Below are 72,089 nucleotides of genomic sequence, written 5' to 3'. Positions count from 1 at the left end.
TACATATGGAAATTTTATAGGGGTGATTACCTGTACGTATCTCAACATTACATGCATACAAGTAATCTCATTGGGAGACAACCATTTTGTTTACCGTAGTCACCCCGTGTAGACATGTGAGAAAACTTAACCACCCCTGGTCACGGCAGGTGGTTCCTTCGACCCTCACAATCTTATCCATATCTATCCGGGACCAGTATAAATTGGATAGCACCCACAAGTACGGCGCTACTAATTAATTGTGGACTGTATAGATTATATTAGTTTAACTGAATGATGGGGGGGGGATAGGTTACACTTGGATATATACATCAAGGAAAAACACTTGTACATAATCCCACCACTTACCAGATATTCTCTGGTAGTCACTTGATGTAGCTGGATCACCCATAACCTATCCAATTACAACATACCTAACTGGCCAGTATCACTCTGCTATAACTAGAAGGGTTACTTAACTGTGGGCAATTGATACTCCTATTTCTTCCATTCACCATCTCATTTCGATGTCCTGCTACACCGACACAGTTCTTATTCCAACAGGACGAGGTATTTGTTGGTTTATCCCGGTTTAGAAGTCGTAACTCCATAAAACCTTCACTATCCTCGAGACAGGAACACGAGATAAACAGATACTCACTCTGAGAACGGCGACTCATTTCACTTCACATATTCTTTTAACTTAGTGTTATTATCACTGATTACATTACAATTCACAAGACGATTTAATGTCTCATAATTATTATACACATTAGAGGTCACTCCATTAAGATTTGAGACCGATGAGTGAGGATTAACACACGGGTATTTCCCCTGGACACACACCATGGCCGCACACCAGTCACCCCCGGTCGAGCCATTATTCACTAATTTTACCACCCTTTTACGGTGGTCCCCTAAATCACGTTCCCTCACTCTTCACCAGGAACAGTTACGACACTTCCTATTATGAAGTGAGGCCTATATTAATCCTTAGGCCGCCGTGAACGCCAATTTTCTGGTCCCATGTTTTCACAGCCTCCTCACTCCATTCAAAACACTCCCGCCTCTCGCATGCCCTCAGCCGACCTCCCTCCCCGCACATCCGCGCAGGCGCAGGGGGAACACTGTTGGTTCTATTCAAATTTCAAATACATTTTGACTCAAATCAACACATTAAACACCTATTAGGCACTATAGCTTCGGAAAATTAAATATTTTCCACAGTACATATGTCTTTTTTTTATCTACGTATCCACAGTTCACTTATCTGTTACAAGCAAATTTAGGAAATTTGCTGAGTATATCTGGTATCTTATTTTCATTAATAAGATATCTTGACATGTCACATAGGTTATTATACTGTCTGTCTCTGTATTCCTTAATAAGTGGACAATTAAGCACATAGTGTTCAAGAGAGTGACCATATGCCTGATCACATAATTTGCATTTAGTTTGATGTACGATAATTCTATGTAACTGTATTTGTGTATACCTGAATAAACTTACTTACTTACTTACTTACTTATCATCTGTGTGTCTCCCAAGTAATCCGTATATATTATAATTTAAGTTTTATATTGGGTCCGGCACAATGGCATTAAGACTTCCCAACACATATAGTTGATAAGAGCGTAGATATAATAAAAAGAGTGACAGATATATTTTTCATACGATAACTTTATGGTTCATGGTCCCCGAAATGCTATTTGGAATATCATAACCGTGTTGACAATACTGAAGCCCGTCGTCAATAGTTAAAGAAAATGTGTGAAATGCGTTAAAGGCAGAAAATGCGGATAAATCGGGTAAACTACAACAGTCGTGTCCTGAGTTACGTAGTCTCCAAGGGCTGCATATTATATCTCCAAGATGTATCGTGCAGTCCAAAGATGGAAGAGTGCTCAGACCGGGAGATGTGTGGTGTAACGCTGGACTGTCCAAAATAAAAAAACACAAACGGGGTGCAAAGGTACACAACGAACATCTCAGTGATCTTACACAACACAGTTGTCTCAGATTGTGAACGATTGACTCTACTAAATCAGGATATAATGTGTATAGCCTTTGACTCATACAGTGCATGACTACAATGTTTTATGTTTCTGTCCATGTTTGAGCTGTTGGGTATGGAAAATTTTCTAGGGTGCTTATCTGTATGTACCTCAACATTATATATATATATAAGTAATCTCATTGGGAGACAACCATATTGTTTACCGTAGTCACCCCGTGTAGACATGTGAGAAAACTTAACCACCTCTGGTCACTACAGGTGGCCCCTTCGACCTCACAATCTTATCCATATCTATCCGAGACCAGTATGGATTGGATAGCACCCACAAGTACGGTGCTACTAATTAATTGTGGACTGTATATATTATATTAGTTTAGCTGAATGAAGGGGGGGGGGGGGGTAGGATACACATGGATACATCCATCAAGGAAAAACATTTGTACATAATCCCACCACTTACCAGATGTTCTCTGGTGGTCACTTGATGTAGCTGGATCACTCATAACCTATCCAATTACAACATAACCTAACTGGCCAGCATGAGTCTGTTATAACTAGAAGGGTTACTTAACTGTGGGTGATTGATACTCCTTATTTCCTCCATTCACCATCTCATTTCGATGTCCTGCTACACCGACACGGTCCTCATTCCGGCAGGACGAGGTATCCGTCGGTTTGTCCCGGTTTAGAAGTCGTGATTCCATAAATCTTCATTATCCCCGGTACGAGAGTCACACGTTCACTCGGAGCAGGGCGCTCTATTTCACATCCCGCATTCTCTTAACTCAATGTTATTATCACTGATTACATTACCATTCACAAGACGATTTAACGTCTCATAACTATTATACAAATTAGAGGTCACTCCATTAAGATCTGAGGCCGATGAGCGAGGATTAACACACGGGTATTTCCCCTGGACACACACCATGGCAGTGCACCTGCCACCCGCTCGAACATTATTCACTAATTTTACCACCCCTTTACGGTGGTCCCGTAAATCACGTTCCCTCACTCTTCACTAGGGACAGTCACGACACTTCCTATTATGAATTGAGGCCTATATTGATCCTTAGGCCCCCGTGAACGCCAGTTTCCTCATTCCCGGTTTTCTCAGCCTCCTCACCCATTCAAAAACACTCCCGCCACCTGCCCCCCCAGCTCGACCCCCCACCCCCCTGCACATCTGCGCAGGCGCAGCGGGAACCCAGCTGATTTCATTAAAAATGCAAATACATTTTGACCCAAATCAGCACATTAAACACTTATTAGACACTATAGCTTCGGAAATTAAATAATTTCCACACTGCGGCCGGGCGGAAGTCGTTGTTAGACGACTTAAATTGCGTCTTCCTCCAGGAGATGATTCCAGCCCTCTCTAGATTGCGCTGCTGTTTTCCTAGTGGGTCTTACTACAGTTTCTTCTTGCATTACCCGGTCAGTGTCTTCAATATCACTCGTGTCACTTTCCCTTAGATTTCCATCTGCACTGGATTGAACACCATTTAATTCTAAGGGAATTAATTTATTAATGGTACGCAAACTTTCCTGACCACGACACAACACTTTGACGTTTCTGACAACACCTTGTGCATCTGGGTATAATGTAACTACCTTGCCCAGAGGCCACAATGTTCGATGTTGTTCAGTATCAATTAACACAATGTCACCTGGTTGAATGTTCTGTCGGTTTACTGCCTCTGGCGCACCATAAAAGTGTTCACGTAGTGTAAGAAGATATTCTTTACGCCACACATCGGACCAATGAGTAATTACCTTATTTAACATCTTGAACTTGTCACTCAACACAGTCACGTTATTGTAATCCTCATCACTTCCCTCGGGATTATCTCTATAGATAGGTGCAGCTTCTAACCTTTGTCCACATATTATGTGAGAGGGAGTCAGTATCTCCGCGTCAGGAGTGTCGCTCATGTATGACAGAGGGCGATTGTTCACTCGATTCTCTGCCTCCACCAACACTGCCCGGAATTCCTCCAAATCAATTCTCTTCCTGTGTAGCACCTTACGAAGACATCTTTTCACTGTACCTATCATTCTTTCGTACAGTCCTCCCTGCCAAGGGCCTCTGGGAGTAATAAATTTCCAGACACACCCTCGCTGGGTCAACAAAGACTGTACATCATCACTCTTATTTAATTTCATCAAGTGTTGAGCACCCGCTACAAAATTGGTGGCATTATCTGAGATCATCAACCTTGGACAGGATCGTCTAGCTGCAAATTTCCGGAACAGCTGTATGAACTGTTCTGCAGACAAGTCTTGAGCCACTTCTAGATGAACAGCCCTAGTAGCTGTACAAGTAAATAGACATACATACACCTTCAAGGGGACACCATCTGAAGTACCTGTTAAAATGATTGGCCCACTATAGTCCACTCCGGTCACATCAAATGGTTTTACCAACTGCACGCGTTCCTTGGGCAATGGTGGAGGACCTGGGTACATGTAGGTTCTGGCATCCACCCGGCGACATATTACACACGACTTGATAACCCTTTTTACACTTTGCCGTCCTTGTGGAATCCAGAAGGTTTCCCGAATACAGTTTAAGGTATCCTGTACCCCACCGTGCATCACGTTATTATGGGCATTAAAGACAATCAAGGTTGTCAGGTGATGAGTTTTGGGCAGCAAGATAGGGTGCTTAGCATATTCCCCCAATTCAGCATTTGTAACCTGCCTCTGCACCTAATTACATCATCCTTTAAATACAGCCCCAGCTTTTCTATTATTGAGCCTTTCACAATTTTTCCGTCCATCATGAATTTAATCTCATCCCTGTAGGCTTCTTCTTGTACCCTCTGTAGCCAGTATTTCAGGGGATGGGAAAAATTATGTGAGATATTCATCTTACTTATAAATTTAAACACTAACCTTGTCACACTAATCAGCTTAGGTAAGGAAGAATACCTATTCATATCAATGGCTAAGGAGGGACTACTGACTGGAGCGGTGCTCACCGTAATTTCGACAGGAGCAATATGTGCCTTTTGGACCGGCCAGTTAATTTTGTCCACCAGCCAACTTGGCCCTTTAAACCACGATAAAGCACTCACAAATTTTTCATAAGTCAAGCCTCGAGACAAGAAGTCAGCTGGATTCTCGTCACCAGGAATGTGATTAAAGGTTAACATATGCTGACCCAAACTGTTATATTTCTCCTGCATTTGATTGATTTCAGCGACTCTGTTTTGTACATACACAATCTTACTGTTACCATTACGAATCCATTGTAAGGATACCTCGTTATCAGACCAAATTACGGTGTCGCTGATACTTATCTCTCGCAATTTATTTCTTATATAATTGGCTAATTTGACACCTACATAAATGGCCGTTAATTCCAACTGAGGTAAGGTGCGTGATTTGATTGGAGCCACCTTAGCCTTAGACATAACAAGAGAAATAGCACTATTACATTGAAGGTAAGCGACTGCTCCATATGCTAATTTCGAAGCATCGCAAAAAATGTGGAGTACTGGCCACATTACGTGGGAACTCCAACATTGGTAATTTTACATATTCCCCTATTAGTTCTTCCCACCTTTCAACAAATTCCTCAGGTAGGGTTTCATCCCAAGCACACTTAAGCTTCCATGCTTCTTGTATCAACAATTTTCCTCTTATGGTAAGTGGGGACACTAAGCCTAGTGGATCGAAGCATTTTGAAACTTCTGCAAGTAAGACTCTCTTGGTTAATTTATTGGGCATGCTCTAGTTATTAGACTTTAACGATAACAAGTCTCCCTCTGTGTCCCAAGTCAGTCCCAGCACATTACTATATTTGGACACTTCAACTCCAGGGTTGTCTTTATTTATTTGAACCCTTAAACTGGACGAATTACTGTTCCATTCCCTCAGGGGCATATTTGCACCTTGCATTATTTCATTAGCCCCTGCGTATATGCTCATTAGTTCCTCTTCAGTAGACGTCACCCCCAGGAAATTGTCCACATAAAATTGTTTACCCATTACTCCACTCAGTGGACCACCCGTACGCTTAAGGTGTGCATTTATCGTTGCCTGGAGTAGGAACGGACTGGAGGTAGCACCAAACAATACACTCCTGAAGCGAAAAGTCTTCAGGGGACTAAGTGGGTCACTAGGATTCTCGGGCCATAAGAACCTAGTGCAATCCCGGTCAGCCTCCTGCAGACCCACTCTCAGGAAAGCTTTACTTATGTCCGCGGTAAAGGCATAATTCTTAACCCTGAAGTTTAATAGTATGTCTCCCAGTTTTTCCGTCAACGACGGACCTTTCATCAAACAGTCATTCAAACTAGGTACACTTTTATTACTCCTGGCACTACAATTAAACACAATCCTCAGAGGAGTGGTCTTAGAATCCTTCTTCACTCCGTGGTGTGGCAAATAGTGACCATAAATCTGGGCTTGCTCGGGAGGTACCTCCTCTATGAATTTATTATTTAACTGCTCATTAATTATATCATCGTAAGCAGTCAACAGTTCTGGTGTCTTGCTCAATTCGTGGAGCTGAGCCTTTAATTGTCCATACGCCATCCGGTAATTAGTTGGTAGGTCTGGATGGTTCAGCTTCCACGGAAGTCTCACCCAGTATTGTCCAGATTCAAATTTAACATCCTTCTGGTATTGTTCATCTGGACTTTCTTCATTTACATTGATCCCTATGCTGTCCAATTCCCATAATTTATACACAGGTTCAACTTCATCCTCTATTGAAGTATATTTATACTGGGGTGATACTTCATGAGTAAGACACCGTAACTGTATTTATGGCTTCCTCCAGTCATTCATTATCAGTACGAGGAAGCCTGCCATACATCACGTGACCTCCTGCGGTCCTTAGAAGGGTGACTCCGCATTTCTTTGTCATACCCTTTACAAAGGTGGCATAATGGTCACTACCTATCAAAATATCTATTGGCCCCACAGAATCATTATTTATACCAGAAGGTGCCAAATTTACCTTACTTGAAAGCCTTTCAGTAGCGTTACCAAGCCCTATTGTAGATATTTTCTCTGGGAGCCTATCCACAATTACGGCATTAATACGTTTTCTCTCATTGCCCAGCCTGACAGTTACATAAACAGTGTCGTATGACTGGGCCTTCTTATTCGAGAGAAAGCCAGATAGCTTGAGTATAGCAGGATCTCCCATTTGTACCTTCATCCCATTAAGGCAGTTATGTTTTATGAAGGTACGTTGTGATCCCTGATCCAGTAATGCTGTTACAGTTTTGGATTTATGCCGTTTATCATTAATCACCACATCCAACACAGGCAAAGCTACCTCAGCTAGGCCATCATTACCGACGTTAGCTGCAATCTTTACGTTGGCTACTGTTGTGTCCGGGTTATTATCACTATCAGCACTATTGTTACCATCATTACGATTAGATCTGCCCTTACACATAGCTATGTGGTGTCTTCCCTTGTTACACTGATAACAATAGTGCAAGTTAGCACGGCAATCCCTTACATTATGATTTCCTAGACACCTGATACATCTAGCAAGCTCTTCCAATCTTTCCACTTTAACATCCCATGAATTATAGGCATTACAGTTCTTAGAGAAATGAGTACCGTTGCAGAAGATACAATCTCTCCTTTCTTTGCCTGACCTCTTATCAACTGGGCTACCCTTATTGTGGTACTTCCTCCTCTTGCTTGGATGTGGAGAACCACTATAACTGGCCCCTGTCACTTGATACGTGCCTACGTAACCCCGTGTAGTAGGTGGCTTAGGATTATTGATATTAGGATAAGGTTTCCCTTTGTGGAACTTGACAGGTGCACTGGGGTCTGTAGACGTGGTATTCCTAGAGGTAATGGGTTGGCTGGTCTGCAGTTGGACAATTAGCTCTTGCAGTCCCACTCTTATTTCTTCCAACCTGAAGTAACCCTTGTGATATCTGTTAGATAACCACTCTATGGTCTTGTGGTTCAATTTATTCTGAATCAAGGCACTCAACAACCACTCTGCTCCCTCCAGATCATATTTATTACTCAAGGTCTTAAGAGTGCTTTCTAGTTTGATCCTAAATTGCTGTAAGCTGTTGCGGTTGTGATCTGGAGTCTTCAAACTAGCCAAATTAGCTACTAGGTCCAGCCTACTTTGCTCCAAGTTACCGTAAGTGACCTCCAACAAGTCAACTGCCTCACTATAGGAGTCATCTACATTTGGGAATACTTGTATGAGAACATGCGCATCTCCCCTTACTTGTCCCTTTAAATAGCATAATTTGGTAACACTTGCAAGATCACTCCTATCATGTACGACTGCTTTAAAGATAGACCAAAACTCCTCCCAGTGTTCTCCCGGATTAAACACAGGCATACATAATTCTGGGAGTTTTGGTAGACGCCTCTGACTTTCCTTACTAGGTTGACCAACAACATTGTTTACACCCTTTACCTTCTCCAAAGCCTTAGTTTTGCAGGACACAATGTTGTCCTCCACTTCATAATGTTGATCCAGCAGCCGCTCCCTTTCAGCATCATCTGCACAATTCTCTAGCAGCTCTTTTTCATGGTCTTTAAACCACAATCTATATGACTCATGTCTATTTCCTAAGGCATCTAGGTGTAGCTTTAATTCATCAGGGTTTACCGTTTCTTGTCTCATTAACTCCATACACTTCTTGTATGATTTAGTAACATGACCCTTCCGAGCTTGTAGTGACGCTTTCTTTGCTTTGGCATCCATGGACTTGCCAGCCGCACTAACTTCCTCAGACCCAGCCATGGTTAGGGAATTAATAATCACCCATTATACAACTTAAGTAGACACCTTGTGAGAGTAATTCTTGCACTTTACTCTTGCATAAATCCTAGCCACCCATGTGCTGGTAATTAATTGGGCTAATTATCCTCCACCACACGACCGATTAAATTTGTGCACCCTACACCCACTTCCTTCAATCAGTCACTTAATTATTAAGTAATTAATTCAATTAATTTTTTCACTGATTGCATCCGGTTCACGAAGGACCAGCGGGCAGATATGGAAAATTTTCTAGGGTGCTTATCTGTATGTACCTCAACATTATATACATACAAGTAATCTCATTGGGAGACAACCATATTGTTTACCGTAGTCACCCCGTGTAGACATGTGAGAAAACTTAACCACCTCTGGTCACTACAGGTGGCCCCTTCGACCTCACAATCTTATCCATATCTATCCGAGACCAGTATGGATTGGATAGCACCCACAAGTACGGTGCTACTAATTAATTGTGGACTGTATATATTATATTAGTTTAGCTGAATGAAGGGGGGGGGGGTAGGATACACATGGATACATCCATCAAGGAAAAACATTTGTACATAATCCCACCACTTACCAGATGTTCTCTGGTGGTCACTTGATGTAGCTGGATCACTCATAACCTATCCAATTACAACATAACCTAACTGGCCAGCATGAGTCTGTTATAACTAGAAGGGTTACTTAACTGTGGGTGATTGATACTCCTTATTTCCTCCATTCACCATCTCATTTCGATGTCCTGCTACACCGACACGGTTCTCATTCCGGCAGGACGAGGTATCTGTCGGTTTGTCCCGGTTTAGAAGTCGTGATTCCATAAATCTTCATTATCCCCGGTACGAGAGTCACACGTTCACTCGGAGCAGGGCGCTCTATTTCACATCCCGCATTCTCTTAACTCAATGTTATTATCACTGATTACATTACCATTCACAAGACGATTTAACGTCTCATAACTATTATACAAATTAGAGGTCACTCCATTAAGATCTGAGGCCGATGAGCGAGGATTAACACACGGGTATTTCCCCTGGACACACACCATGGCCGTGCACCTGGCACCCGCTCGAACATTATTCACTAATTTTACCACCCCTTTACGGTGGTCCCGTAAATCACGTTCCCTCACTCTTCACTAGGGACAGTCACGACACTTCCTATTATGAATTGAGGCCTATATTGATCCTTAGGCCCCCGTGAACGCCAGTTTCCTCATTTCCGGTTTTCTCAGCCTCCTCACCCATTCAAAAACACTCCCGCCACCTGCCCCCCCAGCTCGACCCCCCACCCCCCTGCACATCTGCGCAGGCGCAGCGGGAACCCAGCTGATTTCATTAAAAATGCAAATACATTTTGACCCAAATCAGCACATTAAACACTTATTAGACACTATAGCATCGGAAATTAAATAATTTCCACATTGGGAGTAATGACCTGCACTTCTCCCTAGTTCGACAAATGACTGTAAGTTCTAACATGGTTAAAAATTGCTTTCAACTCTTGCATATTGATGTGATAATGTAGCCTCGAGTTAATTTCCTGATTATCCTACATAAGATGGATCGTCGTACATAGTGCAAGAAAACCCATTAACACTGCCTGAACCAGTTCAAGAAGAGTGCCAAAAGGTGTCTGATGAATGTAGCTACAGAAAGGGAGGGGAATGATTTTCTATTTTTTAGCTAACATACGTGTAAATTTTACCTTATTCCTAGTAATGACCCTCGTATTGTAGATAGTCTTAATGACCCTCGTGTAGTAGATAGTCTTTTTAGTATGATAATAAGATGTTATCTTCATTATAGAATAATAAGAAAATATTATAACCTTTATATTATAATAATAAGGTAAAAGGACCCCAATGGAAATAAGTCACTCTGTCTGACTTTTTTGGGTTATCCTAGGTTCTCTACACATATGCTGCTATGTATGATAATTCTATGTAACTGTATTTGTGTATACCTGAATAAACTTACTTACTTACTAACACTAACCATCGCATTTTTAATTATCCCGAAATGACTAGGGATGCTAAAAGCCTTCCTTGTAATTAATATTATATAATATGTAAAACCACACATTGTAAACTTTGCGGGTAAATAAACATATTCATTTTCAACCTATGCTTGATTCTTTCCATATTCTTAAAGAAAGCTTAATAATAAATATTAAATGATAGTAACGCATTCTCAATAAAATCTAAGGGATATCTTAATTTTGTGCCATTATGAAAATATAATATCTTTCAGAAATTCCGGGCCTTAATACAGTACGTTAAAAGCTCTCGAGAACATTGTATCCAACACATACGTATTAACTCGCCTCTTGATTAGTTAATATATAAACATCTGTGGACTTCCCATATACTATAAATTTAAATCGGGACTTCAATATTGTCGACATGGTTATGTAAGTAAGTTTTTATTCAGGTGTTGGTAGACAAAAATATAATTACATAGATTATCTTACATAGCCTATGTGTAGAGTATTATTTATATATGCTATCTACTCAGTATAGTGAGTTTTTTTAGTGCCATTATATCAGACTCAATACACAACTTTTAAGTCCATATACACGAATTATCTCGGTCACATCAGGTCAATGACCACTGTATTATGTGATTAGATATCCTAAATTCAGCTCCAGACTAAAGCGATTGATCAATTATTCGTAAGGTTAAATACCACTCTCAAACCCTGAACCTTTCTGGACTCTAACTGCACATAACCAGCAAGGTCATGATGACACGCAATATGTTAAGATAAGATTTCGTTCGGATTTTTAACCCCGGAGGGTTAGCCACCCAGGATAACCCAAGAAAGTCAGTGCGTCATCGAGGACTGTCTAACTTATTTCCATTGGGGTCCTTAATCCCCCCAGGATGCGAAACCAGTCGACTAACACCCAGGTACCTATTTGCTGCTAGGTGAACAGGACAATAGGTGTAAGGAAACGTGTCGGAATTTCCACCCGCCGGGAATCGAACCCGGGCCCTCCGTGTGTGAAGCGGGAGCTTTAGCCACCAGGCCACCGGGCCTGGTTAAGATGTTATCTGAGACCCACAAAAGCCACATAGATTTTCAAGACTACTGGCTATCGACTTCTTAGGGCCTTAAGTAAGTTAATTTAGGTACGCGTACACATATATACAGTTAAAAAAATCATACATAGTAACATTTGTATATTACCTAGGATAGCCCAAAAGACCCGTGGTCTGGTGGCAAAAGCTTTCACTTCACACTCTGAGTGTCCGGGTACGATTCCCGGCAAGGGTGAAAACATTTGGTGTGTTTCCTTACACCTGTTCTCCATGTTCACTCATCAGTAAAATGGGTACCTGGGTGTCAGCCGACTGGTGTGGGTCGCATCCTGGGACAAAACTGACCTAATTTGCGGGAAATGCGCTGCATTTAGATTATGCTGCACGGTTTTGGTCACCGTATTACAGAATGGATATAAATGCACTGGAAAACGTGCAGAGGATAACAAAGTTGATCCCATGTATCAGAAATGTTCCCTATGACGATAAACTGAGGGTCCTGAATCTGCACTCTCTCGAAAGGTGTAGAATTAGGGTGTATAAGTGGAAAACAGGAATAAATAAAGGGGATGTAAATAGGGTGCTGAAAATTTCCAGCCAAGACAGGACTCGCAACAATGGTTTCAAGTTGGAAAAAATCAGATTCGGGAATGATATAGGAAAGCACTTTTTTGGTAATAGAGTTGGGGATGAGTGGAACAAACTCCCGAGTACCGTCATAGAAGCTAAAACCTTGTGTAGTTTTAAAAATAGGTTAGATAAATACATGAGTGGGTGTGGGTGGGTGTGAGTTGGACCTGACTAGCTTGTGCTTCCAGGTCTGATGTCGTGCTCCTTCCTTAAGTGGAAGTGTTTTCTATATAGTAGTATGCTGTATAGCCCTTGTGGCTTAGCGCTTCTTTTTGATTATAATAATAATAATAATAATATATAGTATTATGTCACTGATGTCAGCTAGGACTGTATACCTTGTACATGAACTTGTGGAAATAATTGTTATTCTAAAAAAAAAAAAGTCAGTGACTTTTCCATTCGGGTCCTTAATACCAGAAACACTGATAACAGTTTAATATGACTTCGGAGCTTTCTTGTTTCATGTTCTTATATCAAGTACTGTTTGTCATCTAACGTTCTACTCCCAACCCTTACTTCCTGTCCGTGCCCCTACCTGGCGGGGGTAATGATGTGTGTTGAGCCATGTTTCTCATCGTGCAGACGGTCGTGCCCACTCCGGCTCTGCCTTTCTGCCTTATCACTCCACCTGCCTATTCCATCAACGTCTAACTAATGACGAGGCACCGGCAATACTACTAGTTCTTATCAGTCCTCAGTGGCTTATCTGGTAATGGTCTGATCGCACAGTTGAGTCTGATTTGTGAAAGTTCTTCTTCTTTTCTCAGGTCTCCCTCGTTCGTGGAAGACGGCTGTACGTATTGCGCTTCAATGGACTTGTATGGGGCTAATTTAACAGACATCTTCCCTAACATTTATATGTGTGGCTGCTATGCAGTAATAAGGAGTATCATTTAAAATGAGCAATAATTGCAATAGTTGCATAGAATCTTCAACTGTACTGAAGACAATAAACATTCAAAGTTATGTTAGCAAGCATCATAACTCTAAGTGTCATTTGAAACTCAAATTTCAATTTCAATTTCAGCCTTTAATTGATTTATGTTATATATATGGCTGGACATATTTTTCTTGAATCTTTACCACAGTCATTTAAATATTTCCTTATTACTTATAGATCCTTAAAGCGGACTTGGTGTATTCTCTGGTACTGGGCATCCCTTGCCTGGTATCAGTGGAAATATAAACACATAAGCAATATAATGTGATCCTTTATTGACAACGTTTCGTCCACACAGTGGGCTTTATCAGGTCACAAACATATCTACCTGGGTGAAAGGTACGTGAGTATTTATAGGATAGAGTCAGGTTGAGAATCCGACAGTCTTACGAGTAAGATGTCAATAAAGGGTCACATTATACTGCTTATGTTTATGTATTTACATTGTGTCGGTATTTTATACCATTTATTTCCATCCTGGTATAAGACTGATTAATCGTATTTTAACACCTTAAATCTGCGGCTATTCTATGATTCTATGCAGCCAACCTGCTGATTCTAATCATCCATAAAAATATCGTAAACGTAAACGTAAGCAGCGCTGACCTGGAATTTACCTGGATGAACTAAACTAAGCTTCTCTCAACATCAACACTGATCCCCTTATTTGATGGCCATAAATCAGTGTTCTTGCAATGTATTGTTAAAAACTTTGGAACTTTGTTGAAACACTTAAGCCAGAAACAGGTTCACAAGAATTTCGGAAATTTGTACCTTATATCAAGTTTTTCCATGAAAATTTGGGAAGTGAAGTTAGAACTTGATCAGAATTATTTTTCTTTAAAAATCTCGCTCGAGCTCCTATACCTCTTATCCAGAGGTATCCCTGTGAGGAAACTCACAGGGATACCTCTGGATTCTTTGCAGATGTACTCATAATTTTAAAAATATTTTGGTTATCCAACCGAGTGCGATATATAAACCCACACAATCAATGGTTAACCTTAACTCACGAAATCGTAATGACACGATTGCAAACAAATCATACCACGGGTGGGGTTAGAACCCGCGATCAGAGAGTCATAAAACTCCAGACCGACGCGTTAGCCACTGGCTAAGGCGTCGGTCTGGAGTTTTATGACTCTCTAATCGCAGGTTCTAACCCCACCCGTGGTATGGAATGACCAACCATAACAACGGTTTATGAAAGACAACAAAAATGAGAAGTACATATACATAATTGATCCCTTAATTTGGCTTATCTACAAGCCTACAAGTATGACAGTTGTGAATACATACATGGGAGGGAACACTAACCTGCATACATGGACAGTCGAACTGCAACATGTGAACAATGGAAGGACTATGGGAGCACTAAGCTGTGATAAATCACCTCCACCTGGTCCTCAAGCGAATATTTCCTTATAATTCTAAAGTTATTAATTTAAAATCAACAGTTTGTTGCTTTAACTCCATTACCAGTGGAAGCAACTGCTCTAGTTAGCTGGTTTGATAGAGCTATTGCTGGGCAACAGTTGATTGCCTGCCAAGAGTTAATTGCTGTGCAAGAGTTAGTTGCTGTGCTAACTTACAATTAACCTTTGTAAAAGCCTGTTTCCCAGCCCTTCGGAAAGCCCACTCCTGATTTTCCATTACATCAAAATGTGTTTGGATCACTTCCCATGTAATATGGATAATGGTAGTCTTCCTTTGAATACTGTCTTTGTCAGTAGATAAATTATTATTATTATTAAAGATTCACCGGTATTCTCCCGGCCCGGACCTTTTGCAAGTGGTGGCCCGGCCTTGGCTCCCTCTCTTGGGAGTATCTGAGACCTAAGTCTGCCATGGGAGGAGGCACAACTACCCACTCATCTTTGGGATCAACTGTCCCCAGGCCTAGCTTCTAGGAGGGAGAAGCTAGGCCTCTCTGGTCTGCCATCCCCGCCCCAAGGGGGCGAATGAGAATGACAGTCTTGTGAGATGAAAGCTCTGGCTCAGGCATCTACCCTACCCTAGAAGGGCTGGGCATGGTGTCGATCCAGTAGATAAAGACTGACGGATAAGGTACCTATGATAGTATCTTTTTCTCTTATTCCTCCGCAGTTTTAATATTTCTAAACTGTCCAAGTTCAATTGAAATTCCGTATAGGTATCCATCTTATCCTCGTAAATTCTGTGTGAATTTGACAAACATGGTTTTAAGCAAACGCCTCGATTTACCTTATTTAGGTTAGTTTAGGTTAATTTGTCAATAAAATTAACCCATATGATACCACAACGTCACCAAGTCGAAATATAAAGCGGAATCAATAAAAATATTTAAGGTACGAAGAAACAACTGAAAATCACCGAGAATGCTAGAAAAGTCAGTTAATAACCATTTTAAACTCAGCAACAGTGAAATATTGACTCATAAAAATGTTGAGTTAAAATCTCAAAATCAGAGACAATAACGTCTCTGCGTCATACAATCTGAGCTGAGACAGAATCAGCCAGTAAATGTTTTTCTCCTTCATCTATTAAAATATTTTGGTATTTAATACAATAGTAAAAAAAAACACTTGTTAACCTCCTTAAATATATATTGACTGAAGAGATGGGACAGATAAACTTACAAGTTTATCCTTAATAAACTGTTTATACATGGAAATAGTTGTGAAAACATGGGTAACTGTGAAATAGACAAGTACGTGAGTGGGTATCGGTGAATGGGTTAGACTTGCCTAACATGGGCCAGTAAGCCTGCTGTAGTGCCCCTTCTTATGTTCTTAAGAAAAACACTGGTCAGTAAAGTAATGGCCAGATCAAGTGTTATCTTATAATCAGTTTCTAAAATAATTTTAATGAATATAATTATTATAATTTACTAACTTAATTACAAAAGACAAATATATTTATGAAACATCATTACGGTCAGCTAGGCCTTAGGCCCAACATGGATGACACGTTTTACATAATACATTTAAATAAAGAACTAGTTAAATTAACTAAGCAAGTAACTTACCTCTTACACATCATCGACACCATGCCCAGCTCTTCTAGGGCAGGGTAGGTGCCTAGGGCAGGGTAGGTGCCTGAGCCAGAGCTTGCAGCTCACAAGACTGTCATTCCCATTAGTCCCCTTGGGGCGGGGATGGCAGACCAGAGAGGCCTAGCTTGTGGCTAGGCCTGGGGACAGTTGGTCCCAAAGATGAGGAGGTACTTGTACCTCCTCCCATTGCAGACTTAGGTCTCAGACACTACCAAGAGAGGGAGCCAAGGCCGGGCCACCACTTGGAAAAGGCCCGGGCCGGGAAAATTCCAGCGAATCTTTAATAATAATAATAATAATAATCTTACACATATATTATAATAATATATAAAAATATACTTTTAACTACAATGTAGCTTAATTAAACAGTAATATGTCTAATATTTACAAAATAGCCAACTGATATTATGTGTAACAAATTATAACTTACGCAAGAGTGTTATGCAGGTTACTGCGTTAATTAATGTGAAGATAGATTGTATACAAGATTTAGATATAAGGAGTATACCATATTGTCAGAGCTAAAGTTGACATTAGGTTAGGTTAGGTAAGGTTCGTCAGGAAACAGGACAAATGTTTCCTGACGCGGGTCTTAGTCAGATGATGACCCGCCTTTGGAGCTTTTGGTCATCTGACCGAGGCCTTCCACTGGCTTACCGGTCCACCCCTTTAAAAATTATGGTCATTTATAACCAGTTGACATTTATTAGACACGTCAGAGACGAAGACCCGGGTGAGGAAGACGAGGCCTCACTGGAGTAGTATTTGTTGTTTTTTTGTAATGGTTAGGCTGTACAGAAGTAATATTTCTTCCAGCCTACAGGGACGTAGGGTTATGGAGACCCACTATTGTGGAATGTGTAAATTTAATTTACAAGTAGCAGTGTACTAGTGTGTTATTTTGTAATTTGTGAAATGTGCTGAAGGCAGGTTTGTGTTGTATATATTGCTATAAATAATATATGTATATTTTTATCAGTCCTTCCTGATAAAACTAAAGTATTGACCACCAGGTTAACATTTTGTGTAGTTCTCGAAGTTGAGTGGACTTTGGGTGATTTAATTTTAAATATTTTTACATAAGCCCGTAACCCTCTCTAACCTCCATGTAATTTCGTAACAGAGGGGACTAAGTCCTCCATGTTAGTATGGTGAGTCTATTTTAATTTTAATTTAGAAACACCTGAGTTTATTTCTCAGGTAGATTGTGATTATAGGAAGGATTTACTTTAAATTATTTCCAGTAAATTTACTTTTTTTCAACTGTAGTAAATAATTATTTTTCTGCCTGATTTTTTTGTGTGTAAATTTGATGATTTTTAGTGAGTTATTTCATGATAATTCTTTATAAATACAAAATTTTGTGATTTGCTTTATTATGGTTTATTAACCATACCCCGGCTGGGATTGAACCCGCGGTCAGAGAGTCTCAAAACTCCAGCCCGTCGCGGGTTCAATCCCAGCCGGGGTATGGTTTGTTTGCAATCGTGTCATTACGATTTCGTGAGTCATAGTTTATTAGTTTTCCGCTTTAATAATAAGCAGCTTTCTTTTCTTACAGTTTATCAGACTGTCTGTACAACAGTAGAGATTCTGTTGGAAACAGGAGTCTTGGAGAAGATCTAACCACACTGCTAATAATGAAAGTAATGAAGCTGAGATTTTAAGGTTGAAATTAGGCCTAATTAAGGAGGAAAAGGACCTGAAAAGGATTAAACTTACAAAGATTCGGGAGAAAAATAAGTTAGAAATCCTTAGGGCTACATAGAAACAGAAAAAAAATTTGCTTCTCAACAGGTCACGGGATAGAAATCAGTGGACCCCCGCATAACGATTACCTCCGAATGCGACCAATTATGTAAGTGTATTTATGTAAGTGCGTTTGTACGTGTATGTTTGGGGGTCTGAAATGGACTAATCTACTTCACAATATTTCTTATGGGAACAAATTCGGTCAGTACTGGCACCTGAACATACTTCTGGAGTGAAAAAATATCGTTAACCGGGGGTCCACTGTATTTAGTTTGGATAAAGTTATGAAGTTTGTTTCAAAATTTTTGAGATAGAGTCAGGCAATTTTTTTCTCATTATTTGAGAAAACTGTTAGGCCTCTAGATGAGCTTATTTTTCAGATTATGAGAATAAGGAGGATGTAGTTTGGTTGCTTATTGCCAGAGACATACAGGCAAAAATTTAGAGGACTAAAGTTTCAGGAACGTCAGTCTTTGGAGATTGAGACACTTATGCAGCATATGGGAATCTTTATTCAGGAAACGTTTCGCCACACAGTGGCTTCATCAGTCCAATACAAAGCCACTGTGTGGCGAAACGTTTCCCGAATAAAGATTCCCATATGCTGCATAAGTGTCTCAATCTCCAACTTGTCGGTTTTTCAAACCATTCATCACAACGTCAGTCTTTGTTGCTATATGAAAGGGAGATGATGTCACTGTTGATGAAATGGTTCCGGTGAACAGTGTACTTCCTGACCTTAAGGCATAACTTGAGGAAACGGATCTCAATGATTTTAAAAACTTATAGGTTTGATAACCAGAAATGTGGAAGTAGTTATCACCCAGGACATACTAACGACAATTTTTCTCAACCAAGCAGGAGTCAGAAATTTCAAAACTTTAAACCATATTTTTCCACTTCATACCCTCAAAAGTTTTAAGCCTACTTACCACCAGCATCCAAGTTCAGAATATAAGGAAACAGGTAGAAAAAAGTCCAGTTCCCCAAACTGGCGTGGGACTTTAAGGGACTGATGCACCATTGTTACTTTGTAACGCAAGGGTGTGTTACAAATGACAGATACCTACACAGGGTTGAAATTTTTCTAAAAGGGATTTACTGGATCCACTGTTAGGGCTCCAGGGCATAGGTTGTGGGTGGAGTCTGCCTACCAGTGTGGTTACCTGCCTGTAGGTATTACAGATGATATACCTTTGGAAGGTGTTGACTTTCTGTTAGGTAATAATGTGATGGACGTTCTCAAAAGTGAGGAACCCTTAATGTGTAGGAATCCAGAATCACAAATTTGGGAAGAAAATGCTAGGGATACTGTGCTTGAGCTGTTTCCAGTGTTTGCTGTAACTAGGCGGATGACAAAAGGAAAAGCTTCTGTGCCTCTCCTTGATCCCTCTGATACTCGAGAAGATTTGGGTTTGTGATACCTGTTCCTGGAGTCTAGCCTGCAGGAGACTCAGAGTAGTGATGAACTAAACCAGGTGGGACCCAGTTTAAGTGGGGGATCTGGGAGCTGGCAGAGGGGTTCCGACTCCAGAACAGCTGACTGAGGCCCAGGGGTGTGATGACACCCTGAAAGCTACTCGGCCATCGGCAGTTACCAGGAGGAAGCCTCCCAGCTAATAAGACGTTTTCTTGCTCTTTTACACAGGTGTATTAACAAGAAAGACTCTATATGATGAAATACTTTCAATGGAGCAAGAAAGGCACTCTACCAAGTTTTCGTGCCAGAGTCATTTAGGTGTCAGGTCTTGAGGTTGGCTCATGATGTTCCCATGGGATAATATTTAAGTATTAAAAAGACTATGGACAGAGTTTTCAAACATTCTTACTGGTCTCAGGTATGGAAGTCGGAGGGTAAGTACGTTGAGTCATGTTCTATTTACCAAAGGGTAGGGAAACCTAACCAGGACGCCGCGAGATTCCAAGCGGACATCAACCAAATCTTCGAATGGGCCACTCAAAACAATATGAAGTTCAACGAGGAGAAATTTCAATTACTCAGATATGGAAAATTGAAGAAATTAAAAATGTGTCAGGGTATATAACAAATTCTAACCATACAGTAGAGAGGGAAAGTAATGTGAAGGACCTGGGAGTGATAATGTCAGAGGATCTCGTCTTCAAGGACCACAACAATGTATCTACCTCATCCGCTAGGAAAATGATAGGATGGACAATGAGAACCTTCAAAACTAGGGACGCCAAGCCCATGATTCTCTTCATGTCGCTTGTGCTCTCTAGGCTGGAATACTGCTGTACACTAACTGCCCCTTTCAAGACTGACGACATTGCAGACCTGGAGAGTGTACAAAGAACTTTCATGGCACACATAAGTATGATAAGGCACCTAAATTACTGGGAACGATTGAAGGTCCTTGATCTGTATTCCCTGGAATGCAGGCGAGAGAGATACTTGATAATATACACTTGGAAGGTCCTGGAGGGATTGGTACCAAACCTGCACACGAAAATCACTCCCTATGGAAGCAAAAGACTCGGCAGGAGATGCAACATTCCCCCAATGAAAAGCAGGGGCGCCATGAGTACACTGAGAGACAACACAATAAGTGTCAGGGTCCCAAGACTGTTCAGTTGCCTCCCAGCATACATAACGGAGATTACCAATAGACTCCTGGCTGTCTTCAAGAAGGCACTTGACGAGTACCTAAAGTCAGTACCTGATCAACTGGGTTGTGGTTCGTACATCAGCCTGCGTGCGGCCAGCAGTAACTGCCTGTTGATCAGACCCTGATCAACCTTGAGGCCTGGTCTTAGACCAAGCCGCCGGGCGTTAACCCCCGAAACCCTCTCCAGGCAAACTCCAGGATATTAAGCCTGCCACATTTAAACCAATCATACCAGCTGGAGAACCTTCAGAAGGCTAACCTTGGATTGTGTTGGTGCACTACCCAAACCTAAGATTGGTAACCAGTACTCACTACTGTTTGTTCTACTAGGTTCCCAAGGCCATCTTGTTACTTAAAATTACTATGCCTATGGTTTTAGGAGTTATGGTGAATTTTACACAAACAGGTTACTGTATTAATGTGAAGAGAGATTGTATAAAAAATTTATATTGTTTGTAGTGTAAGAGGTTTCCCATAAATATTATCAGAGCTTAAGTGGACTTGTACTAAACACGTTTGAGACGAAGTACCGAGTGAGACATGTGGCGTCACTAGCGAGTTAGCTACTGGGAAGATGTGCTGGAGCCAGGCTAAGTTAGGTAGTGTGTTGTATTTTGTATAATGCATAGGCCTAGGTTGTTTTTGGTTGTTTTGCTTGTACTCTTATGCGGGCCTTGGTATTTATGTGAGGCCGGTGTGAGTTGTGGCGAGTACAGAATATTTTTTTTCACCTGCAGGCTTGAAGCCGGCAGAGAGAGGATGGGGGGTGAGGGTTATGGAGACCCACTGTTGTCATATGTGTAAATTTCACATAACCTAACTTTAATAGTAGCAATGTACTAGTGTGTTATTTTTTAGTATGTGAAATGTGTTGAAGGCAGTGGCTTTATGTTCAATACCGAGAAGAATGGTATTGGACTGAGGGAACCACAGACTGGCGAAACGTTTCCACAATACGGACACCCATGTGCTACACAGATCTCTCAATCAATAACTGGTCGAGCTCGGGAGAACAGGGTGTGATAATGTGGCGGCCCCAGAGGACAGTGGGCAAGGCTCTTCGTCACAGTGCACAGAGATACACACCAGAAGCCATCGTGTTTTCATTAGGGTGGGGAATGGTGTAATACCAAGATGATGTTAGCAAAGAAAACAGAACGCTGTTAAAGATCCACACCTTCAAGGGACATGAAGGACCCTGATGCCAACACCTGGTGATATCTCGAGCAGAGAACTTGAAAGTAACACCATCTAATTACCAAGAAAATCAATGACCTCCATCATAATGCCTTGGACATTCTGATGGAGGGGCAGTAGCTATATTTAGGCAAAGGCACTATGTCTCCCTGTAGAAAGGAATACAGTTTGATACACTCGCCTATACGTGGCTGCTAGGGTCGAGTCACAGTTCGTGGCACGGATGCATGCAGCATCCTCACCTCTGCTTACAAGGGTCAACTGCCATCATGTAGCTCTACTTCAAGACTTTCTGCTTGCCCTGTTTACTACATTCCAGTATCGTGGGTTTTATCATACCTATATTTGTAGTGAACATTGCATCTGCCTCCACTACTTCACCCAGATCACTACACTTCCTGATCAAACTGAGGCTCAAGATATGTTTCATGATATCCCTGTGACTCTACTGTGTTTTTAACTTCCAATCTGCCCGTCTGTGTCCCTTTTCCGCCTTTGGAGAAGTGTCTCTCTTCGCCCTATCGAATACTCTGAATATTTTATATTTCATTATCATGTTTCTACTGGTTTATTTACTGCAGTCTGTTCTCAAAGTTCATTTCCCTCAGCTCTATAGCTAATCTCGATGTAAACAGCTGAACTTTACTCAAGCTTCTTGACGTACTTTTTATATCTAGTGCGATCTCCTTGCTAATGCTGCGCCCATCAGGATCGACCTGACAGAGGTCGTATATAAGACCGCCAGTAAGTCTTTGTTGAGAAAACGATTCCTGGAAACTAATCATTAGATCTCTAAACACACATTTGCTGCAAAGGCATTTCCGATGTACGCTTCTGTCAGTATGCTCGTTAGGATATTTAATTTCAGCAGCCTTTGTTTCTCTAGTCTGTACTCGGTTTCAATTTTTTTCTGATTCCCCATTTTCATAACTATTCATTTGATAGATGTGAACTGTAGTAGCCATGTCGGAGGATCTCACCTTCAAGGACCATAACATTGTATCAATCGCATCTGCTAGAAAAATGACAGGGTGGATAATGAGAACCTTCAAAACTAGGGATGCCAAGCCCATGATGACACTCTTCAGGTCGCTTGTTCTATCTAGGCTGGAATATTGCTGCACACTAACAGCACCTTTCAAGGCAGGTGAAACTGCTGACTTTGAAAATGTACAGAGAACCTTCACGGCGTGCATAACGGAGATAAAACATCTCAATTACTGGGAGCGCTTGAAGTTCCTGAACCTGTACTCCCTGGAACGCAGGCGGGAGAGATACATGATTATATACACTTGGAAAATCCTAGAGGGACTAGTACCGAACTTGCACACGAAAATCATTCTCTCCGAAAGCAATAGACTCGGCAGACGATACAGCATCTCCCCAATGAAAAGCAGGGGTGTCACTAGCACGTTAAGAGACAATACAATAAGTGTCAGGGGGCCCAAGACTGTTTAACTGCCTCCCAGCATACATAAGGGGGATTACCAATAGACCCCTGGCAGTCTTCAAGTAGGCACTGGACAAGCACCTAAAGTCGGTACCTGACCAGCCGGGCTGTGGCTCGTACGTTGGATTGCGTGCAGCAGCAGTAACAGCCTGGTTGATCAGGCTCTGATCCACCATGAGGCCTGGTCACAGAACGGGCCGCGGGGGCGTTGACCCCCGGAACTCTCTCCAGGTAAACTCTAGGTATCTGGAAAAAGAAGTTGGTCTATGTTCATTTACCCCTTGTCATCATCCATTATTATTTTCCCTTAAATCCCAGAAACTATGTAAGTCCCAATTGGGTCTGTATATATGTTTATGTTAATATCTGTCATACTGTTGATGAATGGTTCAGAGAACCGACAAGTTGATAAATTAGACACTTGTTCAACACTCGGGTATCTTTAATGAAGAAACGTGTCGCCACACAGTGACTTCATCAGTCCATATAAAGTAGAATGGTGAAGAACAGGAGGAGTTTGAGGTAATCAGTCCCTCAGCCTTGAGTCGATGTGGTCAGTCCATCAGTCTTGAAAAGAATACAGCGTATGTGCTGAGAAGCAGCTTATATACCGTAGGCAGGAGAGGTGCAGCAGTCGTAGGTGGTGTCACATTTGTCCAATGTGGAAGTAGGTCGTGCCCAAGGGTTAGGCAAGCGAAGAATTCCTGTCTACAGTATATAAGCCACATCTTCGCACATATGCTGTATTCTTTTCAAGATTGATGGACTGATCACATCAACTCAAGGTTGAGGGACTGATTACCTCAAACTCCTCTTGTTCTTCACCATTCTCCTTTACATGGACTGATGAAGCCACTGTGTGGCGACATGTTTCCTCATTAAAGATACCCGAGTGTTGCACATGTGTCTAATTTATCTATCTGTCATAATCGTTGTGTTGTCAATGTCTGTGTCATAATGTTTGCGCTGTGTCAGTGTCATAATCTTTGTATTGTCAGTGTCTGTGTCATAATGTTTGCGCTGTGTCAGTGTCATAATCGCTGTGTTGTCAGTGTCTGTGTCATAATGTTTGCGCTGTGTCAGTGTCATAATCTTTGTATTGTCAGTGTCTGTGTCATAATGTTTGCGCTGTGTCAGTGTCATAATCGTTGTGTTGTCAGTGTCTGTGTCATAATGTTTGTGCTGTGTCAGTGTCATAATCGTTGTGTTGTCAGTGTCTGTGTCATAATGCTGGCGCTGTGTCAGTGTCATAATCTTTGTATTGTCAGTGTCTGTGTCATAATGTTTGCGCTGTGTCAGTGTCATAATCGTTGTGTTGTCAGTGTCTGTGTCATAATGTTTGCGCTGTGTCAGTGTCATAATCGTTGTGTTGTCAATGTCTGTGTCATAATGTTTGCGCTGTGTCAGTGTCATAATCTTTGTATTGTCAGTGTCTGTGTCATAATGTTTGCGCTGTGTCAGTGTCATAATCGCTGTGTTGTCAGTGTCTGTGTCATAATGTTTGCGCTGTGTCAGTGTCATAATCTTTGTATTGTCAGTGTCTGTGTCATAATGTTTGCGCTGTGTCAGTGTCATAATCGTTGTGTTGTCAGTGTCTGTGTCATAATGTTTGTGCTGTGTCAGTGTCATAATCGTTGTGTTGTCAGTGTCTGTGTCATAATGCTGGCGCTGTCAGTGTCATAATCTTTGTATTGTCAGTGTCTGTGTCATAATGTTTGCGCTGTGTCAGTGTCATAATCGTTGTGTTGTCAGTGTCTGTGTCATAATGTTTGCGCTGTGTCAGTGTCATAATCGTTGTGTTGTCAATGTCTGTGTCATAATGTTTGCACTGTGTCAGTGTCATAATCTTTGTGTTGTCAATGTGTGTGTCATAATGTTTGCGCTGTGTCAGTGTCATAATCTTTGTGTTGTCAGTGTCTGTGTCATAATGTTTGCGCTGTGTCAGTGTCATAATCTTTGTATTGTCCGTGTCTGTGTCATAATGTTTGCGCTGTGTCAGTGTCATAATCGTTGTGTTGTCAGTGTCTGTGTCATAATGTTTGCGCTGTGTCAGTGTCATAATCTTTGTATTGTCAGTGTCTGTGTCATAATGTTTGCGCTGTGTCAGTGTCATAATCTTTGTATTGTCAGTGTCTGTGTCATAATCTTTGTATTGTCAGTGTCTGTGTCATAATGTTTGCGCTGTGTCAGTGTCATAATCTTTGTGTTGTCAGTGTCTGTGTCATAATCTTTGTGCTCTGTCAGTGTCTGTGTCATAATCTTTGTGCTCTGTCAGTGTCTGTGTCACAATCTTCGTGCTCTGTCAGTGTCTGTGTCATAATCTTTGTGCTCTGTCAGTGTCTGTGTCACAATCTTTGTGCTCTGTCAGTGTCTGTGTCACAATATTCGTGCTCTGTCAGTGTCTGTGTCACAATCTTTGTGCTCTGTCAGTGTCTGTGTCACAATCTTTGTGCTCTGTCAGTGTCTGTGTCACAATCTTCGTGCTCTGTCAGTGTCTGTGTCACAATCTTTGTGCTCTGTCAGTGTCTGTGTCACAATCTTTGTGCTCTGTCAGTGTCTGTGTCATAATCTTTGTGCTCTGTCAGTGTCTGTGTCACAATCTTTGTGCTCTGTCAGTGTCTGTGTCACAATCTTCGTGCTCTGTCAGTGTCTGTGTCACAATCGTCGTGCTCTGTCAGTGTCTGTGTCACAATCTTTGTGCTCTGTCAGTGTCTGTGTCACAATCTTTGTGCTCTGTCAGTGTCTGTGTCACAATCTTCGTGCTCTGTCAGTGTCTGTGTCACAATCTTTGTGCTCTGTCAGTGTCTGTGTCACAATCTTTGGCTCTGTCGGTGTCTGTGTCACAATCTTTGTGCTCTGTCGGTGTCTGTGTCATAATCTTTGTGCTCTGTCAGTGTCTGTGTCACAATCTTTGTGCTCTGTCAGTGTCTGTGTCATAATCTTTGTGCTCTGTCGGTATCTGTGTCACAATCTTCGTGCTCTGTCAGTGTCTGTGTCACAATCTTTGTGCTCTGTCAGTGTCTGTGTCACAATCTTTGTGCTCTGTCAGTGTCTGTGTCACAATCTTTGTGCTCTGTCGGTGTCTGTGTCATAATCTTTGTGCTCTGTCAGTGTCTGTGTCACAATCTTTGTGCTCTGTCAGTGTCTGTGTCATAATCTTTGTGCTCTGTCTGTGTCTGTGTCACAATCTTCGTGCTCTGTCAGTGCCTGTGTCACAATCTTTGTGCTCTGTCAGTGTCTGTGTCACAATCTTTGTGCTCTGTCAGTGTCTGTGTGTAATCTTTGTGCTCTGTCAGTGTATGTGTCATAATCTTTGTGCTCTGTCAGTGTCTGTGTCACAATCTTCGTGCTCTGTCAGTGTCTGTGTCACAATCTTTGTGCTCTGTCAGTGTCTGTGTCATAGTCTTTGTGCTCTGTCAGTGTCTGTGTCACAATCTTTGTGCTCTGTCAGTGTCTGTGTCTTAATCTTTGTGCTCTGTCAGTGTCTGTGTCATAGTCTTTGTGCTCTGTCAGTGTCTGTGTCACAATCTTTGTGCTCTGTCAGTGTCTGTGTCTTAATCTTTGTGCTCTGTCAGTGTCTGTGTCATAATCTTTGTGCTCTGTCAGTGTCTGTGTCATAATCTTTGTGCTCTGTCAGTGTCTGTGTCATAATCTTTGTGCTCTGTCAGTGTCTGTGTCACAATCTTTGTGCTCTGTCGGTGTCTGCGTCACAATCTTTGTGCTCTGTCAGTGTCTGTGTCATAATCTTTGTGCTCTGTCAGTGTCTGTGTCATAATCTTTGTGCTCTGTCAGTGTCTGTGTCACAGTCTTTGTGCTCTGTCGGTGTCTGTGTCATAATCTTTGTGCTCTGTCAGTGTCTGTGTCATAATCTTTGTGCTCTGTCAGTGTCTGTGTCACAATCTTTGTGCTCTGTCAGTGTCTGTGTCACAATCTTTGTGCTCTGTCAGTGTCTGTGTCATAATCTTTGTGCTCTGTCAGTGTCTGTGTCATAATCTTTGTGCTCTGTCATTGTCTGTGTCACAATCTTTGTGCTCTGTCAGTGTCTGTGTCACAATCTTTGTGCTCTGTCGGTGTCTGTGTCACAATCTTTGTGCTCTGTCAGTGTCTGTGTCACAATCTTTGTGCTCTGTCAGTGTCTGTGTCACAATCTTTGTGCTCTGTCAGTGTCTGTGTCACAATCTTTGTGCACTGTCAGTGTCTGTGTCACAATCTTTGTGCTCTGTCGGTGTCTGTGTCATAATCTTTGTGCTCTGTCAGTGTCTGTGTCACAATCTTTGTGCTCTGTCAGTGTCTGTGTCATAATCTTTGTGCTCTGTCAGTATCTGTGTCATAATCTTTGTGCTCTGTCAGTGTCTGTGTCACAATCTTCGTGCTCTGTCAGTGTCTGTGTCACAATCTTTGTGCTCTGTCAGTGTCTGTGTCATAATCTTTGTGCTCTGTCAGTGTCTGTGTCACAATCTTTGTGCTCTGTCAGTGTCTGTGTCATAATCTTTGTGCTCTGTCAGTGTCTGTGTCATAATCTTTGTGCTCTGTCCGTGTCTGTGTCATAATCTTTGTGCTCTGTCACTGTCTGTGTCATAATCTTTGTGCTCTGTCAGTGTCTGTGTCACAATCTTTGTGCTCTGTCGGTGTCTGTGTCACAATCTTTGTGCTCTGTCAGTGTCTGTGTCATAATCTTTGTGCTCTGTCAGTGTCTGTGTCATAATCTTTGTGCTCTGTCAGTGTCTGTGTCACAATCTTTGTGCTCTGTCGGTGTCTGTGTCATAATCTTTGTGCTCTGTCAGTGTCTGTGTCATAATCTTTGTGCTCTGTCAGTGTCTGTGTCACAATCTTTGTGCTCTGTCAGTGTCTATGTCGTAATCTTTGTGCTCTGTCAGTGTCATAATCTTTGTATTGTCAGTGTCTGTGTCATAATCTTTGCGCTCTGTCAGTGTCTATGTCGTAATCTTTGTGCTCTGTCAGTGTCATAATCTTTGTATTGTCAGTGTCTGTGTCATAATCTTTGCGCTCTGTCAGTGTCTGTGTCATAATCTTTGTGCTCTGTCAGTGTCATAATCTTTGTATTGTCAGTGTCTGTGTCATAAAGTTTGCGCTGTGTCAGTGTCATAATCGTTGTGTTGTCAGTGTCTGTGTCATAATGTTTGCGCTGTGTCAGTGTCATAATCTTTGTGTTGTCAATGTCTGTGTCATAATGTTTGCGCTGTGTCAGTGTCATAATCTTTGTATTGTCAGTGTCTGTATCATAATGTTTGCGCTGTGTCAGTGTCATAATCGTTGTGTTGTCAGTGTCTGTGTCATAATGTTTGCGCTGTGTCAGTGTCATAATCTTTGTATTGTCAGTGTCTGTCACAATGGAAATAAATGGCATAAAATACCGACACAATGGAAATATAAACACATATGCAGTGTAATGTGATCCTTTATTGACAACGTTTCGCCCAACACAGTGGGCTTTTTCAAGTCACAAACATATCTGTTTGTGACTTGAAAAAGCCCACTGTGTGGGCGAAACGTTGTCAATAAAGTATCACATTATACTGCATATGTGTTTATATTTCCAGTCTGTCACAATCTTTGTGCTCTGTCAGTGTCTGTGTCATAATCTTTGTGCTCTGTCAGTGTCTGTGTCACAATCTTTGTGCTCTGTCAGTGTCTGTGTCACAATCTTCGTGCTCTGTCAGTGTCTGTGTCACAATCTTTGTGCTCTGTCAGTGTCTGTGTCACAATCTTTGTGCTCTGTCAGTGTCTGTGTCATAATCTTTGTGCTCTGTCAGTGTCTGTGTCACAATCTTTGTGCTCTGTCAGTGTCTGTGTCACAATCTTCGTGCTCTGTCAGTGTCTGTGTCATAATCTTCGTGCTCTGTCAGTGTCTGTGTCACAATCTTTGTGCTCTGTCAGTGTCTGTGTCACAATCTTTGTGCTCTGTCAGTGTCTGTGTCATAATCTTTGTGCTCTGTCAGTGTCTGTGTCACAATCTTCGTGCTCTGTCATTGTCTGTGTCACAATCTTCGTGCTCTGTCAGTGTCTGTGTCACAATCTTCGTGCTCTGTCAGTGTCTGTGTCACAATCTTTGTGCTCTGTCAGTGTCTGTGTCACAATCTTTGTGCTCTGTCAGTGTCTGTGTCACAATCTTCGTGCTCTGTCAGTGTCTGTGTCACAATCTTTGTGCTCTGTCAGTGTCTGTGTCACAATGTTTGTGCTCTGTCGGTGTCTGTGTCACAATCTTTGTGCTCTGTCGGTGTCTGTCATAATCTTTGTGCTCTGTCAGTGTCTGTGTCACAATTTTTGTGCTCTGTCAGTGTCTGTGTCATAATCTTTGTGCTCTGTCGGTGTCTGTGTCACAATCTTCGTGCTCTGTCAGTGTCTGTGTCACAATCTTTGTGCTCTGTCAGTGTTTGTGTCACAATCTTTGTGCTCTGTCAGTGTCTGTGTCACAATCTTTGTGCTCTGTCGGTGTCTGTGTCATAATCTTTGTGCTCTGTCAGTGTCTGTGTCACAATCTTTGTGCTCTGTCAGTGTCTGTGTCATAATCTTTGTGCTCTGTCTGTGTCTGTGTCACAATCTTCGTGCTCTGTCAGTGCCTGTGTCACAATCTTTGTGCTCTGTCAGTGTCTGTGTCACAATCTTTGTGCTCTGTCAGTGTCTGTGTCATAATCTTTGTGCTCTGTCAGTGTCTGTGTCATAATCTTTGCGCTCTGTCAGTGTCTGTGTCACAATCTTCGTGCTCTGTCAGTGTCTGTGTCACAATCTTTGTGCTTTGTCAGTGTCTGTGTCATAGTCTTTGTGCTCTGTCAGTGTCTGTGTCACAATCTTTGTGCTCTGTCAGTGTCTGTGTCTTAATCTTTGTGCTCTGTCAGTGTCTGTGTCATAATCTTTGTGCTCTGTCAGTGTCTGTGTCATAATCTTTGTGCTCTGTCAGTGTCTGTGTCACAATCTTTGTGCTCTGTCGGTGTCTGCGTCACAATCTTTGTGCTCTGTCAGTGTCTGTGTCATAATCTTTGTGCTCTGTCGGTGTCTGTGTCATAATCTTTGTGCTCTGTCAGTGTCTGTGTTATAATCTTTGTGCTCTGTCAGTGTCTGTGTCATAATCTTTGTGCTCTGTCGGTGTCTGTGTCACAATCTTTGTGCTCTGTCGGTGTCTGTGTCATAATCTTTGTGCTCTGTCAGTGTCTGTGTCATAATCTTTGTGCTCTTTCAGTGTCTGTGTCACAATCTTTGTGCTCTGTCAGTGTCTGTGTCACAATCTTTGTGCTCTGTCAGTGTCTGTGTCATAATCTTTGTGCTCTGTCAGTGTCTGTGTCATAATCTTTGTGCTCTGTCAGTGTCTGTGTCACAATCTTTGTGCTCTGTCAGTGTCTGTGTCACAATCTTTGTGCTCTGTCGGTGTCTGTGTCACAATCTTTGTGCTCTGTCAGTGTCTGTGTCACAATCTTTGTGCTCTGTCAGTGTCTGTGTCACAATCTTTGTGCTCTGTCAGTGTCTGTGTCACAATCTTTGTGCACTGACAGTGTCTGTGTCACAATCTTTGTGCTCTGTCGGTGTCTGTGTCATAATCTTTGTGCTCTGTCAGTGTCTGTGTCACAATCTTTGTGCTCTGTCAGTGTCTGTGTCATAATCTTTGTGCTCTGTCAGTGTCTGTGTCATAATCTTTGTGCTCTGTCAGTGTCTGTGTCACAATCTTCGTGCTCTGTCAGTGTCTGTGTCACAATCTTTGTGCTCTGTCAGTGTCTGTGTCATAATCTTTGAGCTCTGTCAGTGTCTGTGTCACAATCTTTGTGCTCTGTCAGTGTCTGTGTCATAATCTTTGTGCTCTGTCAGTGTCTGTGTCATAATCTTTGTGCTCTGTCAGTGTCTGTGTCATAATCTTTGTGCTCTGTCAGTGTCTGTGTCATAATCTTTGTGCTCTGTCAGTGTCTGTGTCACAATCTTTGTGCTCTGTCGGTGTCTGTGTCACAATCTTTGTGCTCTGTCAGTGTCTGTGTCATAATCTTTGTGCTCTGTCAGTGTCTGTGTCATAATCTTTGTGCTCTGTCAGTGTCTGTGTCACAATCTTTGTGCTCTGTCGGTGTCTGTGTCATAATCTTTGTGCTCTGTCAGTGTCTGTGTCATAATCTTCGTGCTCTGTCAGTGTCTGTGTCACAATCTTTGTGCTCTGTCAGTGTCTATGTCGTAATCTTTGTGCTCTGTCAGTGTCATAATCTTTGTATTGTCAGTGTCTGTGTCATAATCTTTGCGCTCTGTCAGTGTCTGTGTCATAATCTTTGTGCTCTGTCAGTGTCACAATCTTTGTATTGTCAGTGTCTGTGTCACAATCTTTGTGCTCTGTCAGTGTCTGTGTCGTAATCTTTGTGCTCTGTCAGTGTCACAATCTTTGTATTGTCAGTGTCTGTGTCATAATCTTTGTGCTCTGTCAGTGTCACAATCTTTGTATTGTCAGTGTCTGTGTCATAATCTTTGTGCTCTGTCAGTGTCACAATCTTTGTATTGTCAGTGTCTGTGTCATAATCTTTGTGCTCTGTCAGTGTCACAATCTTTGTATTGTCAGTGTCTGTGTCATAATCTTTGTGCTCTGTCAGTGTCACAATCTTTGTATTGCCAGTGTCTGTGTCATAATTTTTTGTGTTGTCAATGTCTGTGTCATAATCTTTATGTTGTGTCAGTGTCATAATCTTTGTATTGTCAGTGTCTGTGTCATAATCTTTGTATTGTCAGTGTCTGTATCATAATCTTTGAGCTCTGTCAGTGTCATAATCTTTGTATTGTCAGTGTCTATGTCATAATGTTTGTGCTCTGTCAGTGTCATAATCTTTGTATTGTTAGTGTCTGTGTCATAATGTTTGTAGTGTCAGTGTCATAATCTTCGTATTGTCAGTGTCTGTGTCATAATCTTTGTGTTGTCAGTGTCTGTGTTATATTTTTTGTTTTGTCAGTGTCTGTGTCATAATCTTTGTGTTGTCAGTGTCTGTGTCATAATCTTCGTATTGTCAGTGTCTGTGTCATAATCTTCGTGTTGTCAGTGTCTGTGTCATATTTTTTGTATTGTCAGTGTCTGTGTCATAATCTTTGTGTTGTCAGTGTCTGTGTCATAATCTTCGTGTTGTCAGTGTCTGTGTCATAATCTTTGTGTTGTCAGTGTCTGTGTCATATTTTTTGTATTGTCAGTGTCTGTGTCATAATCTTTGTGTTGTCAGTGTCTGTGTCATATTTTTTGTATTGTCACTGTCTGTGTCATAATCTTTGTGTTGTCAGTGTCTGTGTCATAATCTTGTGTTGTCAGTGTCTGTGTCATAATCTTGTGTTGTCAATATCTGTGTCATAATCTTGTGTTGTCAATGTCTGTGTCATAATCTTGTGTTGTCAGTGTCTGTGTCATAATCTTGTGTTGTCAATATCTGTGTCATAATCTTGTGTTGTCAATGTCTGTGTCATAATCTTGTGTTGTCAATGTCTGTGTCATAATCTTGTGTTGTCAATATCTGTGTCATAATCTTGTGTTGTCAATGTCTGTGTCATAATCTTGTGTTGTCAGTGTCTGTGTCATAATCTTGTGTTGTCAGTGTCTGTGTCATAATCTTGTGTTGTCAATGTCTGTGTCATAATCTTGTGTTGTCAATGTCTGTGTCATAATCTTGTGTTGTCAGTGTCTGTGTCATAATCTTGTGTTGTCAATGTCTGTGTCATAATCTTGTGTTGTCAATGTCTGTGTCATAATCTTCGTGTTGTCAATATCTGTGTCATAATCTTGTGTTGTCAATATCTGTGTCATAATCTTATATTGTGTTTGTATATATTTATCTGTGCCTGCGTGATACTGACAGTCGACAGGATTGTATTTTCCATCTTCTAAATGTAAGAAAATAAGCTAAAAGGCCACAGCAAAGTATTTTGTAACTAATTATAAACAGCAATCCCGCAGCCCTAAACTGAAGCTATTCTAAGCTTCCCAGATACAGGCGTTGGCGTTTTCTGACGTGTTTGTGTTTTGTATATTAGAGAATAAGCTAAAAGTTCATCGAGGTGGATTTTTTCTTAGAGATATACAATTTGTCTAGCCACTAACTGAATCATTTTTTAAGGCTCGAGTCAGCATTTACTAATGTTTGTATAGGACAGGTAGCAAACTCGTCTTGGATGACCCAAGAGCTATTACACAACTTAAATCAACGCAAAGCATGTAATCAGTATATATTAACAGAATGTGGTACCTTTTTTTTCAACAAGTTGGCCGTCTCCCACCGAGGCAGGGTGACCCAAAATGAAAGAAAAGTAATTACCATTCCTGATCGGTAAACCCATCTGGAATGGTAATTACTTGCAAAATTAAAAATGTAACCCTTATTTTTTTTAAATATGTGAGAAGTAAGAAAAAGATTTAAACTGATACAAGAATTTTTATCAGCAGCGACATTGCTAAGATGTGTACCAGTAATTTGTATTGTGTTTAATGGTGTGGTAAACCTGGAATATATCTGAAGAGGGTTTGGGGGTCAACGCCCCCGCGGCCCGGTCTGTGGCCAGGAATCATGGCGAATTAGGGCCTGATCAACCAGGGTGTTGTTGTTGGCCGCACCCAACCCGACGTACAAACCACAGCCCGGATGGTCAGGTACTGACTTTAGGTGCCTGTTCAGTACCTTCTTGAAGACAGTCAGGGGTTTATTGGTAATCCCCCTTACGTACGCTGGGAGGCAGTTGAACAGTCTTGGGCCCCTCAAACTTACTGTGCTCTGTCCTATCGTGCTTTTCAATGGAGGGATGTTGCACCGTCTGCCGAGTCTTTTGCTTTCGTAGGGAGTAATTTTCGTGTGCAAGTTTGGTACTAATTCCTCTAGGATTTTTCAAAAGTATATAATCATGTATCTCTCCCGCCTGCGTTCTAGGGAGTACAGGTTGAGGTACTTCAAGCATTCCCAGTAATTGACGTGATTAATCGCAGTTATGTGTGCCGTGAAGGTTCTCTGTACATTTTCAAGGTCAGCAGTTTCACCAGCCTTGAAAGGTGCTGTTAGTGTGCAGTAATATTCCAGCCTAGATAGAACAAGTGACCTGAAGAGTGTCATCATGGGCTTGGCCTCCCTAGTTTTGAAGGTTCTCATTATCCATCTTATCATTTTTCTAGCAGATGCGATTGATACAATGTTGTGGTCTTTGAAAGTGAGATCCTCTGACATTATCAATCACAGGTCTTCTACATTAGTTTTTTGCTCTATTGAATGGTTAGAATTTGTTTTATACTCAGATATAGTTTTAATTTCCTCACGTTTTCCAGTCATTTAGCGCAAAGAATATTGGAGGTTCGACCTTCAGTCTGCTCTGCATATATAAATATATATATATATATATATATATATATATATATATATATATATATATATATATATATATATATATATATATATATATATAGGTAGTAGGTTGGTAGACAGCAACCACCCAGGGAAGTACTAGCGTCCTGCCAAATGACTGTGAAACAGAAACCTGTAACTGTTATGCATGATGGTAGGATTGCTGGTGTCTTTTTCTGTCTCATAAACACGCTAGATAACAGGGATATCTTGCTACTCCTACTTACACTTTGGTCACACTTCACAGACATGCACATGCATATATATATATATATACATTCATCTAGGTTTTTCTCCTTTTTCTAAATAGTTCTTGTTCTTCTTTATTTCTTCTATTGTCCATGGGGAAGTGGAAAAGAATCTTTCCTCCGTAAGCCATGCGTGTCGTATGAGGCGACTAAAATGCCGGGAGCAATGGGCTAGTAACCCCTTCTCCTGTAGACATTTACTAAAAAAGAGAAGAAGAAAAACTTTATAAAACTGGGATGCTTAAATGTGCGTGGATGTAGTGCGGATGACAAGAAAGAGATGATTGCTGATGTTATGAATGAAAAGAAGTTGGAAGTCCTGGCCCTATGCGAAACAAAGCTGAAGGGGGCAGGGGAGTTTCGGTGGGGGGAATAAATGGGATTAAATCTGGAGTATCTGAGAGAGTTAGAGCAAAGGAAGGGGTAACAGTAATGTTGAATGATCAGTTATGGAAGGAGAAAAGAGAATATGAATGTGTAAATGCAAGAATTATGTGGATTAAAGTAAAGGTTGGATGCGAGAAGTGGGTCATAATAAGCGTGTATGCACCTGGAGAAGAGAGGAATGCAGAGGAGAGAGAGAGATTTTGGGAGATGTTAAGTGAATGTATAGGAGCCTTTGAACCAAGTGAGAGAGTAATTGTGGTAGGGGACCTGAATGCTAAAGTAGGAGAAACTTTTAGAGAGGGTGTGGTAGGTAAGTTTGGGGTGCCAGGTGTAAATGATAATGGGAGCCCTTTGATTGAACTTTGTATAGAAAGGGGTTTAGTTATAGGTAATACATATTTTAAGAAAAAGAAGATAAATAAGTATACAAGATATGATGTAGGGCGAAATGGCAGTAGTTTGTTGGATTATGTATTGGTAGATAAAAGACTGTTGAGTAGACTTCAGGATGTACATGTTTATAGAGGGGCCACAGATATATCAGATCACTTTCTAGTTATAGCTACACTGATAGTAAAAGGTAGATGGGATACAAGGAGAATAGAAGCATCAGGGAAGAGAGAGGTGAAGGTTTATAAACTAAAAGAGGAGGCAGTTAGAGAAAGATATAAACAGCTATTGGAGGATAGATGGGCTAATGAGAGCATAGGCAATAGGGTCGAAGAGGTATGGGGTAGGTTTAAAAATGTAGTGTTAGAGTGTTCAGCAGAAGTTTGTGGTTACAGGAAAGTGGGTGCGGGAGGGAAGAGGAGCGATTGGTGGAATGATGATGTAAAGAGAGTAGTAAGGGAGAAAAAGTTAGCATATGAGAAGTTTTTACAAAGTAGAAGTGATGCAAGGAGGGAAGAGTATATGGAGAAAAAGAGAGAGGTTAAGAGAGTGGTGAAGCAATGTAAAAAGAGAGCAAATGAGAGAGTGGGTGAGATGTTATCAACAAATTTTGTTGAAAATAAGAAAAAGTTTTGGAGTGAGATTAACAAGTTAAGGAAGCCTAGAGAACAAATGGATTTGTCAGTTAAAAATAGGAGAGGAGAGTTATTAAATGGAGAGTTAGAAGTATTGGGAAGATGGAGGGAATATTTTGAGGAATTGTTAAATGTTGATGAAGATAGGGAAGCTGTGATTTCGTGTATAGGGCAAGGAGGAATAACATCTTGTAGGAGTGAGGAAGAGCCAGTTGTGAGTGTGGGGGAAGTTCGTGAGGCAGTAGGTAAAATGAAAGGGGGTAAGGCAGCCGGGATTGATGGGATAAAGATAGAAATGTTAAAAGCAGGTGGGGATATAGTTTTGGAGTGGTTGGTGCAATTATTTAATAAATGTATGGAAGAGGGTAAGGTACCTAGGGATTGGCAGAGAGCATGCATAGTTCCTTTGTATAAAGGCAAAGGGGACAAAAGAGAGTGCAAAAATTATAGGGGGATAAGTCTGTTGACTATACCTGGTAAAGTGTATGGTAGAGTTATTATTGAAAGAATTAAAAGTAAGACTGAGAATAGGATAGCAGATGAACAAGGAGGCTTTAGGAAAGGTAGGGGGTGTGTGGACCAGGTGTTTACAGTGAAACATATAAGTGAACAGTATTTAGATAAGGCTAAAGAGGTCTTTGTGGCATTTATGGATTTGGAAAAGGCGTATGACAGGGTGGACAGGGGGGCAGTGTGGCAGATGTTGCAGGTGTATGGTATAGGAGGTAGGTTACTGAAAGCAGTGAAGAGTTTTTACGAGGATAGTGAGGCTCAAGTTAGAGTACATAGGAAAGAGGGAAATTATTTCCCAGTAAAGTAGGCCTTAGACAAGGATGTGTGATGTCACCGTGGTTGTTTAATATATTTATAGATGGGGTTGTAAGAGAAGTAAATGCGAGGGTCTTGACAAGAGGCGTGGAGTTAAAAGATAAAGAATCACACATAAAGTGGGAGTTGTCACAGTTGCTCTTTCCTGATGACACTGTGCTCTTGGGAGATTCTGAAGAGAAGATGCAGAGATTGGTGGATGAATTTGGTAGGGTGTGCAAAAGAAGAAAATTAAAAGTGAATACAGGAAAGAGTAAGGTTATGAGGATAACAAAAATATTAGGTGATGAAAGATTGGATATCAGATTGGAGGGAGAGAGTGTGGAGGAAGTGAATGTATTCAGATATTTGGGAGTGGACGTGTCAGCGGATGGGTCTATGAAGGATGAGGTGAATCATAGAATTGATGAGGGGAAAAGGGTGATTGGTGCCCTTAGGAGTCTGTGGAGACAAAGAACTTTGTCCTTGGAGGCAAAGAGGGGAATGTATGAGAGTATAGTTTTACCAACACTCTTATATGGGTGTGAAGCATGGGTGATGAATGTTGCAGCGAGGAGAAGGCTGGAGGCAGTGGAGATGTCATGTCTGAGGGCAATGTGTGGTGTGAATATAATGCAGAGAATTCGTAGTTTGGAAGTTAGGAGGAGGTGCGGGATTACCAAAACTGTTGTCCAGAGGGCTGAGGAAGGGTTGTTGAGGTGGTTCGGACATGTAGAGAGAATGGAGCGAAACAGAATGACTTCAAGAGTGTATCAGTCTGTAGTGGAAGGAAGGCGGGGTAGGGGTCGGCCTAGGAAAGGTTGGAGGGAGGGGTTAAAGGAGGTTTTGTGTGCGAGGGGCTTGGACTTCCAGCAGGCGTGCATGAACGTGTTTGATAGGAGTGAATGGAGACGAATGGTTTTTAATACTTGACGTGCTGTTGGAGTGTGAGCAAAGTAACATTTATGAAGGGGTTCAGGGAAACCGGCAGGCCGGACTTGAGTCCTGGAGATGGGAAGTACAGTGCCTGCACTCTGAAGGAGGGGTGTTAATGTTGCAGTTCAAAAACTGTAGTGTAAAGCACCCTTCTGGCAAGACAGTGATGGAGTGAATGATGGTGAAAGTTTTTCTTTTTCGGGCCACCCTGCCTTGGTGGGAATCGGCCAGTGTGATAATAATAAATAAATATATACATATACATATATATATATATATATATATATATATATATATATATATATATATATATATATATATATATATATATATATATATATATGCAATAAGATCACAGTAAACAGGTGTTTACTGTGCCCAGTGTTACGGGTACATAATGTTTGTAAGACTGATGGCCCAGTGGTTACAGCCTCGTGAATTTTGACTTGCTTCTTACGAGGCGGGTTAAAATAACACGGGTTCGATCCCCGGCAGGTTGAAGTTTAATTGCTTAAAAACCACTTGTTCGTTTGTTGTATTTAAATAATACAGGGTGTTTTAAAACAATAAACCCGTGTTGCAAATCAATAAACCGGTGTTTCAAAACAATAAACCGATGTTTCAAAACAATAAACCGGTGTTTCAAAACAATAAACTGGTGTTTCCAAACAATAAACCGGTGTTTCAAAACAATAAACTGGTGTTTCCAAACAATAAACCGGTGTTTCAAAACAATAAACCGGTGTTTCCAAACAATAAACCGGTGTTTCAAAACAATAAACCGGTGTTTCAAAACAATAAACCGGTGTTTCAAAACAATAAACCGGCGTTTCAAAACAATAAACCGGTGTTTCAAAACAATAAACCGGTGTTTCAAAACAATAAACCGGTGTTTCAAAACAATAAACCGGTGTTTCAAAACAATAAACCGGTGTTTCCAAACAATAAACCGGTGTTTCCAAACGACAGACTGGTATTTCGAAACGATAGATCTGTGTTTTAAAACGATAGACCTGTGTTTCAAAACGATAGACCGGTATTTCAAAACAATAGACTTGTGTTTCAAAACGATAGACCGGTATTTCAAAACAATAGACCTGTGTTTCAAAACAATAAACTGGTGTTTCAAAACGATAGACGGGTATTTCAAAACAATAGACTGGTGTTTCAAAACGATAGACATAAGTTGAGGACAGTACTTCTTTGAAAATAGATCAATCTCTTTGAAACACCCTGTATATCCATGGTTTATTGCTTGATAGTTCTAGTGTATGGCACTTGATGGATGTTTACTTAATTACCTGTTGGTTTTAATAGATCTGCCCAAGTTGTAGTAATGATGGCCAAAGTCTGCAAACCTCGCTCAAGGAGAAAGATCTTGGGGTGAGTATAACACCGAGCACGTCTCCGGAAGCACACATCAATCAGATAACTGCTGCAGCATATGGGCGCCTGGCAAACCTGAGAATAGCGTTCCGATACCTCAGTAAGGAATCGTTCAAGACACTGTACACCGTGTACGTCAGGCCCATACTGGAGTAGCAACACCAGTCTGGAACCCACATCTGGTCAAGCACGTCAAAAAATTAGAGAAAGTGCAAAGGTTTGCAATAAGACTAGTCCCAGAGATAAGAGTAATGTCCTGCGAAGAAAGGTTGTGGGAAATCGGCCTGATGACACTGGAGGACAGGAGGGTCAAGGGAGACATGATAATGGCATACAAAATACTGTGTGGAATAGATAAGGCGGACTGAGACAGGATGTTTTAGAGATGGGACACAGCAACAAAGGGCCACAGTTGGAAGCTGAAGACTCAAATAAGTCAAAGGGATGTTAGGAAGTATTTCTTCAGTCATAGAGTTGCTGGGAAGTGGAATAGTCCAGCAAGAAGAGGCAGGAACGATACATAGCTTTAAGTCGAAGTATGATAAAGCTCATGGAGCACGGAGAGAGAGGACCTAGTAATGATCAGTGAAGAGGCGGGGCCAGGAGCTGAGTCTTTACCCCTGCAACCACATATAGGTGAGTACAAATAGATGAGTACACACAGAAAGACGAAGAGGTGGGGTACACCATTATGTGATGGACTCAATACATACAACCAAGGAAGAAGTGAAGAGGCTGCTAAGCGCGTTAGATACCTCAAAGGCGATGGAGCCGGATAACATCTCTCCATGGATCCTGAGAGAGGGAGCAGAGGTGCTATGTGTGCCACTAACAACAATCTTCATCACATCTATCGAAACAGGGCGACTACCTGAGGTATGGAAGACAGCAAATGTAGACCCAATTTTTAATAAAAGGAGACAGACACGAAGCATTAAACAACAGACCAGTGTCACTGACATGTATAGTATGAAAAATCATGGAGATTATCAGGAGAAGAGTGGTGGAGCACCTGGAAAGAAATGAGCTTATCAACGACAGCCAGCACGATTTCAGGGACGGGAAATTCTGTGTTACAAACCTACTGGAGCTCTATGTTAGGGTGACAGCAGTAAGACAAGAGAGAGAGAGGTGGGTAGACTGCATTAACTTGGACTCTAAGAAGGCGTTTGACAAACAAGAGATTAGTGCATAAGCTTGAGGACCAATCAGGGATAACAGGGAAGGCACTGCAATGGATCAGGGAATACCTGTCAGGAAGACAACAGCGGGTCATGGTACGAGGCGAGGTGTCAGAGTGGGAGCCTGTGACGAGTGGGGTTCCACAGGGGTCAGTCCTACGACCGTTGCTGTGTCTGGCCTTTGTGAACGACATGGCGGAAGGAATAGACTCTGAAGTGTTCCTGTTTGCAGATGACGTGAAGTTGAAGAGAAGAATTCAACCGTACGAGGATCAAACAGAACTACAAAGGGATCTGGACAGGCTGCAAGCTTGGTCCAGCAACCGGCTCCTGGAGTTCAACCCTACCAAATGCAAAGTGCTGAAGATTGGGGAAAGGCTAAGAAGACCACAGACGGAGTACATTCTAGGGGGCAAGAGACTACAAACCTCACTCAAGGAAAAGGATCTAGGGGTACATCTCCTGAGGCGCACATCAACCAAATAACTGTTGCACCATACGGGTGCCTAGCAAACCTAAGAACATCATTCTGACATCTTAACAAGGAATCGTTCAGGACCCTGTACACCCTGTACGTTAGGCCTATATTGGAGTATGCAACACCAATTTAGAACCCACACCTAGCCAAGCACGAAAGGAAACTAGTGAAAGTGCAAAGGTTTGGAACAAGACTAGTCCCGGAGCTAAGGGGTATGTCCTGCAAGAAGAGGTTAAGGGAAATCGACCTGACGTCACTGGAGGACAAGAGAGATAGAGGGGATATGATAATGACATATAAAATACTTAGAGGAATCGACAAGGTGGACAAAGACAGGATGTTCCAGAGATGGGACACAGCAACAAGGGATCACAATTGGAAGCTGAAGACTCAGATGAATCACAGGGAAGTTAGGAAGTATTTCTTCAGTCACAGAGTTGTCAGGGAGTGGAATAGTCTGGGAAGTGATGTAGTGGAGTCAGGATCCATACATAGTTTTAAGAAGAGGTATGATAAAGCTCATGGAGCAGGAAGAGTGATCAAGTAGCGACCAATGAAGAGGCGGGGCCAGGAGCTGTGACTCGACCACTGCAGTCACAACTAGGTGAGTACAACTAGATGAGCACACACACATACACACTCACAGTCTTACTCTCTTCCTCTCTCTTCCTCTGTCTCTTTTTCTTTCTTCCTCTTATCTAAAGATAGAGATAAGGACCAGAGAGATTTTTTAAGCGGTATTCATCTTACTCAATCCAGCGCAGTTCACTGGATAATTCACGATGACCTTCATATGCCTCTCCTTCCCCATCCCCCGACCACTTCCAAGAAGATGCTGCAGGGAAGGGAAGGAAAGGGGAGAAGAGACGGGGGGAAGCGAGCGGTTCAATGCCACTCGTTCTTAAGGAGGAGGAGGAGGAGGAGGAAGAGGAGTGGGTGGAATATGGAAGGGGAGAGGAAAGTGCGTGGGAGGGTGGTGAGAGGAGAGATGGTGCAGGACGAGGAATTGAACGTAACCTGTAAAATTCATAAATAACCTGTATAAAGGAGAGAGAAGCTTAGGACTACGTTTCAGTCCGACTTGAACCATTTACAAAGTCACACTAACACAAAAGAGTGAGGGAGCCAGTATATATAGACGAGGGTGACAGGGACGGGACCAAGAGAGGAAGAAAAAGAAGTGTTTGTGGTAAGACTGGTAGTGGAAGTAGAATAATGGGATAACCCTAGAAAGCCAAGCGGTTTGGCTTATTGTCGTTTGAGTCTATTTTACATCCTTTCCATGATGCGACCCACAGTAATCGATTAGATTGTAGTTATCCATTTATTGTGAAAGATTCTGTCTGGGTCCTCTTAGTTATATTAACCTAATGATTTGCCACTGTGCAACGATGCATGGAGGTGAAGAGTTCATTCTAGGAAGCATAATCAAAGAAATCACCTAGTTTATCTTGATTATATTCACAGGTTTTTGAGAAGGTTGACGCAGGCAGTATGCGCGACAGTTATATCAGTAGGAGTATATTCGACAAGGAATATGATGTGAGAGAAACGGATGATATTGAAGCCAAAGCAGACTGGTATAACCGACTTAGAGATAAGTATAACCAAATGAAGGTGGGAGTTGAAAAGATACGGAGTAATTATAACTGAGGCGAGGGGGGAGGGGGTATATAGCCGTAGCTGGTCTCCAGGCGAGAGGGCTCCAAGCACTGATCTCCAGACAGGGGTCTAAGAAATAGGTCTCTAGAAGAGAGTTTCCCAGGCACAACTTTCCAGACATGGGTCTCCAGACACTGGTCTCCAGGCATGTATTCCCAGACACAGATCTCTGTAAGAGGGGATCTCCAGACACAAGGTATTTCCAGGCAAGTGCTCCCAAACAAGAGGGGCCAAAAGGGCAGACGGGGTTATTGTTTCTGGACTTAGTATCGATCCCTAACGCTTAAAATAGAAATGCCAGAATTAGAAATCAATTTCGAGACACAAATGTCAACCCATACTCATACAAAATTTAGGTAAAAGTAATTTTTGATTACCTCGAGATACCCAAAAATACACATATTTGGATGAGGGAGGAGTGGGACGAGGAGCAAAGTATTTTCTACACGTAAAATGTCATTCTGTGATCGAGAGTGTTGAATTATTTTAACTTCCTGGAATTCAAGGTTATAAATGTCGCCGTCTCGCTTTCCAGTATTTTCTGAGGTACTTCCAGACCAGGATCTAGTGACGCCTCAAGTTGACCTGATGATGCTTGTTGATTTCTCAAGATTTCTCAGGACCTGGTGGTTCCTCCAGAGAACCAGGTTCCTACAGGGGACCTGGTGGTTTCTCTAGGTTCTCCAGGGGACCTGGTAGTTCCTCCAGAGAACCTGGTGGTTCCTCCAGAGGACCTGGGGGTTCCTCCAGAGGACCTGGTGGTTCCTCCAGAGGATCTGGTGGTTCCTCCAGAGGACCTGGTGGTTCCTCCAGAGGACCTGGTGGTTCCTCCAGAGGACCTGGTGGTTTCTCCAGGGGGCCCGGTGGGTCCTCCAGGGGACCTGGTGGTTCCTCCAAGGAATCTGGTGGTTCCTCCAGAGGACCTGGTGGTTCCTCCAGAGGACCTGGTAGTGCGTCCCGAGGACCTGGTGTGCGTCCCGAGAACCTGGTGGTGCCTCCCGAGGACCTGGTGGTGCCTCCCGAAGATCTGGTGGTGCCTCCCGAATATCTGGTGGTGCCTCCCGAATATCTGGTGGTGCCTCTCGAAGATCTGGTGGTGCCTCCCGAATATCTGGTGGTGCCTCCCGAAGATCTGGAGGTGCCTCTCGTAGATCTGGTGATGCCTCCCAAAGACCTGGAAGGCCTTTGGTTGCTCTAAGTCTGGTGGTTAATTAAAAAGCCTAGGGGTATTTCCAAAAAAAATATTCTCGTGTCTTCAATAGGTCTAGTGGTGCATTCAGTAAGCCTAGTGGGGCCTCCAGTAGGCCTTATGGTGCCCTGTGACTCAACTCTTGGGTATGACTTACTTCCACTGGTAGGGTAGTACAGGAATATTGTGAACCAATATCAAAAAAATAAAAGAGGAGTCACTGAGAAGATGGTTATTAAATGTTGAAGAATGGGAGATGCACAAATCTTGCCGGAGTGAAGAAGAGCCAGAACATGCTAGAACATGTTTGTGTGTAAATAAGAAGGGTACCTAGAGACTGGCAGAGACCATACATATTTCTAGTGTATAAGGGAAAGGGGAATTTAAAAAAAAATAAAAAATTATGTGGAAATAAACTTGTTGCAAATAACGGGTAAAATACATCGTAGTTTTTTAAATGAATTAAGAGAGAGCGTAGGATTTCAGAGGAACAAGGTTCTGGCAAGCGTAGGGGATATGTCTACCAAGTTTTTACATTGAAGCATCCATGTATTGTACACTTAAATAAGTGTAAGAAACTTACTGCTGCATTTATGGATTTAGAAAAAGCGTCTGTTAATGGACAGGGGATCAATGTGGCAGATTAGGTGGTAGATTACTGAAAGCAGTCAAGAGTATTTATGTTCGTAGTGAGGCTTAGGTAAAGACATGTTAGAGAGGTTATTGTTTTCCAGTAAAAGTGGGCAATAAATATGGATGTATGATGTCGCCAAGGATAACATTTATAAATGAGCTGGGAAAGAAGTGAGTACTAGGTTGTTGCTTGGATTCAAAGATTTTGAACTGGATGCAAAGTGAGAATTTTTACAGTTGCCTCTTGCCGATGATATAGCTGTTATGTGAGATTCCGAAGAGAAGTTGCAAAAGTTAGTGAAAGAATTTTGGAGGATATGTAAAAAAAAAGGAAATTATACGTGAACATAAGAAAGAGGAAGATGATGAGAGTCATAAAAAAAAGTCTGTAAAATGAATGATTGGTTATCAGCTTGAAGAAGAAGGATGAAGCAAATATGTTAAAAAATTTGAGAATGGTCTTGGCGGTTGATAGGTCCATAAAAGATGAGGTGACCCATGGAAGCGACCATGGGAAAAGGTGAATGGTTCATAGAGGCTTTGTGGAGATTTTGTTTTTTTATCTATTGAAGTCAAAGAGGAAATGTACCAGAGTAATGATATCAACACTGTTATGTGAACGTGAGGTATTTGTTTTATTTTCAAGCTTCACCTTGGAGGTCGGAGATAGTGGAAAAGTTTGAGGGCAATGCTTGTGGTGAATATTATGCAGAGAATTTAGAGTTTGGATATTAGAACAAGGCTGTGGAGGGGGTTGTTGAGGTGGTTTGGACAGTCAGAGAGGATGGAGCAAAATAGGACAGCTAGGAGATTGTATAAATTTGGGGACGAGAAGATGGGTAAGGGTCGTCCCAGGAAAGATTGGATCGAGGACGTAAAGGTGGTTTTGAGTGCTATTGGCTTGTTGGAGTGATTTAGAGAGTGAGTGGAGGCAAGTGGTTATGATTTGACGTGCTGGGTCCCGGGACGTTGAAGGTCTGGTGGTCATCTGAACTCTGATGACGGTACACTTCAGGCAAGACACTGATTAAGTAAATGACAATGGAAGTGCCCCCATCTGGGTGAGAGACGGCCGGCGTGCCACAAACATGAGGACTCCAGATGATACGACAAGGAGGTTTGAGACAGAAATAGATATTAATTAATCAGAAAAGAAAACGAAGTGTGTGTATATATGAGGGAAAAGCAGAGAGATCATAGTGGTAATAACTTAACACTAGTGGTAGCCAGCCGCGGAAAGGATGGCTGATGTTTTTTATAAGTAAGTTTGAAAATGAGGTTACTGAAGGTGACATTGAACATGATATTTAAAGTATATTTATTATTTCTGTAAATGAGACAAAACGTCCCATTCTATCAATGGCTTTTAATGGTTTTAAAGTTAATAATGTGACTCATAGACCTAAGATTCTTAATTCAAAACTATGGCCCACCAAAATTATTCATATTATTGTTGTTCTGTAAGAAAAATATGCATATTATTCGTATCATAACTAAGAATATATATGATGTTATTTTCTTGCAAGAGACTTTCTTGTCAGATGAGAAATTAGATGACATTGATTATATAGCTGGAAATTATACCTTTATTGGGGTGACTGTGACGTATTCTGATTTAATACTTGTTACTAATGAAGGTGGATGTCAGGGTGGCTTGGATTGTTTGTGGAGAATGATATATGGTTTCTAATTATTTTATTTTGCTACAATTACTGAAGGCAATTATAATATTCTAGCTATTGTCAGGATCAGGATTGTCACCTGGGAAAACCCATAACTTGAATCTCTGATAGCATTAGAATATACCTTACATATATGATTGATACTGATCATTTTCTGAGATATTTTAATGCTGAGCCTTTTGTTGGTTGGGTCTGGTGTCATTTAAATAATTTCTATCAGGATAAATAACATAAAATGTATAGGATTTAAAGTAATGACCTCTGATACTTTACATTTGTGCTCTATAATAATTCTTGTATTTAATTGCCTGATCGTGTAACCAATATTCGTAATGACAGCAACTGTCATTACGAATAGGCTCGGATCATCTACCTATGATAAGGAATATAACTTAATTTCAATAATTCTGATGAAATTAAGACACATATGCAACATCCAGATGTTGCATATGTATCTTAATTTCATTTTGTCCGTATTATATACCATTCTTTATCAATAATTCTATTAGAAGGTAAACTTACTGATAGGACTGAGAGTCATAATCCTTGGAAACAACTTAGGATTCAGAGGAAAAATTAAATGGAAAGGTGTGTTACCCCGTGATGCAGTTAAATGTAGCGCAATACGATATTACACACACCTAAACATGTCACACAATGCCTTTATGTAGCAAACAAAAGTATAGTACCGTGACTGGAACAGTACACAATAACCCGTACATTGAAGAGAGGAGCTTACGACGACTTTTGGGTCTGTCTTGGATCGTTTACAAAGTCACACTAACGAAAAGGAGAGGAGGGAGTATATATAGGCCAGCAGACAGGGACGGAAGAGAGGTAGTAGGAAAGTGACTTAACCTATTTTTTTCCCCTTCTACCTCTTCTCCTTTCCTCTTTCCTCTTTCTCCTTTGGGTTTTCTTTCTGCTGCCTTGGTTACTTGTCCTGTATTACTTTCCCCATCCCTCTGTGTTCTTGCTCCTACCCTCTGTGTGCCCCTACTTCCCTTGTAGTGCTCCTCGTTCTTAGTACAGTGGACCCCCGGTTTGCGATCAGCTCCCAATGCGACCAATTATGTAAGTGTATTTATGTAAGTGCGTTTGTATGTGTATGTTTGGGGGTCTGAAATGGACTAATCTAATTCACAATATTCCTTATGGGAACAAATTCGATCAGTACTGGCACCTGAACATACTTCAGGAATGAAATAATATCGTAAACCGGGGGTCCATATATTTGACTGCTACTTCCACTACCTCTCTTGTTCCGTCACTGTCTGCTTCCCTATATATACTCCCTCCTTCTCTCCTCTTTGCTAGAGTGACTTTGTAAATGGTCCAAGTCAGACAGAAACGTTGTCATAAGTTCGTCTTCTATGTTCGGGTAATTCGTGTATTGTTCCAGTATTGTGCCTTTTTGTACTTGTTTTTTTTTTTTATTTTATCGAGACTCAGTTATAAATTAACCCAGAAAATTTTCGACCTCTTGTATAATCGTATTTACAGAAAATAATTTGAAAATTTAATTTTTTAGTTATAAGAGATATTAAGTTTTGATTTTAGATTTCTAGATTTTTAGATTTTACACAAATTGGGTTTAAAAGGGGATATAGAAGCTATAAACTCATGCTGAACGTTGAAATAGATTTTAGATGTAGAAGAGAGAAAGAGCAGCTGCTTCCATAGGCCTCTCCGAGGCATTTGTAAAGTAAATTACTTTATTTTGTAAGATAAGTTTATTAATGGAAGAATTTCTCGTGAAATTTTATTTGTATTATTTAAGAAACCAAGAGAAAAAATGTGGAATGGAATTAAAGGTGATTATTTTGATATTCCTCTCAATCGTTAGTAATATATTGATAACGTGATTGTAAAAATAACCTCTATGGAAGTGGGACGTAAGTTCCACTTTCTCCTAGTGGAGATAACTTTCTGTCGCCTGAATAACTTTCTGTTGCCTGAATAACTTTCTGTTGCTTGAATAACTTTCTGTTGCTTGAATAACTTTCTGTCGCCTGAATAACTTTCTGTTGCCTGAATAACTTTCTGTTGCCTGAATAACTTTCTGTTGCCTGAATGACTTTCTGTTGCCTGAATAACTTTCTGTTGCCTGAATAACTTTCTGTTACCTGAATAACTTTCTGTTGCCTGAATAACTTTCTGTTGCCTGAATAACTTTCTGTTGCCTGAATAACTTTCTGTTGCCTGAATAACTTTCTGTTGCCTGAATAACTTTCTGTTGCCTGAATGACTTTCTGTTGCCTGAATGACTTTCTGTTGCCTGAGTAACTTTCTGTTGCCTGAGTAACTTTCTGTTGCCTGAATAACTTTCTGTTGCCTGAATGACTTTCTGTTGCCTGAGTAACTTTCTGATGCCTGAATAACTTTCTGTTGCCTGAATGACTTTCTGTTGCCTGAATGACTTTCTGTTGCCTGAGTAACTTTCTGTTGCCTGAATAACTTTCTGTTTCCTGAATAACTTTCTGTTTTCTGAATAACTTTCTGTTGCCTGAATAACTTTATGTTACCTGAATAACTTTCTGTTGCCTGAATAACTTTCTGTTACATGAATAACTTTCTGTTGCCTGAATGACTTTATGTTGCCTGAATAACTTTTTGTTGCCTGAATAACTTTCTGTTTTCTGAATAACTTTCTGTTGCCTGAATAACTTTATGTTACCTGAATAACTTTCTGTTGCCTGAATAACTTTCTGTTACCTGAATAACTTTCTGTTGCCTGAATGACTTTATGTTGCTTGAATAACTTTTTGTTGCCTGAATAACTTTCTGTTTTCTGAATAACTTTCTGTTGCCTGAATAACTTTTTGTTGCCTGAATAACTTTCTGTTGCCTGAATAACTTCCTGTTGCCTGAATGACTTTATGTTGCCTGAATAACTTTCTGTTGCCTGAATAACTTTCTGTTTCCTGAATAACTTTCTGTTGCCTGAATAACTTTCTGTTGCCTGAATAACTTTCTTTTGGCTGAATAACTTTCTGTTGCCTGAATAACTTTCTGTTGCCCGAATAACTTTCTGTTGCCTGAATAACTTCCTGTTGCCTGAATGACTTTATGTTGCCTGAATAATTTTCTGTTGCCTGAATAACTTTCTGTTGCCTGAATAACTTTCTGTTTCTTGAATAACTTTCTGTTGCCTGAATAACTTTCTGTTGCCTGAATAACTTTCTGTTGCCTGAATAACTTTCTGTTGCCTGAATAACTTTCTGTTGCCTGAATAACTTTCTGTCGCCTGAATAACTTTCTGTCGCCTGAATAACTTTCTGTCGCCTGAATAACTTTCTGTTGCCTGAATAACTTTCTGTTGTCTGAATAACTTTCTGTTGCCTGAATAACTTTCTGTTGCCTGAATAACTTTCTGTTGCCTGAATAACTTTCTGTTGCCTGAATAACTTTCTGTTGCCTGAATAACTTTCTGTTACCTGAATAACTTTCTGTTACCTGAATAACTTTCTGTTACCTGAATAACTTTCTGTTGCCTGAATAACTTTCTGTTGCCTGAATAACTTTCTGTTGCCTGAATAACTTTCTGTTGCCTGAATAACTTTCTGTTGCCTGAATAACTTTCTGTTAGCTGAATAACTTTCTGTTGCCTGAATAACTTTCTGTTGCCTGAATAACTTTCTGTTGCCTGAATAACTTTCTGATGCCTGAATAACTTTCTGTTGCCTGAATAACTTTCTGTTGCCTGAATAACTTTCTGTTACCTGAATAACTTTCTGTTGCCTGAATAACTTTCTGTTGCCTGAATAACTTTCTGTTGCCTGAATAACTTTCTGTTGCCTGAATAACTTTCTGTTACCTGAATAACTTTCTGTTGTCTGAATAACTTTCTGTTGCCTGAATAACTTTCTGTTGCCTGAATAACTTTCTGTTGCCTGAATAACTTTCTGTTGCCTGAATAACTTTCTGTTGCCTGAATAACTTTCTGTTGCCTGAATAACTTTCTGTTGCCTGAATAACTTTCTGTTACCTGAATAACTTTCTGTTGCCTGAATAACTTTTTGTTGCCTGAATAACTTTCTGTTGCCTGAATAACTTCCTGTTGCCTGAATGACTTTATGTTGCCTGAATAACTTTCTGTTGTCTGAATAACTTTCTGTTGCCTGAATAACTTTCTGTTTCCTGAATAACTTTCTGTTGCCTGAATAACTTTCTGTTGCCTGAATAACTTTCTTTTGGCTGAATAACTTTCTGTTGCCTGAATAACTTTCTGTTGCCCGAATAACTTTCTGTTGCCTGAATAACTTCCTGTTGCCTAAATGACTTTATGTTGCCTGAATAATTTTCTGTTGCCTGAATAACTTTCTGTTGCCTGAATAACTTTCTGTTTCCTGAATAACTTTCTGTTGCCTGAATAACTTTCTGTTGCCTGAATAACTTTCTGTTGTCTGAATAACTTTCTGTTGCCTGAATAACTTTCTTTTGGCTGAATAACTTTCTGTTGCCTGAATAACTTTCTGTTGCCTGAATAACTTTCTGTCGCCTGAATAACTTTCTGTCGCCTGAATAACTTTCTGTCGCCTGAATAACTTTCTGTTGCCTGAATAACTTTCTGTTGTCTGAATAACTTTCTGTTGCCTGAATAACTTTCTGTTGCCTGAATAACTTTCTGTTGCCTGAATAACTTTCTGTTGCCTGAATAACTTTCTGTTGCCTGAATAACTTTCTGTTGCCTGAATAACTTTCTGTTGCCTAAATAACTTTCTGTTGCCTGAATAACTTTCTGTTACCTGAATAACTTTCTGTTACCTGAATAACTTTCTGTTGCCTGAATAACTTTCTGTTGCCTGAATAACTTTCTGTTGCCTGAATAACTTTCTGTTGCCTGAATAACTTTCTGTTGCCTGAATAACTTTCTGTTACCTGAATAACTTTCTGTTGCCTGAATAACTTTCTGTTGCCTGAATAACTTTCTGTTGCCTGAATAACTTTCTGTTGCTTGAATAAATTTCTGTTGCCTGAATAACTTTCTGTTACCTGAATAACTTTCTGTTGCCTGAATAACTTTCTGTTGCCTGAATAACTTTCTGTTGCCTGAATAACTTTCTGTTGCCTGAATAACTTTCTGTTGCCTGAATAACTTTCTGTTGCCTGAATAACTTTCTGTTACCTGAATAACTTTCTGTTGCCTGAATAACTTTCTGTTGCCTGAATAACTTTCTGTTGCCTGAATAACTTTCTGTTACCTGAATAACTTTCTGTTGCCTGAATAACTTTCTGTTGCCTGAATAACTTTCTGTTGCCTGAATAACTTTCTGTCGCCTGAATAACTTTCTGTCGCCTGAATAACTTTCTGTTGCCTGAATAACTTTCTGTTGCCTGAATAACTTTCTGTTGCCTGAATAACTTTCTGTCGCCTGAATAACTTTCTGTCGCCTGAATAACTTTCTGTTGCCTGAATAACTTTCTGTTGCCTGAATAACTTTCTGTTGCCTGAATAACTTTCTTTTGGCTGAATAACTTTCTGTTGCCTGAATAACTTTCTTTTGGCTGAATAACTTTCTGTTGCCTGAATAACTTTCTGTTGGCTGAATAACTTTCTGTTACCTGAATAACTTTCTGTTTCCTGAATAACTTTCTGTTGCCTGAATAACTTTCTGTTGCCTGAATAACTTTCTGTCGCCTGAATAACTTTCTGTTGCCTGAATAACTTTCTTTTGGCTGAATAACTTTCTGTTGCCTGAATAACTTTCTTTTGGCTGAATAACTTTCTGTTGCCTGAATAACTTTCTGTTGCCTGAATAACTTTCTGTTACCTGAATAACTTTCTGTTTCCTGAATAACTTTCTGTTGCCTGAATAACTTTCTGTTGCCTGAATAACTTTCTGTTGCCTGAATAACTTTCTGTTGCCTGAATAACTTTCTGTTGCCTGAATAACTTTCTGTTGCCTGAATAACTTTCTGTTGCCTGAATAACTTTCTGTTGCCTGAATAAATTTCTGTTGCCTGAATAACTTTCTGTTGCCTGAATAACTTTCTGTTGCCTGAATAACTTTCTGTTGCCTGAATAACTTTCTGTTGCCTGAAACAAATGAACATTTACAAAAATTAATTCACTGAACTGAGGAAAAATGTAATCTTTAAAGTTGCTAGTTAGTGTAATTAAAATAAACTGTTTAGTATTTTGTGTAAATACCGAGAAAGGTAATAATTTGGGTGATATTATCAGAATTTATCAATTAATCAAGTAACATAAATATTTAGGTCATTATATACAAAATTATTTCCAAAAAATATTTTTTTTTTTTTTTAGGAATTTTAAATAGATTAATTTGGAAACACAATAGTTTCAATTTTAGCCTCAGAGGTTTATTGATGGTGGAAACTCTGATTTAATATCGTAATTATAAAACTTACAGCGTTTTATTTTAATATTCTCTTTTCAAATGCTTTAAAAAACCGAGTTTACCCACTGATTGTCGGTAATCATAATGATTAATATTTATATAATATATATTTTTTGCGGTGGGAAGGAAATTGCCTGAAGGAGGAGTGATGTTGCTGAATGGTGATACCAGTGATCTTGTGGCAAGACGGCAATTAACCGAACACCCGTGAATGAGTTTCCTCTTTTTAAGGTCAACCAACCTAGATGGGAGATGTTTACTGTGTTTAAAAAATATTCAATATTATGTTGCCTTATTATTAGCTAGGCACTTTAAATCATTAGTCAATAATGATCCTTTAAAATAGGAAAATAATTCGTCAGGCATTTTATTATATTCAGTGACATACGAGTATATGGAACAGTTTTTCAAAAATTATGTGGATGTAATAATAGGTAGAATTGTCGACACCAGTAATGATCTTTTCTGTCATGTTAGAGATCACAGTCATCCTATTAACTGGTCCTCCGCTAAAACTCTACTTTTCTTCTGGCTGCCATCAAGAGAGAGTTGGATAGTACTTAAAGTCGGTGCCGGATCAGCCGGGCTGTGTTTCGTTAGACTACGTGCGGCCAGCAGTAACAGCTTAGTTGATTAGGCCCTGATCCGCCGGGAGGCCTGGTGGTGGACCGGGCCGCGGGGGCGTTGATCCTCCAGGTAGACTCCAGGTAGCCTTCGCAGACGCCGTTTTCTTGAAGCATCCCTAATACACAACTTTCCTTGTATGAATCATAGTCAGGTCTTTGTCTCTATAGATGTTTTTCTTTCCCATTACATTGTCAAATGCTCCAAACTTCGTGTACATATTCGCATGGGTCAGTAGGTCTGCTGCAGTGTTCCTTCTTTCTTATGTCCCTATTTGCATGATGGACAAAACAAGAATCCATGCTCTTATTAGGAAATTTACTCGACCACCCAACACAGGGCCCAGAGACAATGATTGGAGGCTTGATGGCCTCAGCCCGATGTTGAAACTAAATGATTTGCTGAGGTACGCTCTGGGACTATAGCAAGATCCTGACCTCGGCCACAGAACAACTGAATTAGATGGACATGTCCTTCGGGATCCTCAGATGGGTCATTTTAGGATTAAGACCCGTGTCAGGACGCATTTACCGACTAATCAAACAAATCTCCCGTGTGTTTGTGACTTGTAAATGGTCCAAGTCGGACCAAAACGTCGTCATAAGGTATGTTTATTAAGCCATGCGCAGCTGAGACATGCATAGTGTGGTAACAGTATCAGCAGCTACTACTGCTGCTGCTGTTACCTCCACTACTACTACTACTACTACTACTACTACTATTACTACTACTACTACTACTACTACTACTACTACTACTATTACTACTATTACTACTACTACTACTACAGTTGCTATTACTCTTACTGTATTATTATTGCTGCTACTTCTACTTTTACTGCTACTGATCCTACTACTGTTATTGCAACAATTACTGCTACTGATCCTACTACTGTTATTGCAACAATTACTGCTACTGATCCTACTACTATTATTGCAACAAATGCTGCTACTGATCCTGCTACTGTTATTGCAACAATTACTGCTACTGATCCTACTACTGTTACTGCAACAAATGCTGCTACTGATCCTACTACTGTTATTGCAACAATTACTGCTACTGATCCTACTACTGTTATTGCAACAATTACTGCTACTGATCCTATTACTATTATTGCAACAAATGCTGCTAGTGATCCTGCTACTGTTATTGCAACAATTACTGCTACTGATCCTACTACTGTTACTGCAACAAATGCTGCTACTGATCCTACTACTGTTCTTGCAACAAAAGCTGCTACTGATCCTACTACTATTACTGCAACTATTGCTGCTACTGATCTTACTACTATTACTGCAACTCTTGCTGCTACTGATCCTACTACTGTTACTGCAACAATTGCTGCTATTGATCCTACTACTGTTCTTGCAACAAAAGCTGCCGCTGATCCTACTACTGTTACTGCAACTATTGCTGCTACTGATCCTACTACTATTTTTGCAACAATTACTACTACTGATTCTACTACTGTTATTGCAACAATTACTGCTACTGATCCTACTACTGTTACTGCAACAATTACTGCTACTGATCCTACTACTGTTACTGCAGCAATTACTGCTACTGATCCTACTACTGTTACTGCAACAATAACTGCTACTGATCCTACTACTGTTACTGCAACAATTACTGCTACTGATCCTACTACTGTTACTGCAACAATAATTGCTACTGATCCCACTACTGTTACTGCAACAAATACTGCTACTGTTCCTACTTCTGTTACTGCAACAATTACTGGTACTGATCCTACTACTGTTACTGCAACAATTACTGGTACTGATCCTACTACTGTTACTGCAACAATTACTGCTACTGATCCTACTACAGTTACTGCAACAATTGCTGCTACTGATCCTACTACTGTTACTGCAACAATAACTGCTACTGATCCTACTACTGTTACTGCAACAATTACTGCTACAGATCCTACTACTGTTACTGCAACAATTACTGCTACTGGTCCTACTACTGTTACTGCAACAATTACTGATACTGATCCTACTACTGTTACTGCAACAATTACTGCTACTGATTCTATTACTGTTACTGCAACAATTACTGCTACTGATCCTACTACTGTTACTGCAACAATAACTGCTACTGATCCTACTACTGGTACTGCAACAATTACTGCTACTGATCCTACTACTGTTACTGCAACAATTACTGCTACTGATCCTACTACTGTTACTGCAACAATTACTGCTACTGATCCTACCACTGTTACTGCAACAATTACTGGTACTGATCCTACTACTTTTACTGCAACAATAACTGCTACTGATCCTACTACTGTTACTGCAACAATTACTGCTACTGTTCCTACTACTGTTACTGCAACAATAACTGCTACTGATCCTACTACTGTTACTGCAACAATTACTGCTACTGATCCTACTACTGTTACTGCAACAATAACTGCTCCTGATCCTACTACTGTTACTGCAACAATAACTGCTACTGATCCTACTACTGTTACTGCAACAATAACTGCTCCTGATCCTACTACTGTTGCTGCAATAATAACTGGTACTGATCCTACTACTGTTACTGCAACAATTACTGCTACTGATCCTACTACTGTTACTGCAACAATTACTACTACTACTCCTACCTGGAGGTTACCTCGAGGTTATTCCGGGGATCAACGCCCCCGCGGCCCGGTCCATGACCAGGCCTCCCGATGGATCAGGGCCTGATCAACTAGGCTGTTACTGCTGGCCGCACGCAGTCCGACGTACGAGCCACAGCCCGGCTGATCCGGCACTGACTTTAGGTATCTGTCCAGCTCTCTCTTGAAGGCAGCCAGGGGTTTATTGGCAATTCCCCTAATGCTTGATGGGAGGCTGTTGAACAGTTTTGGGCCCCGGACACTTATGGTGTTTTCTCTTAGTGTACCAATGGCGCCCCTACTTTTTATTGGCGGCATTTTGCATCGCCTGCCCAGTCTTTTACTTTCGTAGGGAGTGATTTCTGTGTGCAGATTTGGGACCATTCCTTCCAAGATTTTCCAAGTGTAGATTATGATATATCTCTCCCTCCTGCGTTCCAACGAGTACAAGTCAAGTGCTTCCCAGCGTTCCCAGTAGTTAAGGTGCTTGACAGAACTTATACGTGGAGTAAAGGATCTCTGTACACTCTCTAGATCTGCGATTTCACCTGCTTTGTATGGAGATGTTAATGTACAGCAGTATTCCAGCCTAGAGAGTACAAGTGATTTGAAAAGGATCATCATGGGCTTGGCATCTCTCGTTTTGAAAGTTCTCATTATCCATCCTATCATTTTCTTTGCACGTGCGATCGTGGCACTGTTGTGATCCTTGAAAGTGAGATCCTCAGACATTACTACTCCCAAGTCCCTTACATTATTTTTCCGCTCTATTGTATGGCCGGAGTCAGTAGTATACTCTGTTCTAGTTATTATCTCCTCCAGTTTTCCATAACGGAGTAGTTGGAATTTGTCCTCATTGAACATGATATTGTTTACCGTTGCCCACTGGAAAACTTTGTTTATATCTTCTTGGAGGTTAACCGCGTCCTCAGCAGATGACAGCCTCATGCAGATCCTAGTATCATCCGCAAAGGATGATACGGTGCTGTGGTGTATATCTCTGTTTATGTCTGATATGAGGATAAGGAATAAGATGGGGGCGAGTACTGTGCCTTGTGGAACAGAGCTCTTCACTATCGCAGCCTCCGATTTAACTCTGTTGACCACTACTCTTTGTGTTCGATTTGTTAGGAAGTTGAAGATCCATCTCCCCACTTTCCCAGTTATTCCTTTAGCACGTATTTTATGGGCTATTACGCCATGATCGCATTTGTCAAATGCTTTTGCAAAGTCTGTGTATATTACATCTGCATTCTGATTTTCTTCCAGTGCATCCAAGGCCATGTCATAGTGATCCAGTAGTTGTGAGAGGCAGGAGCGACCTGCCCTGAACCCATGTTGCCCTGGATTGTGCAGATTTTGGGAATCCAGGTGATTTGCAATCCTGCTTCTTAGCACTCTTTCAAAGATTTTTATGATGTGGGATGTCAGAGCTATTGGTCTATAGTTCTTAGCTAATGCTTTGCTGCCACCTTTATGGAGTGGGGCTATATCCGTTGTTTTAAGTGACTGTGGAATTTCACCCATGTCCAAGCTCCTCCTCCATAGTGTACTTAGGGCACGCGAGAGGGGTTTCTTGCAGTTCTTAATGAAAACAGAGTTCCACGAGTCTGGGCCCGGGGCTGAGTGCATAGGCATGTTGTCAATGGCTTTTTCGAAATCTATCGGAGTTAGGGTAATGTCGGAAATCTGGCATACATTTATGGAGTTTTGAGGCTCATTCATGAAGAAATCATTTGGGTCGTCGATCCTCAGACCGATTAGTGGTTCACTAAACACAGAGTCGTACTGGGATTTCAATATTTCACTCATTTCCTTGTTGTCGTCTGTGTAAGTCCCATCCTGTCTGAGTAAGGGCCCGATGCTAGATGTGGTATTTGCCTTGTTTTTGGCATATGAAAAGAAATATTTTGAATTTCTTTCAATTTCACTAATAGCTTTAAGCTCCTCCTGCCTCTCCTGGTTCCTGTAAGAGTCATTTAGCTTAAGTTCGATAGTTTCTACTTCCCTGGTCAGCGCCTCCCTTCGTGTATCAGATATTCTAGCACTCCTGAGGAGCTCAGTGACTCTTCGTCGTCTTCTGTAGAGGGAGCGTCTTTTTCTCTCCAGTTTACTCCTGCTCTTCTTCTTTCTTAGGGGAATATGCCTAGAACATGCTTCGGCTACCAGGAAGTTGATCCTTTCAAGGCACTGGTTTGGGTCCATGTCATTTAAGACATCTTCCCAACATGTTTCGTTTAGGACATGGTTTACCTGGTCCCAGTTGATGTTCTTGTTGTTGAAATTGTATTTTGTGAAGACACCTTCACAGGTACACGCATTCTGTTGTTCAGGACCCCTATGCATGTACGTCTGGACTTCGATTAGATTGTGATCGGAATTAGTTGTTTTTGATATTCTTATGTCTCTTATCAGGTCCTCATTATTTGTGAAGATAAGGTCAAGTGTGTTTTCTAGTCTTGTTGGCTCCACTATCTGCTGGCTTAAGGTGTGTTTTTCGCAGAGACTTAGTAGCTCATTTGTGTGTGACCTTTCATCTGCGCTACCTCCGGGGATTGTTTCAGCTATAACATTATTTGCTACATTCTTCCATTTTGTATGCCTTAGGTTGAAATCACCAAGCAGTAAGATGTTTGGGGATGGAGCTGGAAGGTTTTCCAAACAGTAATCGATTTTCAGTAGCTGTTCCTTGAACTGTTGGGAGGTTGCATCTGGTGGCTTGTATACAACCACAATGACTAGGTTTTGGTTCTCGATCTTTATTGATAGAACTTCAACTACCTCATTTGTGGTGTTCAGCAACTCCGTGCAGATAAGGGACTCTTTGACATACAGGCCAACCCCCCCTTGTTGCCTGTTTTTTCTGTCGCATCTAAAAAGGTTGTAACCACTTATCCATATTTCACTGTCAAAGTGATCTTTTGTGTGAGTCTCTGTGAAGGCTGCAAACATTGCATTAGACTGCACTAGAAGTCCACTGATAAAAGGTATTTTGTTGTTGGTGGATGGCTTAAGGCCCTGTATATTAGCAAATATGAACGAAGTTGTATTCTGTGTTTGTTGGGGGGATTTTGTTATTGGCATCAGTAGTTGTAATAATTCTGGAGGGCCATGGGTGGCCACTGGCTGCGCCTCCAGTCCAACAAGGCTCCAAGGTGGTGGACTATTTTTGTTATTTCCTTCCATTTTCTTTTTTCGTTTCCTGCCACTAAAAAATCACCTGGAGTTGGGTTGTCGTAGCTACTATTGTTTGTCTTGTGGGGTCTGTGCCTCCTGGTCCCTTTTAGATGGTATGCAGGGCACTCGATGTTGTAACACTGCTTTTGGAGGACCGAGGAGTGGCACATTTTTGGGTGAAAGAAAGTACAGGAAGAAGAACGACACACTCCTTTAGACAGGAGGTCGCTACATTTTTTTGGATGGTCAAAGTTGCATGTCCCATTTTTTTCCCCTGTTTTTCCATGCTTACAGATGCCCCAAGCATAATATTTGCACAAATTCACCTTTGGTTGAGAATTGTTGGGAGGTGTGTTGTCAATTTCTGCAGGTTCTGGGACTGCACTATAATCCTCAGTATCCAAGCCAGGGCCACCCCATCCTGGATTCCATCTACTTTCCCCAGTAGAGGAAGGAGGAGACTCCTCTCCAACATCTGTACTGTGGGCCACGGTCTTGTGCAATGATGGTTGTATATTTACTGTTTTTGTGGTGGTTTGAGTAGTGTCCCTAGGAGAATCTGGGCTGGCAGTAAGGCTGGGGGCTGGGTCTGGGCCAGCACCAGCACTGAGGGTATTGGTGCTATGCCTGGGGGAGCCTGGGCCAGCACCAGCACTGTGGGTATTAGTGCTATGACTGGGGGATGGGTCTGGCTTAGCATCATGTGGGTGACTAGGTAGTTTCGAGTCATCTGTTGTGGTATGGACATTCTGCATTTTTTGATACACTATCTCTTTCTCCCATGTTTTATATATTTTTGGTAGACTATCCAAGAGGTCATCCTTGTTTTCTTGATTATTTTTATCATTTATTACTCTCCTTAGTACCTTTCTGATACCTGCCCAAAGTTCTACATCTTTATTGCACAACCAGAAGCACCTTGCTAGTTCGAGGTCATTTTTTGAGGCTGTATTTAGTCTAGTACAAGAGATATGGTGTTTGGAAGAGCATAGGTTGCTACTACTGGAGAGAGAGTTTTACCTGGAGAGAGTTTCGGGGGTCAACGCCCCCGCGGCCCGGTCTGTGACCAGGCCTACTGCTACTACTATTACTACCACTGCTCTTACTGCTACTACTATTACTACCACTGCTCTTACTGCTACTACTATTACTACCACTGCTCTTACTGCAACTACTATTACTACTACTACTCTTACTGCTACTACTATTACTACCACTGCTCTTACTGCTACTACTATTACTACCATTGCTCTTACTGCTACTACTATTACTACCACTGCTCTTACTGCTACTACTATTACTACCACTGCTCTTACTAATACTACTATTACCACCACTGCTCTTACTGCTACTACTATTACTACCACTGCTCTTACTACTACTACTATTACTACCACTGCTCTTACTGCTACTACTATTACTACCACTGCTCTTACTACTACTACTATTACTACCACTGCTCTTACTACTACTACTATTTCTTCTCTGTCACTCAACTCTGTGCCTTTTTTTAATTCCAATTCTTTATATTTTCACGTCTACCACTGTTGCGCTACTACTATTACCACTACTACTGCTAGTGCTACTAACTACTGCTGCTAATACTAGTACTAACTACTACTAGACTACTTTCTAGCACTACTAACTGCTAGTACCACTAACTAGTACTGCTAAGTCGTACTAACTACTATTAGTACTACTATTATCTACTAGCACTAGTAATTGCCATTACAATACTATTAGTCCCTCCAGTTCTTCCATACCTGTCACCCACCCCTCTACTTGTATATATTTTAGTTTTTTTCGTGTTTCTATATGTACCCTGTTAATAGCGATTAGTGAAGAGGCGGGGCCAGGAACTGAGTCTCAACAACCCCTGCAACCACAATTAGGTGAGTACATCGTCATACATTAGAGTCTCCAGTGTGCGGGTTAGATGTGTACTGTACCAGTCACTGTATTGTGCTTTTTTCCGTAGGACTACTGACGGCATCAGTTTTCTCACCAGGTTCAGAAAGTCTGAAAAAAAATTACCTGATGTAAAGACATCGGATGATATGACCGGTGGTTTAAGAGGGAAATAATTAATAACGAGAGTTCAGTGTGGAAATTAGTTGATAGAAAAAGCTAACGATGTGTGACCACGGTGAGGTAATGGTAACGATGGTAGTAGGTAACCTGTGGTATCCGGAGTCTAGACGGATGCACTGAAAACACTGATGAGGGCCACTGATGTTTATATAGGTAAGTGAAGGTGGTATTATATACTATATTGAAAATACATGCAACATTGTTATTGAGACAGATAACTGCCCACAATGCTGAAGATTTTCACTGCCTCTACAATGATTATTTAAATGACTGATAGAACTAAAATGTTTAATTCAGAATTATGAAGCAAGATGTTGTAGTTGATTAATGCGACGGGACACAATAATAGGTATTTGTATTTTCAGTTTTGATCTAGTTTAGCCAGTACGAGTATGAATATGGAATTTTGTGTATAATTATTACTCTTATGGATTATTTTTCTTTTTTCAACACATCGGCCGTCTCCCACCGAGGTAGAGTGACCAGACGATGAAGAAAACACTTTCACTGTCACTCATTCAATCACTGTCTTGCTAGAAGGGCGCTGATAACCTCCGAACTTCAGCATCTTCACCTCCGAACTTCAGCATCCTCACCTCCAAACTTCAGCATCCTCACCTCCGAACTTCAGCATCCTCACCTCCGAACTTCAGCATCCTCACCTCCGAACTTCAGCATCCTCACCTCCGAACTTCAGCATCCTCACCTCCGAACTTCAGCATCCTCACCTCCGAACTTCAGCATCCTCACCTCCGTACTTCAGCATCCTCACCTCCGAACTTCAGCATCCTCACCTCCAAACTTCAGCATCCTCACCTCCGAACTTCAGCATCCTCACCTCCAAACTTCAGCATCCTCACCTCCGAACTTCAGCATCCTCACCTCCAAACTTCAGCATCCTCACCTCCGAACTTCAGCATCCTCACCTCCGAACTTCAGCATCCTCACCTCCGAACTTCAGCATCCTCACCTCCGAACTTCAGCATCCTCACCTCCGAACTTCAGCATCCTCACCTCCGAACTTCAGCATCCTCACCTCCGAACTTCAGCATCCTCACCTCCGAACTTCAGCATCCTCACCTCCAAACTTCAGCATCCTCACCTCCGAACTTCAGCACCCTCACCCTTCCTTCAGAGTGCAGGCACTGCACCGTCCACCTCTGCGACTCAAATTCGATATACCGATTTTACTGAATCCCTTCTCACTCCAACGGCACGTCATTTAAAAACCCACTTGCCTCCATTCCTATCTAACACGCTCACACAAACCTGTTGTATATCCAAAGTCTTAGCATTGGAAGCCTCCTTTACCCCCTCCCTCCAGGCTCTACTAGGACGATCCGCCATTCTTCCATCCCAGATTTATAAGCCGCCAAGGTCATCTTATTTTTCTCCATTTTCTCTAAATATCCAAACCACCTCAACAACCCCTCCTCAGCCCTCCGAATAATAATATTGGTTGCACTACACGTAATCTCCAGATTGCGAATATTCTTCGCAATATTCACACCAAACATTGCCCTGAAACATGTCTTCTCTACTACCTCCAGCCTCCTCGCTGCAACGTTCAAAACGTGTTTGACACTCATACGAGTGTTGGTACTACCATACTCTTGTACATAACCTATATTGCCTACATGGATGAAGTTCTTTGTCTCCACAGAAGACTCAGTGCATCACCTACCTTTTTTCCCCTTCAATTCTGTGGTTTACTTCATCTTTCATAGAACCATCTACCGATGAGTCCACTCTCACATATCTGAACACACTGGATACACCAGGAGCATCACCTTGTTCTTTCCTATACTTTCTTTTAATTTCATTTTTACGTACTCTCTTAAATTCGTTTAACAATCTTTGCAATTTGTCTTCCAAAAGTGCTGTGTCATCCGCAAGAAAGCAACTGTGCTAACTCTCACTACATGTCAAGTTCACTATCTTTCAATCCTACACCTCTAACACCTTAATGTTGACTTCTTTTATAACCCAATCTTTAAATATAAGCAACCGTTGTGACATCACATCCCTGTTTAAAGCCTACTTTTACAGGAGCATAATCTCCCTCTCTCATACATACCCAGCTCTTTACTGCCATGAGCAACCTACTACCTATTCCATACATATACAACATCTGCCACGTTACTTACCTATCTACCTTATCATATGCCTTCTCTAAATTCACAAGTGCAATGACATTACGCTGCATGGTCACTAGGAAAGAGATATTCATCTTCTCCCTAGTAACTAGCCTGTGTGCTGACCGTTATATAGTTATTTTTAACACTCCGGCAGTCTCCCACCGAGGTAGAGTGACTCGACAAAGAAAACATTTTCAGTGTTATTCAATCAGTCTTGTCACAAGGGCTCCCATGTCACAGTTATTCTAGTGTAACAGTGTCAGCTAGAGCGCTCACCTTCAGTGACGAAGACTGTACACAGTGTACCGAAGGTGAAGCTAATGTTAGTTTACTTTACATAATTAGATACGTAGAGGTATGTCTGGAGAATTCTATTATAGTGCATTTTCTAAGGATGAGTTTCACCCTGTAGATAAAGGGCTGCATAAGTAGGCATAGGATCACAATAATATGTTTTGACTCAAGTGATAGGTATGCACTAGTTTCCTCTTACTAGAAGTACAGACTAAATAATTCATAAGAATATAAGAAAGGAGGAACACTGCAGTAGGCCTGTTGGCCCATACTTGGCAGGTCCTTCACAATCCATCCCACTAACAGAATATTTGCCCAATCCAATTTTCAATGCTACACATTTCACTTATTATTTTACCACTTCCAATGGTCCAGGAACGTGTATCTATGAGGTATATATGTTCTGGGCCATAATCTGAGCCATATGCTTGTAATGTCCTAGGTTCAGAAGTTTTACCCTATTGCTTTTGCGTCTTCCTCTGTGGTACTACTAGGTTCTTAACTACTAACTTACGGCAGTCTTCAAATGCTCTCGTATCAGAGATGGAGTGTTACAGAGGCAAGACCTCCTTTCGAACCTCATGTCCGTAGATCAGTTTAAATGGGCTGTATTTAGGATAGACGAAGGAGTGGTACTCCCTCAGGCCAATGGTATTTATCACAGCATACCTGCATCATAGAGTTCAATGTCTAATGAAAATGTTCCGGAGCTTTATATGATTGCGTGATAACTGTTGGAGAGTACCAAGGGGACCTCAAGCGACACACTGGAAGTTTTATCCTTCATTTGACTGAATCTCTCAAGATCTGAGAGTAAAATCATACCAAAGCGCAAACAACAGCTAAAGTTTTGTCCAAGAAGTGTTCCATCAAAATCGACAATTAAATAACAAAAAAAGGCACAATACCGTGACTGGAACGATACACAAATAGCCCGCACATAGAAGAGAGAAATGATCCTGCAAATGCTGGTGTAAACATTAATGTCGCGGCTCAGGTGACAGGTAATTACCTGACAGGTAATGAGAATATAAGAATGGAGGAACAATGCAGTTTTTAACATGGAAACTCGGGAACTGTTTCATACATAGCCAGGTGAAGTGTTTTGCTAGCTTGCCCGGAGTCTTCTTGACTCCATAATGCTTGCCCACTAGGCTGCTCTGATCAACATCTATTGCTTGCTGATGGACTGGCTCTGGCAAAACAATGTAATATTTCACAGTAATGGTGATAGCTTCACAGATTGAGCACGGAATAAATTTTCACATTAAGATGCCATTACTAATGTAACTGCCATTATAATAATTAGCTTGGTCTTCAGTCACTGTGACATTTTTAATTCTTTTCACTGACTGGTCAACAAACTGTGCAGCAACCAGCTGGGTCCTTGTTGTCAACATCACTCTGAGACTCAGTGACTGGGACAAGGGGCGTAGGACATCACGAAATATTTATTTATTTAGTAATTTTAGCATACATACAGAGGTACAAAAAAATACAGGTAAGAGCAGCATGCCAAAGCCACTTATATGCATAGCATTACGGGCTGGCTTAAAATTAACTTAAGATTAACTAAGCAATGATGAAATCAGTGGTAAGACATTATTGTAAACAGATAACTATAAAATACAAATGAGTATTACAAAGACAGGTCATATGGTTGCTTGCATTGTTGTACATTCAGTAGAATGGAGTATTCTGTTAGGTATTGTATTTAAAAAAATAATAAACAATCGTAATACTAACCCTCAGTAAATGCAGCAGAAAGCAAAGCGTTTTTATGTATACTGGCCGTGGCCCTGGTAATGGAGCTGAACTGGTACAAACCAGGATCTTAGAGAATAAGATCCAAGCTGGAATTATCTGTTACCAGAAGTTGGGTGGAAATCATAGGTATCATTACCTATGAGGAATTGAGTGTCTTAGAGAACTTGACAAAATCAATGTCTCCAGTACAGTAGCTGGTTTCCTTGTATATCTTAAGGAGAGTCACCTTGAGAACGGCTCCACCAAATGCCTCTAATAAAACTTCAGTATTAATGCACGTGGATTCTTTCAGAAAATCCATCCTCTCAGTAACGTCAGAGTCACTCCAGTATCTTGAAAAAATCACCACTTCTGTATGTCAGCTCCACTTCCTAACGAGTAAAAATGTTGCATAGTTTAAAGTATTTTCCTCCTTGATTTTCGCATACTTTAGATATTTCAACTGATCACTTTGTGAATGAGCTATCCAATGCTTCTTGCAAGACGGCGTCCATAAGCTTATAGTTATTTTATGCGAAAGAACTTGGAGGTTATACATACAGTGGCGTCAGACATTATAATTCTGTTTTGAATGTCTTGTTAGTGCAAAGCATTTGTCTGAAACATGTCCTTTTATGAGGGAATGTGAACATGGAAGACCTTCCATTCGTTTCACAAATGTTTATACGTCACTTAAGTTTAGGTAAATTAGATAAGTTTAGATTTAGAAAGGATGTAGGAGAGTATGGGTTAGGAAATAAGGTAGTTGATGAGTGGAACATTCTGCCTAGTAGGGTGGTTGAAGCTAAAACCTTTGGTAGTTTCAGTTTAGGTTGGATAAATACATGAGTGAGATGGGTTGGATTTGAGTAAATATATTTATCAAAGTTTATTGTTAGGGTAGACCTGAAAGTGGGTTGGGCAAATATTCTGCTTGTGGGATGGATTTGTATAGGACATGCCCAATATGGGCCAACAGGCCTACTGCACTGTTCCTCCTTTCTTACGTTCTTATGAAAGACAGACTTAAGTACTATGAACTACTGAAGGCTATGATGGAGCGACAGGTGGCTGTGACGTATGCACAGGTGTGGGACGGTGCATTGTATATTTACATATGTGTCTTTATGATATCCAGTGCATTATTTCGGATGTGTCTACAATGACAGCAATATCAGGCTCGTCAGAAAAAAGGCCGGTCACTCAAGTATTCTTTCATGTCAGTCAGAATTGGAAAAATAACTTGGAATAATGAGTCAAACTCTCTTACATCTATAGAACAACACTAACATCGCGAGACAATCTGTTTCTGTCTAACAAAATCTACGTAAGTCTGACCTTGTTTACGTCTCGGTACAGACTGTTCTTGGTAAGAGGCAATGAATAATTCACTTGCCTCCAGAATAGCTTCTGTTACAGTTTAATAATTTATACACATGTCATATGGTATGATTTTGCCATTTGCATACCTGACGTTTTCCTGTCAAAACTGCATGCAAGAGAGCCAGCTATGAGCAGTAATATTCACGTTAATTAAATATACTTAACCTAATATAAAAAAATTAAATCTCATTTTCTAAGAACGGCATAATAATGGTTTTCTATATTAGAAAAAACTTATGATAATTCGTCGTCAAACCAAGTGCAAATATGATTTGTTTTGTAGACGTTCTTGTTAGATGAAAAATTAGATGAAAAATTAGTTAAAAGTTATGAATGTATTTGGGTGACTAAGATGACTTCATATATAGCCCTCGTTAGTAGTGAAGGTTGATGTCAGGGTGACTGTTTATTGAGATATGATACGTCATTGATTATTAGTGTATTGATTTAAAACATTTCTTTTTCTTGTTTTAAAAATGACTATACGACCATGAACAATTTTAGGTTATTAAATTTAGCTAACATATATCACAAGGGACTAATTACCTCAAACTCCTCCTCTCCTTACATCCTTCTGATTTGTATTGGACTGATGATCGATACCATGCCTAACCCTTCTAGGGTAGGGTAGGTGCCTGAGCCCGAGCCTTTAGCTCATTAGACTGTCATTCCCATTAGCCCCCTTGGGGCGGGGATGGCAGACCAGAGAGGCCTAGCTTGTGGCTAGGCCTGGGGACAGTTGGTCCCAAAGATGAAGAAGTACTTGTGCCTCCTCCCATGGGAGACTTAGGTCTCAGTCACTCTCTAAAGAGGGAGCCAAGGCCGGGCCACCACTTGGAAAAGGCCCGGGCCGCGAGAATACCGGCTAATCTTTAATAATAATAATAATTGGACTGATGAAACCACTGTGTGGCGAAACGTTTCTTAAATAAAGATTCCCATATGTTGCATAAGTGTCTCCATATTCAACACAAGTGTCACCTGGAAAAAACAATACTCAAAATCATTATATTAAACCTCTAATAACTTTACCTTCAAATTTGATACTATTTTCTGGGTGATATTTCATGCAGTTCTTTTCGCTGTCATAACCTGGTGTCGTTTGAAAGATTTGTTGGGGAAATAAATTAAAATAAATTTTGGTCTGATAAGCTCCGATACTTAAAAACATTTGTTCTCTTATATTTCTTGAATTGATGGCTTTACCATGTAGTAGGTAGAAATACAACCATCACTAGTATTGATGGCTTCACCATGTAGTAGGTAGAAATACAACCATCACTAGTATTAATGGCTTTACCATGTAGTAGGTAGAAATACAACCATCACTAGTATTGATGGCTTCACCATGTAGTAGGTAGAAATACAACCATCACTAGTATTGATGGCTTCACCATGTAGTAGGTAGAAATACAACCATCACTAGTATTGATGGCTTCACCATGTAGTAGGTAGAAATACAACCATCACTAGTATTGATGGCTTCATCATGTAGTAGGTAGAAATACAACCATCACTAGTATTGATGGCTTCACCATGTAGTAGGTAGAAATACAACCATCACTAGTATTGATGGCTTCACCATGTAGTAGGTAGAAATACAACCATCACTAGTATTGATGGCTTCACCATGTAGTAGGTAGAAATACAACCATCACTAGTATTGATGGCTTCACCATGTAGTAGGTAGAAATACAACCATCACTAGTATTGATGGCTTCACCATGTAGTTGGTAGAAATACAACCATCACTAGTATTGATGGCTTCATCATGTAGTTGGTAGAAATACAACCACCACTAGTATTGATGGCTTCCCCATGTAGTAGGTAGAAATACAACCATCACTAGTATTGATGGCTTCACCATGTAGTTGGTAGAAATACAACCATCACTAGTATTGATGGCTTCACCATGTAGTTGGTAGAAATACAACCATCACTAGTATTGATGGCTTCATCATGTAGTTGGTAGAAATACAACCATCACTAGTATTGATGGCTTCCCCATGTAGTAGGTAGAAATACAACCATCACTAGTATTGATGGCTTCATCACGTAGTAGGTAGAAATACAACCATCACTAGTATTGATGGCTTCATCATGTAGTTGGTAGAAATACAACCATCACTAGTATTGATGGCTTCCCCATGTAGTAGGTAGAAATACAACCATCACTAGTATTGATGGCTTCCCCATGTAGTAGGTAGAAATACAACCATCACTAGTATTGATGGCTTCATCATGTAGTAGGTAGAAATACAACCATCACTAGTATTGATGGCTTCATCATGTAGTAGGTAGAAATACAACCATCACTAGTATTGATGGCTTCATCATGTAGTAGGTAGAAATACAACCATCACTAGTATTGATGGCTTCATCATGTAGTAGGTAGAAATACAACCATCACTAGTATTGATGGCTTCACCATGTAGTAGGTAGAAATACAACCATCACTAGTATTGATGGCTTCATCATCTAGTAGGTAGAAATACAACCATCACTAGTATTGATGGCTTCATCATGTAGTAGGTAGAAATACAACCATCACTAGTATTGATGGCTTCATCATGTAGTAGGTAGAAATACAACCATCACTAGTATTGATGGCTTTACCATGTAGTAGGTAGAAATACAACCATCACTAGTATTGATGGCTTCACCATGTAGTAGGTAGAAATACAAGCATCACTAGTATTGATGGCTTCACCATGTAGTAGGTAGAAATACAAGCATCACTAGTATTGATGGCTTCACCATGTAGTAGGTAGAAATACAAGCATCACTAGTATTGATGGCTTCACCATGTAGTAGGTAGAAATACAAGCATCACTAGTATTGATGGCTTCACCATGTAGTAGGTAGAAATACAAGCATCACTAGTATTGATGGCTTCACCATGTAGTAGGTAGAAATACAAGCATCACTAGTATTGATGGCTTCACCATGTAGTAGGTAGAAATACAAGCATCACTAGTATTGATGGCTTCACCATGTAGTAGGTAGAAATACAAGCATCACTAGTATTGATGGCTTCACCATGTAGTAGGTAGAAATACAAGCATCACTAGTATTGATGGCTTCACCATGTAGTAGGTAGAAATACAAGCATCACTAGTATTGATGGCTTCATCATGTAGTAGGTAGAAATACAACCATCACTAGTATTGATGGCTTTACCATGTAGTTGGTAGAAATACAACCATCACTAGTATTGATGGCTTCACCATGTAGTAGGTAGAAATACAACCATCACTAGTATTGATGGCTTCACCATGTAGTAGGTAGAAATACAACCATCACTAGTATTGATGGCTTTACCATGTAGTAGGTAGAAATACAACCATCACTAGTATTGATGGCTTCACCATGTAGTAGGTAGAAATACAACCATCACTAGTATTGATGGCTTTACCATGTAGTAGGTAGAAATACACCCATCACTAGTATTGATGGCTTTACCATGTAGTAGGTAGAAATACAACCATCACTAGTATTGATGGCTTCATCATGTAGTAGGTAGAAATACAACCATCACTAGTATTGATGGCTTCATCATGTAGTAGGTAGAAATACAACCATCACTAGTATTGATGGCTTCACCATGTAGTAGGTAGAAATACAGCCATCACTAGTATTGATGGCTTCCCCATGTAGTAGGTAGAAATACAACCATCACTAGTATTGATGGCTTCACCATGTAGTAGGTAGAAATACAACCATCACTAGTATTGATGGCTTCACCATGTAGTAGGTAGAAATACAACCATCACTAGTATTGATGGCTTCACCATGTAGTAGGTAGAAATACAACCATCACTAGTATTGAAGGCTTTACCATGTAGTAGGTAGAAATACAACCATCACTAGTATTGATGGCTTCACCATGTAGTAGGTAGAAATACCACCATCACTAGTATTGATGGCTTCATCATGTAGTAGGTAGAAATACAACCATCACTAGTACTGAGGGCTTCATCATGTAGTAGGTAGAAATACAACCATCACTAGTATTGATGGCTTCACCATGTAGTAGGTAGAAATACAACCATCACTAGTATTGATGGCTTCACCATGTAGTAGGTAGAAATACAACCATCACTAGTATTGATGGCTTCACCATGTAGTAGGTAGAAATACAACCATCACTAGTATTGATGGCTTCACCATGTAGTAGGTAGAAATACAACCATCACTAGTATTGATGGCTTTACTATGTAGTAGGTAGAAATACAACCATCGCTAGTATTGATGGCTTCATCATGTAGTAGGTAGAAATACAACCATCACTAGTATTGATGGCTTCACCATGTAGTAGGTAGAAATACAACCATCACTAGTATTGATGGCTTCACCATGTAGTAGGTAGAAATACAACCATCACTAGTTTTAACATGAAGCGGGTCATATGGCTAAGAACCCGCTTCAGGAAGACCCAAGGACGACCAACATTTCAGGCAAACTTATAATAATATAAAGACCGAACAGTGCAACGTGTTAACAGAAAGTTTAAAAAATATATTGCAAAATCAAAGTTGCAAGATTTTTCATGACAATACATGAAACCAAAAATCTTAATAGGCTAATTGTAAAAGGCTGGGTAGTACAGTGTACTAGATCACTGATGATTCTCGTCACTCTTAGTAAAACAGCAACGTTAAAATCAAAGGACCAGGGATAAAATGACTGATAATTAAAATAATAACTCGTAGCAGTTTATGTTCCAGCAGACACGGATGTAAAAAATGATGTACAACGGAAAGTCTACGTAAAACTCTCGTTACAACAGCTACGTCAAATGGAAGCGACTCGAACTTCTGGCAGAATACTTAAATGTAGATAAATAGCGGAAACAAGAAGTACAAGAAGATGAATAATGGATAATGGATGATAACAAGGAGTACAAGATGATGAATAATGGATGATAACAAGGAGTACAAGAGGATGAATAATGGATAATGGATGATAACAAGGAGTACAAGAAGATGAATAATGGATGATAATGGATGATAACAAGGAGTACAAGAGGATGAATAATGGATGATAACAAGGAGTACAAGAGGATGAATAATGGATGATAACAAGGAGTACAAGAGGATGAATAATGGATGATAACAAGGAGTACAAGAGGATGAATAATGGATGATAACAAGCAGTACATGAGGATGAATAATGATAAGAAGCAGGTTCCAAGATTTTAGACTCAGTATATTAATATCAAGACTCACATTAAACAGGAGCTTCTCAACA

The sequence above is a fragment of the Cherax quadricarinatus genome, chromosome 35 (genome assembly GCF_038502225.1).
Source record: "Cherax quadricarinatus isolate ZL_2023a chromosome 35, ASM3850222v1, whole genome shotgun sequence".
NCBI classification, from domain to species: domain Eukaryota; kingdom Metazoa; phylum Arthropoda; class Malacostraca; order Decapoda; family Parastacidae; genus Cherax; species Cherax quadricarinatus.
Note: the sequence above shows the minus strand (reverse complement) of the source record.